General features: G+C 40.4%; 1 protein-coding gene across 2 annotated transcripts; it reads left to right on the top strand.

The window, feature by feature from the left end:
- Positions 1 to 969: 969 nt before the first annotated feature.
- Positions 970 to 30,031, top strand: SEC62 (SEC62 homolog, preprotein translocation factor). 2 transcript variants are annotated; one of them, XM_083363348.1, is made up of 9 exons: positions 1,094 to 1,130; positions 2,835 to 3,036; positions 13,352 to 13,460; positions 16,585 to 16,690; positions 17,935 to 18,145; positions 19,610 to 19,702; positions 23,282 to 23,342; positions 24,888 to 25,007; positions 28,058 to 30,031. In XM_083363348.1, the coding sequence occupies exons 3-9, from the start codon at positions 13,430 to 13,432 to the stop codon at positions 28,558 to 28,560; spliced, it is 1,125 nt and encodes a 374-aa protein (XP_083219474.1). In that variant the 5' UTR covers positions 1,094 to 1,130; positions 2,835 to 3,036; positions 13,352 to 13,429; the 3' UTR covers positions 28,561 to 30,031. The 2 variants fall into 2 exon arrangements, with proteins under 2 accessions (XP_083219473.1, XP_083219474.1); XM_083363347.1 differs by lacking the exon at positions 2,835 to 3,036 and having other exon boundaries at positions 970 to 1,130.
- The last annotated feature ends 30,917 nt before the right edge of the window (positions 30,032 to 60,948 follow it).

Raw genomic sequence — 60,948 nt, 5'->3', positions numbered from 1 at the left:
TTAAAAATATTCTATTATTTCATTTTAGAATGAAAAAAAAATTCAAAATTTAATAGTTGCCTAAACTTAAAAAGTGGAACTAAGCTATACTACCATAAAAGATTAAGGCAGAACTTTTTTTTTTACTAATGAGAAGCAATGGGGGGAGACCATAATCTTTTTTTTTATTATTTGTGTGAGTCTTGGTTTTTAGCATTTAAGATGGGGAGGCTCACTCCCAGATCGTTCGCCGGATACACGCGTATCACAATGTAGGGTTTGGTGGTCATCTTCTATGTACAGCACCGTCCTGAAATAAGCAGGCATTTACTTTCCTTGAAAATGAAAAGCTTGTTTCTATTGCCACGCGGCAGACTAAATTAAAACAACTGGGGAAGCTCGCCCGTGGGCTGCCTTTAGAAGGATTTGGGGGCTTTTGTGATTTGCTTCGCCTACAAGCGCCTTAACCACGACTAGAACCATGGCTCCAATTCAACAAAAATCGCTCGCTCGGTGCCTTCCAGATGCGCGAAGGTCACCCTGACTGCAACCAGCCTGGGATTTGGAAAGGCTTCCCAGGTTATTGGGACAGACTGGCTCGAATACTTGGGGTAACATTTTTCAGGAGGAGGATCCTTATGTCCACCCCCCATAGGGCATCTTCCCCTCACAAATCTTCCCTTCCCTTCCAAGCGGGAGCCCCGCAGCAAACGGCGAGCGTCGCCGTCCCTAAACAACGCAGTTGTGTGTTGGGGGGGCAGAGAGCACGGGGGGGGGGGAGGCTCAGCTAATCTCAATATACACATGTACTTTTGACAATAAAGGTTTATTATTATTTATTATGATTATTCTTCCTTGGAGCGATGCGGACAAGAGGGAAAGGAAGCCCGGCGGCCGGACCGCGCTCCCGCCCCGCCTCCCCAAGGGCTCGCGCGCGGCCTCTCGCGAGGTTGCCGCCCCTCGCGAGCCCGCTGGCTGGCTGACGCTAACTCCGTCTCTCTCTCTCTCTCTCTCTCTCTCTCTCTCTCTCTCCGCCCCTCCCTCCCTCCCTCGGTCTCCCCCTCCCCCCTTTTCCGGCTCAGCCCCACGTCACCAGGAGACCAGACGGGGACATCATGGCGGAGCGGAGGAGACACAGGAAGCGGATCCAGGTACCGGGCTGGCTTTATCTCCTCCCTCTTTTCGCAACCGCCCTGCGGGATGAGTTTCCCTTTTCCTTCAGGCTCACCACCCCCCACTCCCCCGCCCGGTCACCCTTCCCTCCCTCCCTCCCTCCCCCCCCTCCGCCTCCTCCGCGGCCGCCGCCAGTCAGCATCTCTCCTGCCGTTTCTGCGACTCTTCCGTCCGCTCCCCCTTCCCCGCGGGGCCGGCCGCATCCGGCGCCTTCTTCCTCTGGAGGGGAAATGGTGGCCCCTCCGGTTCCCGCTTCTCTGGGCCGAGCGCCGCCGCCGCCGCCACCCCAAACCCCGAGGGGAGCCCCCTCCCCAACCTCCCGACACTCGTCAGGCACCTGGCTGCGACCCCGCCATCTCGACGCCCCTTCCCCGGCCCTCCTCCTCCTCCTCCTCCTTCCTTCGCGATGCCCTCCCCTCAGAGCCCTTTCCCGGCTCTCCTGCTCCGGCTCTCGGGGCTAAAAAAAAACCCAAACCAAACCAAACCAAAAGAAAAGCCGTTTAATCTGAGTCTGGTCCTCACCCTCCAAACCTCTTTTCTTTTAACTCCCTTCTCTCTCTCCCCCCCCCCGCCCCCGTCATTCAGGTGTAAAGATCGACCCCGTTTCTGTTCTTCCCCACCTTGTAACATCTGTTTGCACCTTCCCCTCTTGCCTACTCACCTCCTACTTCGTTGCTAGTTTTTGTTATTGTTTTGGCCAAATCTCCTCAGTTCAATTCAAATCAATTCCTCAGTCGGTGCCTGTCCTAATTATTACTAAAAGATTTTTTTTAAAAAAAAATGTGTTCAGCACGATCCGTCTGTGTTTTACTTACTGTCTACGTCAGGGGTCTTCAAACGTGGCCCTTTTATGACTTGTGGACTTCAACTCCCAGAATTCCTCAGCCAGCTTTGCTGGCTGAGGAATTCTGGGAGTTGAAGTCCACAAGTCATAAAAGGGCCAAGTTTGAAGACCCCCTGATCTACGTTCTGTGCACCCTCAAATTTGCCATTTTATCAGCTTAATCCTCCTCATCCTAGCATGCATGGTTAAATATGCAGTTGTTCGTGTATGTATAATCTTTCGTGCGGCTCAGGAGCTGGTCAAGGGACGTGTGTATCGTTCTTCTCAACCCCAATTTATTTATGCTGCCGAGAGTTGCGTGAGACAGTTGGTCCTCAACTTACAACACTTCATTTAGCGACCGTTGGGAGTTAAAACGGCACTGAAAAAGCTGACTTATAACCACTTTTCACATTTACAGCCATTGCAGCATCTCCATATTCATATCAAAATTCAGATGCTCGGCAACTGACTCGTGCTTATTATGACGGTTGCAGTGCCCCAGGGTTATGTGATTACCTTTTGTGACTTTCTGACAAGCGAAATCAATGGGGAAGCCAGATTCCCTTAACAATTATGTTAGTAACTTAATGACTGTAGTGATTCATTTAACAACCGTGGCAACAAATGTCGTAAAGTGGGGCACAAGTCACTTAACTGTCTCGCTTCCCAACAGAAAGTTTGGGCTTAATTGTGGTAGTAAGTTGAGGACTACCTGTGCATATAAGGCTGAATGGTAGAAAAGTGACCCAGATTTGCCCATGGAGCTTTACACCTGAATGAACAGCCAACTTCTTATGTTCAATACGCATTCAGTTTCTGAATTTTTCTTAACGTTTATATACATCCTCATATGCAGTTGTCTAGAGCAGAGGTCCCCAACCTTTCGGGCACCAGGGACCAGTTCCATGGAGAGAAGTTTTTCCGCAGACCGGAGGGTGCATGATTTTCTGTGCTGCCTGCATCCCGCAGATGGGGCTTTCTCTGCTTGTTTGTGCGGACCGATTCGTGGCATGCTGCGGCCCAATACTGGTCCATGAACCAGGCGTTGGGGACCCCTGGTATAGAGAACAATTCTTTCATGTAATGAGAGTGCATAAACAAGTGTTTTTTCCTATGACACTTGCATTATTTTTAGTTTGTCGTCATGAGAGGAACAAAGCAGGTGTTTTTCTTATTTCAAGTCCAGTGCTCTTAATCCTATTGCTGTATGATGAGCATGTTATACGTGCTTTTTAAGTAGTTATGGAATACATTTAGCATCTTTAAAGGACTCTTACATATTTCTAAAATAAAGCAGAATGCTGTCTGCTGAAATGATAAAATTAGAATAGAATAATAGAGTTGGAAAGTATCTTGAAGGTCTTCTAGAATCTAGACTACCTTCTCAGGAAACCATTTCAGACAAATAATTGTCTAGTCTCTTCTTAAAAATCTCCAGTGTTGGAGCACCCACAAATTAAAATACCTGAGCATTTTCCCCATATGTGATTCTAATGAAAGATGTGTCAGATATTGAAAATACTATCTAATTTGCTTAAATCATATGTACGTATGTTAGCAATACACATTAGTTAACCTTTGGTAGAACTAGAAAATTATTTCAGAATAGTTATAATTTTATTCATATGCTGTAGGTATGCAGTACATATGCATATAGTAGTTGTAATAAATAATAAATACTTGAGAAATATAATTGAATATGATCTCAACAAAATGACCTTAACAGAATTCCATAACTACCAGTTATGGAATTGTGATTTTAAATCTGCTTAATCTCTGCTCTCCATACATTTGTAAAACCTATTGTTTGTTGATTTGAGCATTGTACTAATGTACTAATAAAAAAACTACTAGGAAAATAAAACAGCGAACATGCATCTATCTCTTACATTCTTTCATTGAAAATCAAGCATGTTTATATTATTAATAGATGGATTAAGAATTCTGTGGTCTTTATTTTCGTATATCTGAAATTAGAGAATGTCATCTCATAGGATCCCATAAAGTGTGCTTTTCTGTCAAAATGCTGATCCAGTGGAACATGACTTGATTGGCTTTTCAGAAAAGCCATTTTCCAAGGCATGGTGTCCAAAGAATTCAGCCCAGGGGATGGTTGCTGTTTTCCAGTTTTGTTTATTATTTGGTTTGTACAGTATAGCTTTTAAATTTTGTTAACCTCCATGAGTTGCATTTGTGAGATGAGAAGCATGCATAAACAAATAAATCCCTACCTCCTAAATTACAAATATTATTTTAGATATTCTAGAGACTAGGACCATAGAGATTAAAGACAACATAAGCAAAAATCCCTAAAATAGGATTTTAAGAAAACACATTATCTTCTAAATGTTAGTATATATAAAGAACAGTAATTAATGTTCAAAACTTCATAGTCCTTCATTCAGTCATTTATAATCTTCAAGCAATAATAGGAATTCCTAATTTGCAAAGAAAGAACATAGCATAATATTTTATCTATGTAGAGAGATGGAAAATACCTAAACATTTGGAATAAACAAAAGGATTTCTTTTTCTATTGTGTGGGAAAAGAATAGAAATTTTGAAAAAAGAATGGAAATGCATGCAGTATTTCATTACTTTATGTACTATATATAAAACTTGATTTATTATTCCAAAAGCATCTCTGTTTGGCGTATAGAGTTTATTGTAGAATTAGTATTACAGATTTAATCATTTTACTATTAAAATGTTTAAAACTTTATTAAAATGAAGCTGTAAGCTGCTGAAATTTAAGCAATGTAGCATCTCTTCATTTTTGTCTATTGGAAAAACCAGTGAGCAGAAAATTTATACTGAAAATAGAAAGAGATATTCTGAACAGATACAATTAGGGCTAATTTTCAGGAAAAAATGAAAAAAAGTGAAGGAGAATGTCTAATAATTCCGTCCTAAAAACTGAAGAATTGTCTCTATTAAGTATTTTTTTAAAAAATAATAATTTAATTTTCAATTTCCAAGTACAGACCAGTTTCTTTTGCATCTTAATGTTAAAATGTGTGTCATCCAAAAACTGTTTTATAATGCATTTCTTCATCAGTTGTTTACTGAATTTATTTTCTGCCTCCACCCAGCCTTTATATCTCTGTCCCTAAAGAGTGGAATCTTGTTTTATTAGACATCATTATGACAGACTTCATGTGTACTGCACCCAATTTCTTCTGCAGTTCATATCATTTGTATAAGAATGTCATTACTTAATGTAAATGATATTTGTGCAATTGAGGTAAATTGATGAAAATGACATAAATCCCCTGGAATCTCTGCTCTCTTATTCAATGGATATTTCTGAGTGCCTTTCTCTAATTAGTGCATTACAATGAGCTTTTTGATATACAATACATAATTTCTTATTATGCCACTTTATTAAAATAGATTACTCTTACTTTAGGATTAATGTCACCCCAATCAAGTGCTATTTTAAATGTTCATGGACAAAATTCAGTATAATGCTAGAGAACACATGCATGAGGTTAAGCATATATCTCCAGTTTCTTTATGAACCTTACAGAGATCTTTACAGTTTTTACAAATTTGTAATTTTAAAAAATGCTACATTCTATAATATCCTATTTGAGACAATCAGTTGTACAAGAGAAAGCTGATCATCTCATAAATTAAAATTTTGACGTTTAATCACCCATTGGTACTTTAGGTAGATGCTGGCTTTAAAAAAAAAGATTAGGTCAGTTTATGCATTTACCCATGCAAGAAACCAACGGCACAATCTGTTCTCAGAGATATATTTGCTTCTAATTCTGTACGTTGTGAAATAAAGTTCCTGAAGGAGCTGGATTTCAAACATTTTATATTTGACTCAAATATCCTTTAAGTCAGGGGTCCCCAACCCCCAGTCCGTGGACCGGCACTGGTCCGCAGCATGCCAGCAAGCGGGCTGCACAAACAAGGAAAGCTCCATCTTTGGGATGTAGGCAATATTCAGAACTACACTCTCTCTGGTCCGGGAGAAAAACTTTCTCCATGGCACCCAAAAACCTTTTTCCCTGGTGCCCAAAAGGTTGGGGACCTCTGCTTTTAAGTCATACATTCTGTTCTTTTCAAGAATTAAAAAAAGCCATGAAGTCCAGATAAAATCAGGAAAATGCAATATATGCACATGGCTTATTTTTAACAGATTTCTGTTTAAATTTCTAAGAGTATACAATTCAGAAAAAAGGTCATTTAATATTTATTTTTGCACAAGATTATCTTGAAACTTGGTTTTGACAATTTATGGATATAGTATTTGTTTATCAAATTTAGAAACCACTCATCTCCCTCACAGGGATTCCAGGCAGTGTACAAAAAAATAAAAGCATAAAAACTGATATAAAAATTTAAAATAAAGGCCAGGATAGTTAATATTAAACATTAAAACTTAATTAAAAGATTAAGTTGATGTTTTTACTGTAGGATTTCAATTTATCCTTTTTATTTAGTGCTAATCTGGAAGGAATCTATGACAGGATGAAATACTTAAACAACAAATAACTTTTAAAAAATAAGTGAGGAACTATGGAAAAAACAACTTGAGTAAGAAAAAAATAATACTATTTACTTATCAAGTCTAATATATTTAATGAGGAAGAAAATTAGCCCGGCCATTGTATAACTTTCAGGAACTATGACTGTGCTACATGTGAAAAGGCCTGTGCAATAATTATTTTAAAGAGGCAATAAATACTTTACACCTGAAATCAAAGTATTGATAATAAAGGCTATAACATTGTAATGCACATAAACAGAAATCTATGAAAGTCTTTATTGTTGTTAGCTGCGAAGTCGTGTCCGACTCATCGCGACCCTATGGACAACATTCCTCCAGGCCTTCCTGTCTTCTACCATCTTCTGGAGTCCATTTAAGCTCACGCCTACTGCTTCAGTGACTCCATCCAGCCACCTCATTCTCTGTCGTCCCCTTCTTCTATTGCCCTCGATCTTTCCCAGCATTAGGCTCTTCTCCAGTGAGTCCTTCCTTCTCATTAGGTGGCCAAAGTATTTGAGTTTTAGCTTCAGGATCTGGCCTTCTAAAGAGCAGTCAGGATTGATCTCCTCTAGGACTGACCGGTTTGATCGCCTTGCAGTCCAAGGGACTCGCAGGAGTCTTCTCCAGCACCATAGTTCAAAGGCCTCAATTCTTTGGCGCTCAGCCTTTCTTATGGTCCAACTTTCACTGCCATACATTGCAACTGGGAAGACCATAGCCTTGACTATACGCACTTTTGTTGACAGGGTGATGTCTCTGCTTTTTAGTGTGCTGTCTAGATTTGCCATGGCTTTCCTTCCCAGGAGCAAGCGTCTTTTAATTTCTTGGCTACAGTCCCCATCTGCAGTGATGTTGGAGCCCAGGAAAACAAAATCTGTCACTACCTCCATTTCTTCCCCATCTATTTGCCAGGAATTGAGAGGGCCAGATGCCATGATCTTGGTTTTCTTAATGTTAAGTTTCAACCCAAGTTTTGCACTCTCCTTCTTCACCCGCAACAAGAGGCTCTTTAGTTCTTCTTCATTTTCTGCCATTAGAGTGGTATCATCTGTGTATCTTAGGTTGTTGATATTTCTTCCAGCAATCTTAATTCCAACTTTTGATTCATCTAGCCCTGCCTTTCTCATGATGTGCTCTGCATATAAGTTAAATAGGCAGGGCGACAGTATACAGCCTTGCCGGACTCCTTTCCCAATTTTGAACCAATCAGTGGTTCCGTGTCCAGTTCTCACTGTTGCTTCTTGACCCGCATATAGGTTTCTCAACTATGAAAGTCTGCAAAACCTCAAATTTTATATAGAAATAGATATGATTTGTCAAATATTGTTGGCATTTCAAAGTGGAAAATAATGTTACTTTCATTTGAACACTAAAACATAGTTTCACAGATTTATATAAAGAAACATTGGAAAACTAGATTCAGTTTGTCGCACATTTTCAGCTATTTGTTTCTCCTTATCAGAAGCAGTTCTGTTTTGTTGACCCGCACCAAATTCTACTACGCAGTGAGTCTTTCTTTGAGCAAACACATAATCATTGCAGCTCTGTTTAGTTTTGCCTGGCTGATAGTAAGTTCTATCCAATATCCACCATTTTTGAATAAGTTTATTTACAAAAAATGAGCTTGTGCAAAAAAGCTTCATTACAATATAGGATAATATTCTGGATATAATGAGTATTGTACTGTACTCTGTACTGTTCTCTACAAATACCAATTTACATAAAGAATATGTAACACAGGAAATGAAAAGTCCATATAGGATTTGAAAGCCTTCCCAGAATATTTTTTTACAAATAATCTATGGATTCTAAAAATTCTAAAAATAAGAATTTCAAAGATTATCCCTATGAACCTTTATATATAAACGAATAATAATGTTTTAATTGTCTTTGCATTATGCTTTTTTGTATGTATGTATGTGTGTGTGTATGTGTGTATGTATGTATGTGTGTGTATATATATACACACACATACATACATACACACATATGTATGTATGTGTGTGTGTATGTGTGTGTGTGTATATATATACACACACACACACACCACATATTGGTGCATGTTTCAGGAACAGTTGAGAAAAGACCTACATTTCAGAAACTGATTTTCTGATATAATTGATATATATTTCATATCAGTCCATGTAGATTGTCTGCAGGGGCACTAAGAGTTGATCTGTGCAAGCAAGAGCTTTAAAACTACTGCAGAGCCAGTGCAGAGCTAAATATTTGCAGCTCTTTGTATTAATACTTTTTGCATATAGAGAATTGCTGGGGTTAGTACGGAAGAGAATTGGGAACTATACACACACTAGGATGCTAGAAAATTTGTCTCTATTGCTTCATTTTTAGATTGTCCATATCGTAGTTATACTGATTGTGAATTTGAGACATAGCTTTTCTTTTAATATGCAAAAATATGTGGAGTTCAAAAATCCATTGCACTTTTTTATTATTTAGTAATGATACGTTTATATAGTGTTTCTAATAATCCTAAAGAATAACTAGCCTTAATTAGCCATTTCAAATTCTGAATTATTTTCAGGTAACCTCTCAAAAACTGTCTATGGATATTCTGAGTCATCCAGGTCATGGTTGTCCCAAAGGTGCTTTTTCAGCAATTTGGACTTTAAAAAAAAAGATATTTCGCTTCTCATCCAAGAAGCTTCTTCAGCTCTGACTTGGATGGTGGGGAATGGAAGGATTTACGGTATATTCCTTCCAGACAGCTGGTCATTTGCATTCTTTTAGAGAGTCATTGGGGCCATTACCTGAGTAGTGCAAATGTGTGTGTGGACCCTTATTAACTGCAGGATGTTTTCTTCCCTGAGTCCCTTCACTGTTGAAGACAGGCACAGGCTGTTGGGGATAACAGCTATTATCCCCAACTGTTTTAAAGATTCAAAGCATGGATGCTCCACTAAATAAAGACAGATTCTTATTAATTAGATAATTAAGTTTTCTTTTTGACATATTCATGCTGAACAGATTCTGTTGTTGACACTTACATATAAACTTAATTTTAATACTGATCTACAGTATTAAAATTACACAAGACATTTACATGTGCAAAACTAAATGTTACTTTGAAAATTACTCAATTTTGTGAAGCTTACATATCTCTTGGTCACTTTTTTGCTTTCTCTCTCTTGCATGTTTTTGATTCAGTTCTCTCTGACAGAATACATTATTGGTGCTGAAATAGCTTCTAAAATAAACTTCATTGTTCAAAACATTTGCTGGTGTCAGGTGCTGATTTGGGACATTCAGGCCATACAATGTGAGGTTATATATACAGAATGTATATTCAGGTTGCTTTGTCAGACAGCCATCTGAGCTTTCCTCTCTAGTTGGCTGGAACAAGTCAACGGGCAATTTGTTCAGGCAGAGCAGAAAGGAATCCCCAGATCACAGCATAACAAGAGTGCTGGTTTTACATGTGCACGGTCAATTATATTGTTGATTTTAGTTAGAAGGTTCACACAGATGTATGAACCTTTGGCGTCTAGTCATGCTGGCCACATGACCACGGAGACATCCTTGGACAAGCGCTGGCTCTTCGGCTTTGAAACGGAGATGAGCACCGGCCCCTAGAGTCGGAAACGACTAGCACGCATGTGCGGGGGAACCTTTACCTTTACCTTTACAGATGTATTTACCTTATAGCACTGCAAAGTCTAAGAGCCTGCTGTAGGCTGCTTTTCTGAATTTCCCAATGAGGATAGAGCAGTGTATATTACATAATTTTCTTGGACTTCCTAAAATACCGGTAGTCTTCTGCTTGGAATGTAGTGAGGGAAGCCCACAAAAAGGCTTCCCTCAGGAGCCATTCTAATTGTCTTCCGCCCATCTCAGGAAAAGAGTTTGGCATCTAATTCTTTGTTTTGAGCAGAAAATTGCTTTGGGCCCCCCTTCCTTCCTTCCTTCCTTCCTTCCTTCCTTCCCTCCCTCCCTCCCTCCCTCCCTCCCTCCTTCCTTCCTTCCTTCCTTCCTTCTTCCCTCCCTCCCTCCCTCCCCCACTCTGCCTTTATTATTTTTACAAATAACTCAAAGGAAAAGGAGCGAATATATCCAGCATACCTTCCTCCTCCTATTTTCTCCACAATAATCTTGCAACGTGAATTGGGGCGAAAGACAGTGACCGACCCATGGTTACCCAGCTGGTTTCATGGCTAAGGCAGGATGAGGCCTGTAAATGGAAACACTTACATTCATGTATATGTTGATCGTGAATATTTTTAATATGACCATCTGTGCACAAGTTGATTCTGACATTCGAGTAGTAGATTCAAGAACTGTTAGACATAAGAAATAAATGTCAGTTAAGACTTCAGACCTTCTAAAACGTTAACTAGATCACTTTTTTTTGGTAATCCTTCCCTATTGCACCATTTCTAAATAATTCTCTAACCAAAAAAGGGATGTTAACATACTGAGGTGAATTTGTAAGAGTGTTGAGCTATGTGATAACACTCCTTCCTATTTTACATACCAGTATTTCCGTATCCATGCTGGCTTGTCCAGTGAAAGGTATAGTTTACTAGTCAGCTAATAGTATCACTACCTACTTCTGCAACAGTAAGACCTTCATTGTTAGGTGCAATAATTATTAGTATTTACACTGGAAGTCTTCGTTTTTTCCCCACTGATTGATTTCTGCACAATGTGGGAACTTGTAGGTGAAAGTCCTGAAGGTATACCTGTGTACAAGCCACGGCTTCCTCCTGATCTGTGTCAAAATGAGCTGGTTAGTAATTTGTTGGCTGTTAATAGAAACTGGCATGTCATATGATCCAGTAGATGGATTATTATGCCGATTTTTATGCTTTAGTGTTTCCAAACAGTGTAAATGTATACTCAGAACTCTGAATGAAGCATTACTTACTTGCAAATCAAATGGCCAATATCTATCTTTTCTGCCAGCTGTTACTAGTGTCATGAAAAGTGTACTTAAATCAGTGGTGAAAGTTTTATTTTTGAATTGTCAATATAGTGTTGTTTGTTTGTTCGTTAGAACTGATTCAGTCTTAATTATACATATGTCTCACTAAAAAAATACTAATGGTCACTGAGATAACAATGTATTTTAAGTCTGAGGCCTGTGTACTGGAATATTATTCCATACATAACAGGTCCATTAGTCAAAGTATGTGAAAGTGTAAGTGATTAAATTTGTGTACATTTTTTTCCTTAATGTTTCACTATATTTTGCTTCATCCCTCTGTTGTCTTGCTGTTGTAGAAATTTAGATTACAAGATATTTGAGTCAAAGCTTATTTTTAATATTTTTAAATAAGTGCATTTACGTATATACTGCTCTTTAAATAATAATTACAAAATATATCAGTCATCTGGTTTCAGTAGAAGTAATCGATGAAGTGTTTATAAGCAAAAAGGTGTTTTTTCAGTATTCAGTATTCTTCAGCTGTATTCTTATTTTTATGTAAAACAAATTTAACAGCTTTGTGGTAACAATATTTAGTCATCAGATTCCCCTTTAGACTGTTCAGATCTTTAGATATTTACAGTAGAATTGGAAATTTCTTCTGGAATAAAGTTGGGTCAGTAAATTATTTATTAATCTCCCAAATCCTCCATAACACTTGCTGAAGTAATCTCTCTTGCATCGTTTGCTTTGAATTAAGTAACGGGGAGAGGAAATTCTTTAATTTTTAATTCAGTGACTGCTTATATATTCAAACTGAATTTTGAAAAATTATTAATTTGACTTGTTAAATATGGTGCATGGGATTTGTGTCCTTATAAAATAGTATTATATGGTATTATAAGGACTGCTATCAGCTTACCAAGAGAGAAAAGAAGTATCAATCACCAATAAGCTTGTTCTACATGATTTGTCTTTAAAGATAAACATTGTTTAACAGGATTTCTGTGCATCTGTATCATTGCCATACAACTAAGCAAGATTCATTTACATGTTTTTACCATTCAGCTACTTGCTATTTTACTGCCCTTTCACTGGAAAATTTGAATAATGGGGAAAATTAATGCTACTATTTTAGAATGTGGTGTTTTAACCATAACTGTTAGGAAAAGTGTTCAGTTTCCAGTTTGCTTTTTTACTTATTTGCATATATTTATTTGATATTTATAGATTGCACTGAAGTGATTTATCAGTCAAAAGCAGAATAAATTAAAATATAAATAAAACAATAATATAAAAGTCACTTTATAAGGGAGAGTGGCAGCATAAAAGTTGAAGAGGAAAAATGCAAATAAAGAAGACATAACTAAATTTAAATCTGTGGCACTCAGGGCTTTTTTTGTCATAGAACGCTCAGAACGGAGTTCCGGCACCTTTTTTGGATGGAACCTTGTAGGGTAGGCAATGCAGGTTGTATGACGTGTGAGTTCCAGCACCTTTTTCTTTTACAAAAAAAGCACTGGTGGCACTTGAAACATACAAAATAGCTGGTGACACATTGAAGCACTTGAAAACCTTCCACCTAAAGATCAAAAACGGGCAGTTGAGTCCAGGTTGATATATTATTCCACAGTGCGAATTTCACTATTAAGTTTATAATGGAAAAAGCCTGGTTCTGTGATTGATCCCTTTAGGGAAGAAACGAACTATGGATTTGCCAGAACAGGGAAAAGATTTAAGACTGTATCTTGATACATTGAATCGGAGAATGCATTTAGGCTTCAGAGGCAGTTGAAAGCCTAAAATAATGGCTTGTAAGTTGATTGACAAACTCGAAGCCTTTGCTTTCTCAATCAATCTTGCCCAGTATTTATAAACAATTATTTTTCATAGATAGATGAAGTCTGTGAAAACTAGTAAGAAATGTCATAAATTCTGAATTCAAATGAAGATACTACATTGTATTTTCTTTATTTCTTTATAGGAAGTGGGAGAACCATTCAAAGAAGAGAAGGCTGTTGCTAAATACCTTCGCTTCAACTGTCCAACCAAGTCTACTAACATGATGGGACACAGAGTTGATTATTTCATTGGTAAGTTGATACATTGCATGTATCTAAATAATGAAGCTATTTCATCATCAGAAGTTGTACTATTTAAGGGATTTTGTAATTAAATATTAGAAGCAGCTGTATGAGGGAAAAATCCCCAGTGAACACAGGAACTTGTTAAAATGTGCTGGATGTTTCAAAAAAGTAATGTATGGACTATGCATTAAAGAGTAACAGTTTGATAGGCATTTTCTTCCATTCCAATTCCACAAATCACTTCGTATAATTCTAATGTAAAACTTTCATCTATGTATACCTCGCATACCTTTCTCTGTTTCTAGCCTAATATTTGCATTGTTAGTTAAAATGTGTTCAATAAAAATTATATTTAAAATAAAAGCTTGACCAACGGCCATTTAATCCAACGTTCTGTCAAGCACCAAGGAAATAAAAAATCCAGGCAGTTCAAATGCATATAAAGATTTATTGTAAGCTTAAGCTCTCTACAAGAATCTGAACTACTAATGGTCAAGGAAAATTACTGTGAGTTAAGAACAGAAGGAATTCAAGGTAGGCTGGACTTAGATCTCTTGTGGGCATGAAGGTATTCATGACTGATGATGCATTTGACCCCTCCCTAACCCTAACCTTCCGGTTCAGCCTGGCCATCTCTGTTCTTTATCAGACATTGTTACATTCAAGAGATTTGGTTCTGAAAGAAGTGGTTAAGGGGGGGGGGAAGCCAGGGTAATTAGCAGCTAGAAGGACTGGAGAATGGTTCTTAAAGGATGTGCCACAAATGGAATTGACAGTGACTGTTGTGAGGGAAGAAGACACTGCTAGGAAGATTGGAGTCAAGACAGGTTAGGGGGATTTGATGCACTGAGACATTGGTGATGAAAATGAAGGAAAAGAAGAACAGCTATATAAGAGGCAGAAAGTATGCTGTGCTAAGACATAGACAAAAGATAAAGACACTCCAAGATCACTGCAGATGGGGACCGTAGTCAAGAAATTAAAAGACGTTTGCTCCTCGGGAGGAAAGCCATGACAAATCTAGACAGCACACTAAAAAGCAGAGACATCACCCTGTCAACAAAAGTGTGTATAGTCAAGGCTATGGTCTTTCCAGTTGCAATGTATGGCTATGAAGGTTGGACCATAAGAAAGGCTGAGCGCCAAAGAATTGAGGCCTTTGAACTATGGTGCTGGAGAAGACTCCTGCGAGTTCCTTGGACTGCAAGGCAATCAAACTGGTCAGTCCTAGAGGAGATCAACCCTGACTGCTCTTTAGAAGGCAAGATCCTGAAGTTGAAACTCAAATACTTTGGCCACCTAATGAGAAGGAAGGATTCACTGGAGAAGAGCCTAATGCTGGGAAAGGTTGAGGGCAAGAGAAGAAGGGGATGACAGAGAATGAGGTGGCTGGATGGAGTCACTGAAGCAGTAGGCGTGAGCTTCAATGGACTCCAGAAGATGGTAGAGGACAGGAAGGCCTGGAGGAACGTTGTCCATAGGGTCGCAATGGGTCGGACACGTCTTCGCAGCTAACAACAACAAAGGGGAAATGGAAGTCATTGGGGAAACGGAAGGTAGATGCACTGCTATGTGTGCCATACTGCAAACTGCTGAGGGCAGTGTGGGAGACACTCCTGTTCACAAAGCCAGAAGCAGCAGTTTAAATCAGATTAATTGGTTACCAAAACAAAGGGGAGAGATAAGAAGCCCCTGCTGCTCAAAAGAAAGCTGCTTTGCACTCACTGCATTTCACAGATGGAGGAAAAAGACAGAAGAATATAAATCTTGATTTTACTATAAATAGGGCTTGCATTTGGTACAGAGCACTTATCTATACCTAGAATTCTTTTATATCAGCTTCACTACCTTTTGCTACATATATACAATGCATATATTTAATATAGATTTGTGGTTTTAAATGCCCTCTGGATCTACTTGTTTTTGTAGCAGCCCTTGCCCTGCTGTTCATACCCAGGTTTGGTTTTGTCCAAAATTTGAACCACCAAATGGTTATTTCAGAACTTTTAGAACCATTCATAATTTGATGCTATCACCATAGGTGAATAACAATAAATTTCAACTTCGGCATGGCAAAAAACTTGATAATGGAATGACTTCAAATTGTTTGGACTTCGAATATAACAACCTCCATCCATGTATCATTTTGTTTGTCTGTAATTCCTAAAAGGTGTTTAATAGGAAAAAGGCAAATACAACAAATCTGTTCCATTTCATAGACATTCTGCTTTAACCGACATCTTTCCACCACCACCACTTTAAGTAAAAGAAATATTTCTTTTATTCCCTCATTTTTTTTACCTGGTTCTTTTCTGATATTGTGGGATGTGGGAATAAAACTTTGGCACATATTTTTCACACCAGCCATGATTTTATATATTTTGGATATCTCTCACTTTTAGTTCAAGACAAGAGGTGGCAAATACTAGTTATTCTTCAAAGTGGAACTGCTTTAATTCCCTAATTGTTTTGTACAATGTTTTAAAAACACTCCTGAAATACCACAGTCTTTCTTACAATTACTCAGATTTTAATTTTTTAAAAAGAGAGAAAGCTTGACATCTAACATCTCGCATGCTTTCTTAACATATTCCAGAATATCTGTTCATTTTTAGATTAAAGCTTAGAATAGGTAATAAATGGAATGGGAACAGGAAATGGCTGCCACAGAGGAGACATAATGTGCCAAAATGTTGTCTTCTCCATTTCTTCCACTAGAATTGTTTTCAGTTGACAATTGAGTAGAATTGTAAAGTTATAACATTTAAATTCTGGGAGTTAGCACAGAACTCTTCGCAACTCCAGATTTATAAAAATGCATCCCAGATTTCATGGGTGGCTTGTTTGGGTTGAAACCAGTACCACTGAAAGATTTTTATTCAAATCTTTATTTTGCACAAGTAATTTAATAAAAACAATCCAGATTATTTTATGAGTTAAGTTTGGGCTCAGTCGAAACCGCTCCTATTTGGGTGCTTATCTTAATAGGGTTGCTAATATAGCAGTTTCTAGGCAAAAGCCCCTCAATGCTCGCCCAACTGGGATCAAAGGACATTAAACTTCAACCACATTTCCATGCTCGGCACTCTTTTGAAAGTTGTATATCTTTTCTTTACCCTACCCCAATTAGCTTCCAAAGCTGTGGACTGCCTTTTGGATTCTAAGTGGGCAAAAGCCAAGAAAGGAGAAGAAGCTCTGTTTACAACTCGAGAGTCAGTAGTGGATTATTGTAACAGGTAGGAGAGATCCTGTTATCTAAAAGTCATCATAAACGTTGTGAATATTGCTAAATGCATATTTATAAATACATTGAGAACCAGTTAGTGTAGTGGTTAAGGCATAAGGCTAGAAATCAGGAAATTATGAGTTCTAGTCCCACCTTAAGACTCAAAAGTCAGCTAGGTGACCTTGGGCCAGTCATTCCCTCAGCTCTAGAAAGATGGCAATGGTAAATCTCTTCCCTTGCAAAGAAAACTGCCGGGCAGTGTCCAAGCAGTTGCTGAGAATTGGACAACATTGAGTGAAATTAAATACATGTTGATGATAGCACCCAAAAGATCCTTAGGCAAAGTACATGTCCTGGTTTTTGCTGGATAAGATGAGATGGGTGATTTCCATCGCTTTCTTTTTTGCCTGCAGCTCCCGTTCTTCCTTTTCAGGATCCCCTTGACCCTCCAGGGCAGCTTTGGGGAATGCTTCAAAGAGAAAAGTTGGGTTTATAAACTTTTGCTCCTTCAACAGCACCTTTGGGCAGGCATGTTGGAATTTAATCCAGAGTGTGTTAAAAAAAGACTAACTGAAATTTGTTTTTAATTATACTATGCTTAGTTAAGCTAGGGGAAAAATTACGGCAGTAGAAATGACACACTTGGTAGTCTTTTGTTAGTAATTGCACCGCAAAGGCAAGTTTTCAGAGATTATATGAGTTGAAGAAAAGTTGTTCAGTAATCCATGTCTGAAATCTTTAATGTTTTGTAGAAGTGAAATAAACTGTTCATAAATGACAATGTTGAAGAAACTTTTTTTTAATCACACATTGTATGAGGAATTCCTTTGCTCTTGGGTTAGGTTAGTTAGGTTGTCAAAATAGGACCATTATAAAATGAGTCTGTTTTTTAATGTTGATGACCCTATACATGTATTTAATAATAGACATACATATTCCTTGTAAAATAATAACCAGTTGGAAATGTATATATTGTTCATATATGACTATAGAAAATACATACATTTTTCTTAATCATATTTCCAAGAAGATTTATAAAACAGTGCCAATATGGAGTCAAGCTCAAATTCTGTTCCAAATAGATTTAATTTTTTTAATGGTATGTGTGTTTTGCTACATTCTAGAGAATCCACCAAGAGAAATAGTAAATCATCCATTTGCTTGATCGAAGTTGTATTTCAAAAGCTACAATACCATTTATTTCCTGGTACGTTATCTTCTCAAATAAAATGCAAATTTATTTTTCTTTTAAAGACTTCTAAAGAAACAGTTTTTTCACCGAGCACTAAAAGTGATGAAAATGAAACCCGACAAGGACACAAAGAAAGAAAAGGAAAAAGAGAAAGGAAAGACTGAGAGTGGAAAGGAAGATGAGAAGAAGAGCAAGAAGGATAGTGGAAAAGAAGAAAAGGCTAAAAAAGAAAAAGAGAAAAGGAAGGATGGTGAAAAAGAAGAGGGCAAGAAGGTGAGCGTAGTTCCCCACATTTAGCTGAGAGCGAGCTTACTATAAGAAATCTTATTTAGTTAAGATGGAACTCTAATTTTAAAATACGTGAAAAATTAAATCAGGGCTCCACATGCATCTGTGCACTTAGATTTCCTAACCTGGTTTTCGTTTCCCTACTGTATAAAGTTCACAGAACTTGTGTGTGCCTGCCATTCCTTTTCAAGTTCATGTAGTGATATATATTTTTGGAAGCACTATTTAGAGCTTTAAATATTTGCAGCCTCATGGCAAATGTGATCCTGAAAACAAATTACCAACTTATAGGGATGTGCAAAATTTTATTTTATGGAATTTTCTGACCTCTCATTAGACCATTTCTGATTATACCTGGGATGACCTATTTTAGGAACGTTTCGATGGGCCATCCTGAGGTGGTTATGTTCTGTGATGGTACATTTCAAACATACTTGTTAACCGGTCTAACTGAAAAAAGGGTGTAGTGTAATGAGACATCAACTGTCCTACCTGTGTATTAACAGCAGAGGCTTGTATTAGCTGAACTTTCCTAAGTTTCATTAAAGGATTATCTACACAGGCAACATAATTGTTTTAGTCTTGACACAACCTGTTTGTTACAGTATTTATAAGACACTTATATCACTGATAACGTATCTTCAAAAATGATAATAAATTCCAAGAAATCTGGTTGACCCAGGTTCTCCATCTCTGCTTTAACTATTGCTAGATCAAGTGCTAGTTATCCCCCCTTTTTGGGGGTGGATGGTGATACCATATTTTGGAGAGAGTTCACAGTAGATATATGCAGTAGATATATGCAAAAATCAGTTTGAAAGAGCCATGTTCTCAGTCTCAAACAAAATTACAGCATGACCTTTGAACAAAACTTGGCAATTTTGAATAATAATTTTTCAAGCATTTCAGTCTTAGAAAACATCAATTTTGAATATCTGAAGCGTGATATAAAGCATGAATGCTGAGCTGTTTCAAATTTTGCTCCAGTGAGTATAGTCAGTTTGCTGTTTCAAAAGAGTGCAGTTTGTTTTTTGGTTTTAAAAAAGATATTCAGGTAGTAAGAGCTCACCATACTATGTAACTTGATGTTCTAAGGGGAAAAAAAGAGACTCAGTGAGTAGAACAATCAGTGGATATCTTACTTACTGAGCAATCAGTAAGATTGCATAGTAAATATCTAATATTTATTTTTAACTAAGATTAAATTCCCTGATCTGTATGGAGGAAATGAAGTGGGAAATTATGAATTTAAAGGCATCTATTTTAAAGATATCATAGCAGAAAAATTGAATCTTATCTTTCTCCTGAATTTAGTTGTTTCAGACAAAAATAATTAGCAGCAGAGAGATGAAAGGAGGCTTATTATCTCTCTAAAATAATTTGAATACTTACTAGAGATACACTTATGAACTCTATTTCATTCTTCATGTTCCCATTATATACTGTTAGGATGAGACCCCTGGTACACCTAAGAAGAAAGAGACAAAGAGAAAATTTAAACTTGAGCCTCATGAGGATCAAGTCTTTCTGGATGGAAATGAGGTATGTTATCTCTTCTGAAACTGTAACGCTTGTCACAGCAGGTGGTGGCACTTAATTAATTTTAGCTGATCTCAAAAAACCAATATACTGTTAGATGTGGTTAGAATCTGCATGAGAAAACTTCAGGAAATTCCAAGGTTGTAATCTAGAAAAAAGTGTCACCCTAAGAGATAGGGAGAAACCATGAGGGCAAACCATTGTTGCTTAGAAAACATTGATTCACCTCTATTGCCTTTAGAAGCTAACCTTCCATCAGTTGAGACTTAATTGAGGCTGGTGTTCAAAATCTGTACACAATTTGGTGAATTCTCTAATATAATTGCATTCTTCTTGATGTGCTAGTATCAGATTAATAAGAAACAGATGAAGGCATGATTCTGTGTGAATAAATAAATTCTTTATTCATGCCAAGAGTCTTACATTAGCCTATGAATTAGCCTATGAAGAGCTGAACAATAAACAGTACTGTATAAAAAGATAATAATAATATAAAAGCAATAGGCAATTATTTGCTGCAGCTGTTGAGCTAGATTACCAATGTTGCTGTTGATCCCTTATCTGTTGCAAGACCCTACATATTACTGCATAAGATGTTCTAGCAAGACCGCTTGTCCATAAATATAAAGGTGAATTTTCTGTCAGTTAAAAAAAACACATATCTTGGATACAGATCAATGGATATAATTCAAGAGTTGTATTTTAAGGAATAGTCAGATTCTTAAAATTATATTACATCTGCCATAGGTTTAGCATATCCATTAGACAAGTTTTAAAGCCAAATGTTTTTAACAACAAAATTGAATATGTACACTAATAGCCTGTCCTGTGCTTCCCAGAATGCCTATAAGCATCTCATTTTTAAAAAACCCCTTCTTCATATTATTTTTTTCAGTAAATATTTATTAATAATCCTAATCTTGTACCATGTGCATAGCTGAAATAATCATGCATTCTTCTCAACTTTGTTTATTTGTTTTTTTTATTAAAGAGTTTTACAAAAACAAAATTTTACAATATATCCCCAAATTTTTTGTTTATTTGTTAAATATAATTTGCTGCCCAGCTCACCAGGGGGCACCTCTGGGTGGCTTACAACAATAAAAGGGGAAAATGTAAACATAACAATAGCAAAGGATAAAAACAATAAAAATATACAATAAAAGTACAGTATTATGAAATTAAAAAGAATTAAATTATGACTGATTTTTCATCTTTCGTATATATATCCCAATGTTTTAACACACAACCCTTGGGATGTGTACTTAATCATACATGTAAAGTGATGGATATAGATTGTTTTATGTGTTATGTTTATTTTATTGAGTCTTTATAATATGCATATTTTATTGCACAGTTGTGCAATTGCCAAGCGTCTCTCTTAGTTCCAAATAAATAAAACCTGTGCCATGTGAAAAATTGCATATATTTCCAGGGGTAACACAAACCAAATGAAATGGGTGTATATTAAGGATCCGTTAACAGTAATATTTCTGTCTGGCAGCAGTTGGTACTGTAATCATTGATAACATAGTCTTTGGTAGATAATAGTGTATTGGAACGATACACTGATATTCCCGATTGTCATCTAATCCTCCTAAATCTACTTTTATATTTATAAAGTAAAGCTTACAGTTAGGAAGTTGCTACAGTTCAGCTTTTGCGAAATTCCTCTTTGCTTAAAGAATTTTCTCGCCAGCTTGAATTGCATTCATTAAGAAAACCGTATTTAGTCAATGCAGTGTTTCAGTGCGTGCTGAAAGCACACATAGCACCCGTCCCAGAATTGCAGAGGAGAGCTATGGAATTCCTTTTACATGTTTTGCAGAATACTGGATCTGTAATACTGACAAGTTATCAGATTTTCTTCATCCAGGGTATACTCATTGTTGCATGTGTTTTTCCCCTGTTTCTTGCTCAGTGCGGTTTTTGTAATGTTGCCATAAATGTCAGGAATTGTTGCTGTCTAGTTTTAACTTGGCTTTCAATAAACTTGAGGAAATTGGCCCAGAGAAAGAAGCTTTCCAATTTGCCTTCTTAGAATTGGTATTCAGATGTTTAACATCTCTGAATCTGCTATGGTTGTTAATATTTTATTTTATTTATTTTATTTTAATTCCATTTATATCCCGCCCTTCTCCGAAGACTCAGGGTGGCTTACAAGCTTAGCAGTAGCCTTCATTCTATGTAAATGCCTGCTTGTTAGGGCTTTCGCCCCCCCCCCCCCCAAGCGGCATTATTACAAAGTCAGCTTATTGCCCCCAACAATCTGGGTCCTCATTTTACCTACCTGGGAAGGATGGAAGGCTGAGTCAACCTTGAGCCTGGGGGATGCGAACCTGCACTAATTGCAGGCCGCTGGTGTTACTGAAGGAGGCATTAGCCCACTGCTCCACCAAGGCTCATGAATTTACATTCTTCATGAATAAATTTGATACCAATCTAACATAGGTTGTTTTAGATTTGATTCATTTTTCTTTGCCTTGAATCTATTTCTACTCAGTTGGCTAACTCTTCCAGTCCCGTGAAAGGAGAAAAGTTCCTTTTTTGGTATGGCAACCCTAATTTTTACAGATTTTTATCTTTCCCGTTTTTAATTAGTTGTTTCCCCTTTGTTGCCTTCATAAGTGCTCCAAGATAAACTGGAATCTCTTAATTATGTTTTGCACATGGCCAAGCAGTACAGTGCACATTATCAATGTATGTAATGGCATTTACAAGGCTGGCTTTTTAAATTTATGGATCATTTCCCATAAATTCACTCTTAGTTAATGTTTTCACTGAGCTACCAAAGATATCATTAATAATGTCTCTTTCCTGAGAAATCAGGATCAGTGTAAATCCTCTTATACTGTATATGAAACTGAAGGAGGAGATTTGCTTGTTTGTATAACTTAGATTTGATTAGTTTGAATTTTATCCTGTTGGAACAGAATCCCCATCAGCTCCCTACAGCCTGGTTAGATTTATGTAATCCACATAATTCATATACTGTATGTTGTATGACACTGAAATGATATTTTGCTATGGAAAACAGAGCACTGACTAGATTGAAATTTGGTCTTGTCCAGAATAATTTTTCTTGTGTCTTTCTGTGCCATACTCGAAATTATCAAAATTAATGCTAGAAAATGACATACAGCAGACATGTCAAACACAAGGCCCGGGGGCCAGATCCGGCCCGCGAAGTGGTTTCATGTGGCCCGCGAAGCCATCCTGGAAACAGTGAGGGAACGGCCCCCACTGCCTTGACCCTGGCCCAGAGACCCTCCTTCTGCCAGAGACCCCCAGATCTGTCCCACTCCTGCCCAGGCCCCCATAGGCACCCTTGATGCGAACGATGTAGAGCTGGCCACGCCCACCCAGCAGGCCATATGCACTCTAGCCACACCCACCCAGTAGGCCACGCCCACCCTGGCCATACCCACCCGGCCCCTTGAGGGCAACCGCAATGCTGATGCGGCCCTCAATGAAATTGAGTTTGACACCCCTGACATACAGTATCCAGTTAGCTTTCTCATAAGCTATTTTCTTTACCTTTCTGGATCTGCTTTAATATTTGCATAACTATTCTCCTTTCAGGTATATGTATGGATCTATGACCCAGTTCATTTTAAAACATTTGCAATGGGCCTCATACTTGGTGAGTCAGAAGGAGCATTAATGAGTGAAATATCCAAACTTATAAACAAGCTGTCTGTTTCTTAACACATCTGTGTCTTTCCCAAGGGCCATTTTTAAAAAAGTGTTTACTTGTTTCATCAAAACTATGTTGTACCACCTGCTTCAGAATCCCAGATCTAGTAAAGAAAGAGAAGGGGGGGGGGAAAAACCTACACAAGTTGATGGTAAACTTTTTAAGAGCCTCAATTAAATACTAGAATATGAAATATTGTTTTGAATATGTTAAAGGTATAGTAGAGCTAAAAATTTCTGCCCCAGTTTTGTGATTGTTACTTTATTCCAAATGTATAACATTTGCAAAAGAGAATTCAAGTGTGATGACAACTAAACTAGAACTATCTATAGCACGGGTGTCAAACTCAGTCGCGTCACGTGACGTATCTTGATCTTTTTTTGCCTTTACAGAGCTGGGGTGGGCGTGGCCTACATGTGGTGCATCCAGTCCACGGGCCGCCATTTTGACACCTGATCTATAGGCAGCAAGGTTTTTTTTAATAAATCAAATTATTCAGATGTGAGGAATTCTGTTAAGTAGTTTGGCTGCCTAGTTACCCAAATAATAATTAACATATGCATGTAACACTGCTATTTTAAGAAAAATTTACCACAGCACTTTTGCCAATCCACTTTTCAGAATTGCTTAATGTTAAAGACACGGATGAGAATTGTTCCATTTCAAGTTTTACACCTAGAGTCTGAAATTATAAGGTTGATATTGAAATGGATATGGACAACAGAAACCTTGTCTCCCTAGAAATTTTCAAAGACATTCCCTATTCATAGAAAGGCGAGATGATTGTATGAATGCCACCCACAATATACTTACGGAATATGGTTTCCAATGCTTCTAAATGATGTTAATGTTATTAATATGAATGAATTTATGCATAGGCAAGTATGGAGCCAGATCATTTTTGTCTTTGCCACAGAATGTTTTCAGAATTTCCTGGGGGTGTAATGGGTATATGCTTGGGAGGGGAAAAAAAGTGATTGTTTCATTTATTGCATGAAGAAAGTTACCCAAAATGTCTCTGGCAAAATAATCAGTCAATTTAATTAAAGGGATAATTAAGACCTATTGGTGAGTACCTCTTTAAATAATCAGAATTGTTTAAAGGCCTCCTTAAACAATCAGGATCAGACCTGCTCTATTTAAATGTTAGAAACTTAAGCTGCCATCACAGTGAAGTTCTCACACATAGATTCTAAAAGCCCATAACTAGAAATATTGTGGGCCAGGATTCCTCCACAGGGATTGGCGAAAGAATAGCACGTTCCTGAACATCATTGATAGATTTAATCAATGAGACTGGAAGCTAAATATTCAAAACCAAATTTAAATTGCTCAGTCATTCTCGTGTATGTGTGTGTGTGTGTGTGTGTGTATGTGTGTGTACATACAAACACATATACATATACACATACATACGCACACACACATATATACACACACTCACAAACACACACACACATATATATATATATCTATTTATCTTTTTGACAGTGACTGCTGTTATAGCTGCAACTCTGTTCCCACTTTGGCCTGCGGAGATGCGTGTAGGCGTTTATTATCTCAGCGTAGGTGCAGGCTGTTTTGTGGCAAGCATTCTTCTTCTGGCAGTGGGTAAGTGTTGGTTTGTTTCTCTGTTTCTCTTTCTATGGCCCCATCTTTGCATCTTTTCAGCCTCTTGAAAGTTCCGGATGTGCATATTTCTTAGATGGCCACGGTATGTCAGCATTGAGCTGGCTGCAAATGAGCTTCTTTTGAGCTATGAGGTAATTTGGATATACCAGTTGCTTTTTCTGTCTCATGGGATAAACTAAGTGCACCAGTCCCAAGAGAGAAGTCTTGCCTTCTTGATTGCTTTTGCAACCATGTCTTGTTTTAGGAGCTGTGCATGAAATTCTTCTATTAGCTTTGCTGCTGTCCTAGGGGGGAAAAAACAAAAAACAAAACCCTTTTCCTCTCTTATTGTCAATTAGCTGCATTTAGATCACAGAAAAAGTGGCCTGGTCTGGCGTGGCTGAGAGGCTAGATTGTGGCTAGCAAATCCATTTACAGTATTTATAGCCATAAACCTGAAGTATCTCTCTATTTCAGCCACGTCTGGGGATGAGGTTGGGGGTAACGATACAGCTCTGTAGCAATTATCTGCTTCATTTTGGTACTTGTATTTATTTGAGCTCAATACAATTGTCTGTGGATCAATTTAAACGGAATCGATACTTGAGATTAAAGAAAAGCTAGATGTAAACAAACTCAAAAACATGTGAAAGTAAGGGGGAAAAGCAGTAAGGGGGACAGTTTAATTTGGGGTTTTTTTGGTTTTAAGGCATTGCAGTATGCAGATTTAGAAAAGTAGACCTTAAATGTAGCAAAATAGTCAAAAGTCAGTAAACGTGGTGCTTCTCTGAGATTTATTTATTTATTTATTTATTTATTTATTTATTATTTAAACTTGTATACCGCCCTATTCCCGTAGGACTCAGGGCGGTTTACAGGGAAAAATTAAAAATACATACATACAAAGTTAAAATCAATTAAAACTAAAATTAAATTAAGTCCCTGAATTTAAACTAAAACCCCATTAATAAATAATTAAAACCCCTCAGTCTGGGCCAGACAGCTCAAAAAGCCAAGTTTTCAAATCCCTGCGAAATGAGCGAAGGTCGGGGGCAGTCCTAAGCTCCGTGGGAAGATGGTTCCAAAGGGCCGGCGCGCCCACAGAGAACGCCCTTCCCCTGGGGATAACCCGCCGGCATTCATTCTAATTACTTATGCATTAGTAATTGCAGACAAAATGAATCGTTTTGATTTATAACCCTTTACAAACTACCGAACTGTACCTTTCTGTGCTTTTTAACAATAATTTTAACAAAATGTTCAGAATGTCCATTGAAAGTACGTAGAATATGGCTTGTGTCTGTAACTCCTTCCCTCTAAAGGTAAAAGGTAAAGGTTCCCCCGCACATGCGTGCTAGTCGTTTCCGACTCTAGGGGCCGGTGCTCATCTCCGTTTCATAGCCAAAGAGCCAGCGCTTGTCCGAGGACGTCTCCGTGGTCATGTGGCCGGCATGACTAGCACGGAACGCTGTTACCTTCCCACCGTAGTGGTCCCTATTTTTCTACTTGCATTTTTACGTGCTTTCGAACTGCTAGGTGGGCAGAAGCTGGGACGAGTAACAGGCGCTCACTCTGCTACGCGGCACTCGGGATTCGACCCGCCAAACTGCCGGCCTTCCGATCGACAAGTTCAGCGTCCTAACCCACTGCCATATCTAATTTGATTTTGCGAGTATTGCAAAAATTACATCATTAACTATACAGAAAAACTGTTTCTGTCCCTAGGTTTACTATGGGTTCTTAAGCCATATTCTGCTTATTTGGGAATTAGGAAAAGGCAGGAAGAAGCTCAAGCAAAGAGTATTCAGTTCAGACTTATAAAATGATGGGTCCAAATATTTACCTTCATGCTGAACTGCTTTTGTCGACCCTCTGTACTAAAATCCTCTAGAATAGCCTCTCTGCCCCAGAGGTGAGATTTAAGCTCAAGTTAAGACCACAATAGGGATAAAAAAATAATAATCATTAAATGCTGCAGTTGTTAAGTGAGGCAGTATATGAGTGCAACTTGCAGCCTTCGCTGCCAGCATCCCCATTGACTTTGCTTCCCCATAACACACATAATTTTTCCTCTTTTTTTGTTCTTTTAGTCATTCACATTTCACATTTAATATGATCATGGACCAAATCAGTACATTACAGAATTAAGCAGTGATAGGATGTTGACCCCTATTTTATAGGGTGGCTAAAAATCCTGGTTTTAAAATGTCTTTTGAAAATAATCTTATCACTTTATTTCCATTTTATGTACAATTATGGCTTTTCAAACAACAATGTCTCAGTCTAGCACATATTTGAATATTTATCAAATAGAAATACCCCTTTTCACTCACAATAAATTTTAGGCTATATGAGAAACATATATAGGACAATGGTGAATAGTAAAAATATACATGGTAAGATTTGGACAAATTCTCTTCCTTGAAAGTCTATACATTTTCAGGCACTTGGAATCAACCTTTCTGTAGTTGCGAAGCGAAATTTTCTCTGTGCAGAAAGAATATTATCACTGTTTGGTATTATTTAATGCAAAGAAATAGGGACTTGAAAGCTGAAAAACTGAGCCATAGTGGCGCAGTGGTTAGAATGCAGTATTGCAGGCTAACTCTGCTCACAACCAAGAGTTCGATCTTGCCTGGCTCAAGGTTGACTCAGCCTTCCAGCCTTCTGAGATCAGTAAAATGAGGACGTAGATTGTTGGGGGGCAATATGCTGACATTGTGTAAACCGCTGAGAGAGTGCTGTCAAGCACTATGGAGCAGTATATAAATCTTAAGTACTATTGCTGTTGAAAAACTCTTATTCCAAATTCAAGAATGAAAACAATGGGGGGGAGGGAGGCTGATGAGATGCTTTATAGATGACATAATTCAAGCACGTCAGTTTAATATTGTGTATTTTGTAGACCACTTTGCCACGTTTATAGAGGGAAGAAACAGAAAAATAGATTAAACAATAACATTAAAACAATTTTGCTTCTGTTTAGTGTGTACTGCTATAAATGTAGCTGTGTTCTAAAAGCAACTTATTTGGGCCTTTCCTTCTTGCAGCCCGTTGCATCCTCTTCCTTCTCATCTGGCTGATAACTGGAGGAAGACATCACTTCTGGTTCCTACCCAACCTGACTGCTGACGTAGGCTTCATTGACTCCTTCCGGCCCCTGTACACACACGAATACAAAGGACCAAAGGCTGACTCAAAGAAAGAGGAGCAACCAGAACCCAAAAAGCAGACAAAATCTGACAGTGAAGAGAAATCTGATAGTGAGAAAAAGGAAGAAGAGCACGTCAAAGCTGATAATGCCCAGGGACGCTTGGGATCAGAAGGCTCTGGAGGAGAGCGGAATTCGGATACGGACAGTGACAGGCGGGAAGATGACCGGTCGCAGCACAGTAGCGGCAATGGGAATGATTTTGAAATGATCACAAAAGAGGAGCTTGACCAGCAGACTGATGAAGGGGATTGTGAAGAAGAAGAAGAAGAAGAAGATGAAGAAGAAGTAGAAGATGAAGAGGAGGAACAAGAAAGTAGACCTTTACACGAACAGTCATAATTCAGCTATCATTTGGGACTGAATCTTGTGCAGAAACAATTGGATTTTCTACGTTGGCTGGTGCACTGGTCTGACAGCGTTTTCTCCTCATTTGCGAAAGTATACAGCTTAGCCAAACATCTTTATAAAATAGTTCATAATTTGATTTGCAAACTCAAGGAAACTATAACTTGCTACCAGTTTTAAATAATGTATGCTTATAAAAAGATTCACAAGTTTTAGCAACTTGTCAATTGGCAGACATTTTGTCTTGAGGAGTCATCAAACATATAGAGGAATGTAGCTCTCTTATTAGTTTGATAGATTGCATGTTTTCAGTAAGTAACCATTTCTGCAATAGTAATTTAATGCAGTAATTTTGAATGACAAACTATTCTCAGCCTCGGATTGGTACTTACAACAGATTTTTTTCAGTTCATTCTACTCTTAACTACTATTAATCTTCATAAAGCTGTAAGACTTTAGTTAGAATGTTTTCATTTAAGAAGATAACTTTTTTTTCTTAAGATCAACAAATTATTACTGTTGACTTGGCTGTAGATTTTAAGACTCTCTTTAATTGTGTGCAACCAACTTAGGAAATCCAGTCTGTTCTGTCCATTTGGTTTGGAACACATCATCTCCAGCAGGTTAAAAAGAACACACAAAAAAGCAGCATAATTTAGAGATTATAGCTGTTGATTTGACCTGCCCCATCATAGTACGAGAAATGTATTCTGTACATAACATACAAATAAAGCAAACCCCTATTTTACCTGTTAGTTATTATTTGGAAGTTTTATCCAGTTTTCAATTTGTATAATTAAAAGCCATTTCAGAATGTATGTATGTTAAGACAATTTCAAGAATTGGTGAGAGTGGCAGCCCACTGCAGCTCCTGTGCCAACATTCCATGTATTCAAGTTTAACTAAACGGATTCTAATTTCTCAAAAGCAGACAGTGCAGCTCGGTGTAATGCCTTAATGTCCATGTTTTCTTTCTGTCTTGAAACAACAGAGTACTGTATTTGATGAGTTGACACTGCCATGAAAGAGTGTTCACCATAAGAATAGGGTTTTAAGGGAGGTTTTTTCCAAAAAAAAATCTTATACAAAAGATAACCAAGACCAAATAATTTCTTGAAATCTTGAAGGAGCTTGATTAATCTCTCTCTCTCTCTCTCTCGCACATATTTTATTTGACTGACTTGGGAGACCATTGTGTGTTTAGTTCTATAAACATTTTTAAAGTTAAGGCTTTATACCATTCCTCTGAATCACTGAATTTCAGCCTGAAACTGAAATTATGAATACAGATTCAGTACTTTCCTATCAAACTGTCAGGCAATAATGTTAGTTATTTGCTTGCCTTTACAGTGGTTGACTTAACAGATCTTTTTTCCCCATCAACAGTGTTCAGACTGAAGATGTTAATTTTTCTGATTGTGCAAATATATACATTTTGTGTGTGCATTGATAAAAACCATTCACAAATGTGGTCTGATTTGCTTATTACCTCTTTTTCATCCAACATTTGGGAAAAGAAATATTTTTCATAATTCTTGCTAAACTTGGTATCATTTTTATGATACCTGTGAATCCTGGTTACTTGTCCTAGCCCCATTTATAGATTTTCCATTTGAAAACCCCAACTCTGCCCTACACTACTATTTAAAAACACCTTTATATAAAATTTTCTGTCACTATACATATGCTAAGTTTAGGCAGGAGAAATACACACCAATGACGACTGCTGCCAACTATAGTTATTTACATAATTGTCTTTCTTGTGACTTACTTAAACAGCAAATAGTGTACATATAAAGAAAGCAGATGGAAGAACTTGTAAAACTGGTTTACATTCTGTGTTTAACAAGACCTTTGAGTATTTGCTGCAGAGGAGATGTCAAGCAACTCATGCCTTTATCTTCAATCAGAACTTTTTCTGCTTGGAAATACAGATTGTTCTTTAACAAGTCTCTACATTGTACAAGTAATCTTCAACTTGCGGGTATTGGCCATCTGAAGTTATGACCTACAACTTACAACTCGGATTCAAAGTTCCAATGATTGTTATCCCCCCACCGCTAGTCACATCACTGCACTTCTGGCAATTGGCAACACGGCTGTATTTATAGCCATTTGCAGTGCCCCACAGTCACATGACAGCATTTTATGATAGTTTTGCAGAAAACCAGCTCTTCGTTTTCAGCAGAACTGCTCCACAGCGAACAATGGGTTTGCTTAACAGCCAACATGTTCACACTTACGACTTGATGCAAGAACCTAAAATTTGTTCGGCCACATGACCAACCCATTGTATGACCATTATTACAACCTGGAAGATTACCTGTAATTCTCAAGGCCTACCTGTATTGTTCTTATCACTCTTGCCAAACTTTTGCAGTTCGGCACATACAAATATTTTGGATGCTTTATGTTAAATCATGAACAGAAAGTACACTGAGAGTTGTGACAAATTTGTAGCCTGAAGCACAGTCCCACAACACACATCCAGACAAATTGCTCCCAGGAATGTTCCCTTGTGAACATCAAATGTTTTAGCCAAAGGTACAGTTGCCTATAGTTGAGTGATAAAACAAGTCAAATTCTACTAGAAGTAAAAAACAATGCATGTCACAACAGCGGCAAACCTTTGACAACTTGTTTTTTATTTTCTTAGATATAGTTGAAGGGCATTTATTCACATGAGCATGGCAGTTATACCTGTTTACTCAGTCCAGCCTGAATAGTTGACATGGGCTCTTCAGCTGTTGGCTGCAAAGCCTCTAGCTCCTGCTGTGGGTTTAGTGTAGCATACTGAGTCTAAACAACTTCAATTCCATTGAATTCCTTGTCTTAACAAATTTTGTTATTTTTCTTTTGCTCCGTTGACCCAACATACAGTATAAATGTAACATCTGACTGCTCTTCTCCAAAGTATTCTCCAAGAGGAAGGATGCAATTGTCTTGTGATGGCTAAAACTTTCCCAATTTGTACTTCAAATGCTTAGAGCAGGAATACGTACTGCATAGCATAAACCACATTCATGCATACACATGTAGAATTGTGATATCTTTCTGTTCATCGAGAGCCCTGTTTCTCAACCTCAACAACTTTAAGATGGGAGGACTTCAACTCCCAGAATTCCCGAGCCACGTTGGGTTTATTAAATGAGCACATATGCTCGTTTTTGGCAGTGGCTGCCATCTTCAAAGAGGCATCATCTTCCCATTGCCTGTCACAGAGTGAGGGTGGCTCTTAGTAAGCTACTTATAATTATTTTACTCCAAGCTCAAATAAGGTAACTGCCGCAACTTGAGCATGACTTCATCTGTGTAGTTTACTTCACATTCTTCCAATGGAAATATACTGGTCAGTTCTAAGTGTAACGCAATCTCTGTCTCTGTACACCTTCGATTGCACAATTAAAGTTGCACAATTAAAGTGTCAACTCAGAACATTTCTTAGCTTTGAGAAATGGCACCTGGAATGGATTTGCAATTTATTTTGAGTGGATTTCAAAGGAACCTTAGTTGAGGAATTGTCAGTTGAAGATACGGTTGGATATTCTGAGCAGAAAAACAAGCAACCCCCCCCTCCAGTGTTTATTTAATTTATTTTATTGGTATAGTTGCCTAAAGCAATAGCAATCACCCTTGGACTTATATACCGCTTCACAGTGTTTTACAGCCCTTTCTAAGCGGTTTACAGAGTCAGCATATTGTCCCCAACAAGTCCACATTTTACCGACCTCGGAAGGATGGAAGGCTGAGTCAACCTTGAGCCAATCAGGATCAAACTGCCAAACTGCTGGCAGTCGTCCGCAATACTGCTTTCTAACCATTACACCACCACGGTTCTATCTCACATATGTGACCCTGGGCGGCTCACAACAATTCATAACCGCAGCAAGCACAACAAAACATATAAATGAAAACAGCACACATACAACCATACTAAGACCACAATTAAAAGCTCAACTTAATTATTTCTTGGTTTACAAGGCATTGTTAATGAAGATTATAATCCAGAATACATTAGTTCCATTTATAGGTAGTCTTCCACTTATGACCAGTCACTTAGCAACCATTCTTAGTTACAATGGACCTCTGAAAAACTACTTATAACCTGGTTTTGAGGTTCCGATGATGCCTCCACCAGCAGTCACGTGACTGCATTTTCAATGCTTGGCCACCAGCTTGCTTTTATGGCCATTTATACCCTGCAGTCATGTGACCGCAATTTACTACAGTTTTTGCCAGAAACCGGTGTTTGCTTCCACTTTCCAGCAAAAGCTCGTTTAATGACTGCAGTGTTCACTTAATAACCATGGCAAAAAGCGGCCAGAAAAAACAGCTCTGGTGATATGCTGATTTGCTTTACAACCGTCACAACGTACTACTGTAATTGCTAGGCTCAGTCACAGTTATAAGTTGAGGACTATTTGTTCCAAGTGTAGATTAGAGGAGGGAATCACCTGGGTTGTTCATTTCCATTTCTCTTCTCTTGGTTTCATATATGTCAGAATCCATTTATATCACATTTCATAATTGTATAGGTAGAACAACGTGCTATTACTGGGGATTCTGCCATCTCTCCGAGGGGGGGGGGGAGAGGATGGTTACTAAAGCGATTTTCAAACAACAGGGGATGTTTTAACGGGGGAAGGGAGGGGGACAGACAGATATGGTTTGTGTCTTCATTTACAACTGAAAAAGGGAAGCAATAACCATAAAACCAAGGAGAGTTCCCTTTCCCATGGAAGAACCTGACACCTAGCAACTGACGACAGCCTGACCAAATGGATGAGGGGAGGGGCTGGAATGGGAATGGTTTATATAGGATTGAAATGTAACTTTTCTCAGATTCCGTCTTGTATTCCCACAATCGATTCCTTCCTAGTAAACATTTTCCTTTTGGACTAAACTTGCATCCAAGAGTTCTTATTTCCTAAGATGTGGATTGAGGTGGGTCCTGACAGTAGACGGAATCTGCTTTAAGAGTCAACCTGGAAGGGAAAACCTTACCGGGGGACTTTGCAACAAATACAAATGTCTGGCGACGAAGCAAGAGAGGAGGGAAGCCCCATGGAGGGGGAGTCTTCCCCCCAAATGGAATCCCAGAGACAATGGGAAACTGAAGCAGCATATTCCCCCGGGGAAGAAGCGGTGGAGCAGTACGACCGAAAACCCCGGTGGTCGATGGGCGTTGGAAGGAAAAGTGAGTGGGAAAAGGCTTCGGGAGAAAAGGCCCTGAGGCGTAGTAACCACCAACCGGAATGGAGGCAAGAGATGGAGAGTTCCCTGCACGCCAGCGAGGAGGAGCGGATCCTGGAAAAGGCCATTGACCTGATGAAAGCAACCCTGAGTTCACTGAGGGAGGAGAGAGCTGAAAATCGCAACCGAGGCAGCGCCTGGGGACGCAACTGGAAAGGTAACGGAGGGGATCCAACACCTGAAACCCCGGGGCCATTCAATGGAACAGGAATTGCTGCCTCAGCAGTACCCACCCACCCCCCCAGAACCACAGATGGGGACCAGGATGAGGAGCGATACCGGCCACGGCGCAGACAACGCTCCAGCCAAAGACTCCCGCCCCTGGAAGTCAAATTCAAGGGGGAGCCATCACGACTGGGATTTTTCCTAACCCAAGTCCTCAGCTACATGGAAGAGTATGGACGGGACATCCCCAGTGACAAAACACGCATCCGAATTGTGCAATCTGCCCTGGACGGGATGGCTGCAGACTGGGTGGTGAACTTGCATGACTCCAACGCCCCAGAACTCAACGACTTCAACCGATTCATGTCATCTTTGAGGCGACGGTTCGAGGATCCTTTGGCTGACCGTAAGGCCCGGGAGAGAATCAAAACGGTGAGGCAGGGCAGGCGAGCAGTGGCTGATTATACCCAAGAATTCCGAGCCATTGCCAGCAAGCTGAACTGGCCAGAAGACATCCTCCTTAGCCATTTCAAAGACGGTCTGAACTACGACCTGTATGATGCTTGCCTGCCTCGAGGAGACCCACCCCACCTCGACGACTGGTACATCCTGGCGGAGGAAGTGGAAATAGACCTACTGAAGAGACACCGCAGAGGAAAACCATGGGGCCGCCTGCCACCCGAGCAAACACGCGAGGGGGAAAAACCACCAGCCACAGCCAAAAAATCAACAAGTTGTTTCAACTGCGGGAGAGAGGGCCACCGTGCTGCAGAATGTCGTTCAAAAGCCCCCCCCCCCGAAAACCAGAGGCATCATCCTCCAAGAAGCCGGGGAAGCCCCAAGGCAACACAAAAGAATCTTCCATGAAGGGGACAGAGGCTGTAGAGTCCACAATTCCTGCCAGGAACTGGGACTGGACTCCGGCCTGCACCGCAGGGACGGTGGACAACTCGGAAGACAGCTCAGAGGGAGAACCATTGGTAAGTGGACCCCTTCCACCCATACTTAAGACAGTGACTATATTAGCTTCCCCTATGCCTGAAGCAGCCAAAATAAAAGCTCTGATAGACTCTGGGTGCATCCGCTGCCTTATCAGCCCAACGCTGGTGGAGAGATTGAGCATCCCAGTGAGGAGGCTAAAACATCCAATCTCTTTTAGTCAATTAGATGGGACAATAGCAGGGGGAGGACCAGCCACCCTAGCCACTTTACCAATCCACCTATCACTCGGGCCCCATGAGGAGGACATAACGTTTATAGTGGCCCCAGGCATGGAATGCCCAATGATCCTAGGACTGGAATGGCTGAAGAAATGGAACCCCGGGATAAACTGGAGGACAGCAGAACTCAACTTCCCAAAGGGGGGGCAGAAGAACGTAGACTCCAAAAGCACCCCCCCAACCCAGAGGGAGGAGACAGCAGCAGTGGGGAAAGAGAAGGGATTACCAGAGATACCAGAGGAATACAGGGACCTGGCTGAGGTTTTCAGTGAGGAAAGAGCAGATGAGCTTCCCCCCCACCGCCCCACAGACTGCACCATAGAATTCAAACCTGGGGCAAAACTCCCAAAACCCAGGATGTATGCCATGAGCCCAAGGGAAATGGCAGAAATGGAGAGATTCATAAAGAAAAACTTAGAAAGAGGATTTATTGAGCCTGCCAAACCCAAAGTGGCCGCCCCGGTTCTGTTCAGGGAGAAGAAGGATGGATCCTTTCGTTTGGTTGTGGACTATAGAAATTTGAACACAATTAGTGAATGTAATCTGTACCCCCTTCCCCTAATGAAGGATATGTTATCCCACCTATCGAAAGGAAAGATTTTTACCAAACTAGACCTGAGGGAAGCATACTACCGAATTAGGATTAAGGAAGGAGACGAATGGAAGACTGCATTCAACTGCCCAATGGGGTGCTATCAATTCAAAGTATTGCCATTCGGACTGCAAGGGGCCCCTGCAGTCTTTATGCAATTAATTAATGACGTGCTGAGAGAGCACCTATATAAGGGGGTCCTGGTTTACCTCGATGACATCCTTATCTTCACAGAAACCAAAGAGGAACATATCAAACTAGTCAGAGCAGTCCTGAAGAAGTTGCGAGCTGCCCACTTATATGCTAAATTATCGAAGTGTGAATTCCATCAGGAAAAAATCGACTACCTGGGATATTGCATATCTCCAGAGGGCATCGAAATGGACCCTGAGAAGGTCAGAGCAGTACTAGAGTGGGCACCCCCCCGCACACGGAAGCAATTGCAAAGTTTCCTGGGGTTTGCAAACTTCTACCGCCAATTCATCCCCGCATTTGGCCAAATAGCCATGCCCCTCACAAATTTGTTGAAAACGAAGGGGGGGTCACCCGTGAAACCCAGCCAGCCTCTGAAATGGTCAATGGAATGTCAAGCAGCATTTGAGAGGCTAAAGAGACTTTTTTCTGCTGAACCTGTCCTAAAACACCCAGATCCCGACAAACCTTTTGTAATACAGGCAGATGCGAGTGATGTAGCGGTAGGAGCCGTACTATTACAAGAAAATGATGGGGGGACATTGCAACCATGCGCATACACATCCAGAAAACTCACAGAAACAGAACAACGCTGGCCAATATGGGAAAAAGAGGCATTCTCGTTGAGGTGGGCATTACTAACATGGCGCCAATTTTTAGAAGGAAATAAAATACCTTTCCAGGTCTGGACAGACCACAAAAATTTGGAAGCACTAAAAACGCCCAGGAAGCTCACTCCTAAGCAAGCCCGCTGGTCCCAACATTTTCACCGATTCAATTTCACTCTCAAACACTTACCGGGGGGAAAGAACTTCCTTGCAGATGCATTATCCCGCATGCCCCAATATAACAGCACAAGAGTTACTGACTTTAAACCACTTGTACCGGAACAACAACTGGCAGCACCAGTCACCACCAGGGCACAAGAAAAAATGAAGCCGAAGGTAGATAGCCAAACTGGAATAGAATTCAGGAAATCTTTGGAAAGTGATGAATGGTTCCAGAAAAATAAACATGTGTGCACAATTAAAGATGGACTGCCGTGGGTGGGGGAGAAGCTATATATACCTGCCACACAGAGAATCAATTTCATGCAACTGTGCCATGATACAAAATCAGCAGGACACTTTGGTTTTGTAAAAACCTTACTTAACTAAAAGGCAATTTTGGTGGCCATCTATGAAAAAGGACATAGAAAGCTATGTGGGTAGCTGTCAAATTTGCGCGATGGCCAAAAGACTGCAAGGGAAACCGCCAGGTCTGTTACAACCGGTGGCAAACCCCTCAGCCCCATGGAAAGAAATAGCCATGGATTTTATCGTAGAACTGCCTGAAAGTAATGGAAACACCGTAGTCTGGACTGTCACAGATCTGTTCTCTAAGCAAGTACACTTCATACCTTGCCAAAAAATCCCGACTGCAAAAGCACTAGCAAAACTTTTTGTACAGCATATTTACAGATTGCACGGGGTACCACAACGCATCATATCTGACAGAGGGGTGCAATTTACATCGGCATTTTGGAAAGAATTTTTATCCCTCTTAGGAACCACCCAAGGACTGTCATCTAGTCACCATCCTCAGACAGACGGAGCTTCTGAAAGACTTAATAATATACTTGAACAATATCTGAGATGCTATATTAATTTTCAGCAGTCCGACTGGACGGACCTACTGCCTTTTGCAGAAGTAGCATATAATAATGCAGTCCACTCAAGCACAGGTTACACTCCTTTTCAAGTAGCTACAGGCCAGAGTTTCAACCCAATACCAGAACTAACCCCAAAAGAACCGGTTATCCCTGATCTGAAGGAATGGATTGCTCAATTACAAAATACATGGCCAATCGTTAGGAAAGCGTTGGAAGATGCCAGAAAAGCATACAAGACACAGGCAGACAAAAAAAGAACCGATCCCACACCATTTAGGGTAGGAGAGATGGTATATTTATCCACAAAATACCTGAAATCACTCCAACCCTGTAAAAAACTAGGACCAAAATATATTGGACCCTTTCCAATTAAAAGAATCATAAACCCAGTAACAGTTGAATTAGAACTACCCAAAAATCTTAGACGAATACACCCAACCTTCCACTGCAGTCTATTAAAGAGAGAACAACAATCTCCACTACGAGAAAAAATCCCACCACCACCACCCCCCATCATGGTGGAAGGAGAACAACATTTTGAAGTGAAAGAAATCTTAGATTCCAGAAAACACCATGGAACGATACAATATTTAGTGGCATGGAAACACCTCCCCTCCTCAGAAAACGAATGGGTTAACAAACTCCATGTTAAAGCACCTAAGTTGCTTAAGAGGTTTCATACAGAATATCCAAACAAACCAGGCTAACATTTATATGTTTTCTTTCCCCACAGATGGACTCATCTTTTTTCTGAAAGGAGAGCCGAATGTCAGAATCCATTTATATCACATTTCATAATTGTATAGGTAGAACAACGTGCTATTACTGGGGATTCTGCCATCTCTCCGAGGGGGGGGGGAGAGGATGGTTACTAAAGCGATTTTCAAACAACAGGGGATGTTTTAACGGGGGAAGGGAGGGGGACAGACAGATATGGTTTGTGTCTTCATTTACAACTGAAAAAGGGAAGCAATAACCATAAAACCAAGGAGAGTTCCCTTTCCCATGGAAGAACCTGACACCTAGCAACTGACGACAGCCTGACCAAATGGATGAGGGGAGGGGCTGGAATGGGAATGGTTTATATAGGATTGAAATGTAACTTTTCTCAGATTCCGTCTTGTATTCCCACAATCGATTCCTTCCTAGTAAACATTTTCCTTTTGGACTAAACTTGCATCCAAGAGTTCTTATTTCCTAAGATGTGGATTGAGGTGGGTCCTGACAATATATCTGAAAAGGTTAAGATTGGAATAACCGCTCCCTTTAGGATTGTTTGTCCATGTCAAATCATGTTTCCAGTTGCTCTGTAATGTTCTTTGGCCTTCTGGTAGTGGCAGATAAAGGTTCTGGTCTGTTGTTCATGCTTCTCCCTGCCTTTGCCCCATTATTTCCACTAAACTATTTTATGTTTGCTGATGTTTCATAAATAAGCATCAAACTGTTTCCTGATTTTTTGTTAGCTGAACTGACTGGCATGTGTACTTGATCTGTTTTGGATATTCAGTAGGGATAGGCTGGGAATGTGCTGGGGTGCAAACGAATCTCCAAATTATCCATAGCAATTTTCCAACACCTTGGATTGTTGCTGTTGTTTTTCCTCTCTGCTGTTGGGTTTCCTCTCTCACTTCCCTTTCAGCCTCTGTGGTTGGCTGGGCCCTATTTATATAAAGCCCACAAGTGCTGTTTTGGGCCTGGAGAAGATGATGTGGGTTCAAAAGTTTTCAACCTTTCTGGGCTTTTTTCTTCAGTGCCCCCAAGCAAGGAAAGAATTTAGAGCGCTTCTCAAACTTACGTAACTTCCTTTGTTGGCTTTGTTGCTTAATTCAACTTAGGCTACACCAGGGGTAGGCAACCTTGGCTCTTTTATGACTGGTGAACTTCAGCATGCTGGCTCAGGAATTCTGGGAGTTGAAGTCCACGAGTCATAAAAGAGCCAAGGTTGCCTATCCCTGGGCTACACCCAACTCCAAATGGTTTCTGGGCAGCTCACAATATAATAAACTATACAAACACAATTCAAAACCAAACAGGATGGGATCCAGTTGCTCTATACACAAAATCATCCAACAAGGAACTCCATCCAGCTCAACCCAAGGCTTGGGAGAACAATCAGGTCTTCAAGGCATTCTGAAATGTCAACAGGGTAGAAACCATATGGAATTCAGGAGGATCTCATTCCAGAGGGATGATCCTGCAACACAAAATGGATATGCTTCTTGGGTCCCAATAGATGGCACTGTTTAATCAAAGGAACCAGATACATGTCAGCGTTGCTGGCATCTTCTGACCAGGCTGAGGGACATAGTCACCAAAACAACAAAATTAAGGGGGGAAAGGCTTACATGTAAAAATCTGAATGGATTTGGAGGTAGCCCATTAGATTTAATGCTTTGATTCAGAAAGGAGAATTGATAATTTCTGAACTTACTACTTGATAAGATAGAAAAATGTGAGTTAGACAGCATCACCACCAGATGGAATCGTAGCTGACTGACTGGCCATACTCAGTGTGTGGTCCTCAATGGAACTGCATCTACATAGAGGGAAGTGTGTTCAATTCAGTGATTGAACAGATGATCATCAGTTATTTCATCTGAAGCAAACCAACATTTTTCCTGAAGTCAGCTTATCTAGTGACTTTGAGGGAGGACTTCTCTTTCTCTTTTGATTCATAGAACATAGAATACTAGATTTGGAAGGGACCTTGGAGGTCTTTTTGTCCAACCCCCTGCTTGAGCAGGAGATCCTATACCATTTCAGATAAATGCTAAATCTCTTTTTGAAAGCCTCCAGTGATGGAGCACTCACGATGTCTGAAGGCAAGTTGTTCCATTATTGATTGCTCTCACCATTAGAAAATTTCTCCTTAGTTCTAGGTTGCTTCTCTCCTTGGTTAGTTTCCATCCATTGTTTCTCATCTTGCCTTTTGGTTCTTTGGAAAATAGTTTCACCCCCTCATCTTTGTAGGAACCCCTGAAATTTTAGAACACTGCTATCATGTCTCCCCAAATCCTTCTTTTCATTACATTAGGTAAAGGTAAAGGTTCCCCCGCACATGCGTGCTAGTCGTTTCTGACTCTAGGGGCTGGTGCTCATCTCCATTTCAAAGCCGTCTCCATGGTCATGTGGCCGGCATGACTAGACGCCAAAGGCGCACAGAATGCTGTTACCTTCCCACCGTAGTGGTCCCTATTTTTCTACTTGCATTTTTACATGCTTTCGAACTGCTAGGTTGGCAGAAGCTGGGACGAGTAACAGGCGCTCACTGCCGACCTTCTGATCGACAAGTTCAGCGTCCTAACCCACTGAGCTACCGAGTCCCTTTCATTAGATTAGACATGCCCAAATCCTGTAACTTTTCTTCATATGTTTTAGCTTCCAGCCCCCTAATCATTCTTGTTGCTCTTCTCTGCACTCTTTCCAGAGTCTCAGATTCTTCATCTACGGGGTATGATCTACTTCCCTGTAGGCAAAATCTGCTGTTATTAGCTCAGCTAAACCTCTTCTGCCCTCCACCTGTTCATTTACACACAGACTCTTAGGTCTGAGTGGAATAAATTCCTGACCATGCAATCTATCTTTAAAATGGTGAAACTGAGTTATTGCCAAAGTATCCCAGTTCCTCAATTCCAATCTATGCTACTGTATCTGTTTTCCACACTCTGTTCCTGTAGAAAATGTGTGCCAACCACAGTCTTTCACCATCTACTGCAGACATGTCAAACTCGCGATATCAGGTGACGTTGTGCAATGTATCGTGACAGTTTTGCCATTGCTGGCAATGGGGTGGGCATGGTTTCCACGTGACGCATCTGGCCAGCGGGCCAGCAGTTTGACATCCCTGATCTACTGCAAAGGTCACAGTTCTTCCTTCTACTCAGTATTTCTCAGCAGACATTGCCTTTATTTTAATTGACTATCAAGGGAATGGTGGTTTGGCATGTTTGCACGTCCTCCTTATAAGGACCACTTGGATCTTCTTGTAGTTGTTGTCCAGCCCACAATCTGACAAACACACCTAGCATGAGGTAATGGAAATAAGATGCAAGATATTTTTGCTTGGTTGTGGGCTTTCAGCAGCTCAGGTCCCTGTTGCTCCATGTTCTCAGCGTAGGGTGGCTGGTAGAAGTGAAGATAACTACAGATTATTTTTAAACTATTTCTGAGGATTGGGGAAGTTGAAATGCTGGCAACCTAGAAGTATCTTTGCCCTGACTGGATCATTTTGTGGAAATAGGGACAAGAGTGTGTGTCCATGAGATCCCCAGTTTCAACATTACAGGTAGACCTTGACTTACAAACACAATTCAGACCAGAACTTCTCTCACCAAGCAATGTGGTCCTTAAGTGAGCCATGCACAATTGTATAACCTTTTTTGTCACAATCATTAAGCAAATCCAGCTTCCTCCATTGCCTGTCCCTAGGAAGGTTGCAAACAGTGATCATGTGCCCCCAGTACACTACAACTACTGTATTGTAAATTTTGTTTATGTGATTATGGGGACATTGGAACCGTAAATGCAAGAATCAGTCATTAACATTTTTTCAGGGCTGTCATAACTTTGAATGACCATTAAACAAATGGCTTTAAGTCAACAACTACTTGATCAGGTTACTGGGATTGGAATCAAACACATGTGAGAATGTTCCAAGATATGTCCACTGGATTTGGGTATGATGATATGTGGAAATGACCTTGGAAGACAGAGGGAAGAATAATTGGATAAGAAGCCGCTTAGACTGCAGAAGGAATGGGAACGTGGCAAAGTCTCAGAAGGGACCCACCCTAATTTCTTGGACAGAAAAGGTGAAGGGGGACTATGATGGAAAATGTGCATGACCTTGGTAGATGATGGGAAGAGATGCTGTCTGCAAAATAATCATACAAGAGAGGGAGGAGCTCCCAGTAGCTTAATGATCAGAGAAAGAAACTTAGGAAAGACACACACCCCCATGGATCAAGTGGTAGTGGGAAGTTTTTATCGTCTTCAGACTTGCAAGATTCTATTAATATCACCTTACAATAAAATAGCTCAACCAGTTGTTTTTCCTGTCTGGTTTACCCAAGAAGAGATGTAATTTCACACTTGCAAGATTCTGTTTCTTCAACCTTACAATAAAAGTATTGTTAATATTTATAGTTGGTGCTCCTTGTTTGGGCTACCTCACATGGCTGACATCATGGCCCCCAGCCACCAAAACTTCTTTGCATTCATATGTCCATGGAGTCCCACACCATTTGGGGTTCCATGTATGTTGCTTGCATGTTGCTTTTAAATCTGGTCTATAGTTCTAATCTGAACGTGGATGAATTTGGACACCAAGACAACTCAATGAAGTAATGCCTCTTGCAATTTAGCAACTTATTGAAGTTGTCAACTGTTTCTAGCAAGTTTTGCTTGGTATTCGCATTGCATGCAGCAGGCTGAATTAAATGGAGGTCAAAGAATAGACCAGTTTATCCTTTGGAAAGAATCGGAGTTCCTGTTTCCTAGGTAATAAGGTGTGTCAGCCCAACATATGGTTGTTGCTTAGCACAGGCAATCTTCTGATTGAGGAGGAAGCTAATAAAAGGCAAAACATTTACAGGCTCCAGATAGCTCTCTGTTTATGGGCCAGGATTATGAGCCAAGAGTGATCAGTTTGAAGTGTGCACCTAAGTGACACACACCATTTCAAAAGCTCCCTAGACCTTCTTTCACTGTTAGTGTACATGCAGAACAGATAAACACAGTTTTATGGCTTGTAGCTTAGCTCTTTTGATTGGTTGAATGTCTAGCAGAAGTGCGAATTTATAAATGGATTTTCTTTTTTAAATTTTGATCTTCCTGCATCCTTTGCAACCCTGAATCACAAACTGATAAATTTCTGAGCAAAGACTATTTTGTAGAGTTTTTTAAAATCTATTTGCGAAGTGTTGATACACACACACACACACTAGAAAAGAATAGTCGAACACTGGGATAGAGTCAATACTAAATAGTTTAATATACCTAGCTTTCGTTGGCCAACTGCCAACATCAGAGTAAAAGTGCCAGAGATGAGGGAACACGTTTATATTGCTGTCGTTTTTTGCACTCTGCTCATAGAGCACATCACAGGTCTATTTGCCTCCACCAGCAGTATTGTCCTGATCTGCCTCACACTCACTCTCGCCCGTGTGTTCTCAGGTCGGGGGCATTGCGCCCTCCTCATAAAGTGCAAATGTGTCCGGATGTCTGTTGTCAGGGGTGGATCATGAACTGTTCTTTCTGCTGCGATCGGCACTCCCGTCGTCACGCAGGCCTCCATGCTAGATGTTTTTGGGGGATTCCATCTCTGTGGAAAGAAGATTTCCTTTTTTAAATAGCTTTACTTCCTGAATCTTTTTTTTTAAACCACTATACCAGGGGTAGGCAACCTTGGCTCTTTTATGATTCATGGACTTCAACTCCCAGAATTCCTGAGCCAGCATTGCTGAGCCAGCATAAATTGTGGAGCCTACTTTCATTTTTATTCAGTTCATTCTGTCCAGACCAGAGAAATACAAGGATAACTCCACTGACTGCAAGGAAAGCTAGACAGGAGGAGGCCAGCTAAAGCTATGCAGGTCATGGCCTTGAAAGACAGGGGAATGATCCACTGCCAAGACGAAGAAAATAATTTGGTAAAATGAAGAAGAGAAGCCCCTCCCTAATTCACATGAAGATAAAATAAAGGAGGGAGCAAGCCAATTCAAACTTGCAAGATTCTGTCACTGCAGCTGCTCTAATAAAAAAAAACAGTTTGGGACATACAAGTAGTCCTCAAAATACAACCATTCCTTTAATGACCATTCAAAATTATGATGGTGCTGAAAAGAGCGATCCTCTCCCTTAAAAATGGTTGCATTTCAAAATTGTATAGTCGTGTGATCAAACATTGGGCCCTTGACAATTGGCATGTATTTATTTAGTCCTAGGGTTGCTGAATGAGGACCCAGATTGTTAGGAGCAATATGGTGTAACCCTCCCAGAGAGTGCTGTAAAGCACTATGAAGTGGTATATAAGTCTTAGTGCAATTGCTATTACTATTGCTATTGCTGGTAGACTGCAGTTCTCATCTCCTTTAGTACAGTCATTGGCTGTACTGGCTGGGGATGATAGGCGTTGTAGATCAACATGTCTAAGTTCCCAACATGAGAAATTCTTCCCAGGAGTACATATTTGGTCGCTGACTGATATATAATGACTCATTTATCACCATAATCAGAGCTTTTTTTCTCATAGAACGCTCAGAATGGAGTTCCGGCACCTTTTTTGGATGGAACCTTGTAGGGTAGGCAAGGCGGGTTGTATGACATGTGTGAGTTCCGGCACCTTTTTCTTATACAAAAAAAGCACTGACCATCATCATAAATAATCAAGTTTGCTGACATGTTTTCCCCCCCAAATGTATTTGCAGGACCGTCTGCTGCCAGGAACGAGTTCCCATCGCCCTGTGCGCTCACACAGAGAGGGCCTCCTCAGGGTGCCGTCGGCCAGACAATTTCGGCTGCCGACCCCCAGGGGGAGGGCCTTCTCTGTTGGGGCACCTGCTTTGTGGAATCAGCTCCCACAGGAGCTCCGGATGGCCCCAGACCTTCGGTCCTTTCGTCGTGACCTTAAGACATATCTTTTCCAACAGGCCGACCTGGACTGATGATAATGGGGTTTTAATTATGATTTTAAATGTTTTTATTGGTTTTAGTGGGACTTCGACATAATTTAATTCTTTTTTAATATTTGTATTTATTGTATTTTATTGTTGTTAGCCACCCTGAGTCCTTCGGGAGATAGGGCGGCATACAAGTATCATTATAAATAAATAAATAAATATTGTTTTTCAGAATTTATCTTCCCCGTGTTTGGAAGAAACCACAGGGGGAACACTTTTGTCAAAGCTAAAGTGTACAATCTTATATCTAACAGAAAAGGCTGTCTTCCTCTAGGACAGCTCTCAACTGAGAATCAAATTTCCATAAACTTGGAAGAAAAAGTACAGTTTGTGATTCTACTAGCAAAAAAGCCTCAAAGTTAATGCTTAGGGTATATTTACCTAAGCCAGTATTCAATTATTCAACGTTCAAGAATATCTCATTATTTTATTCAATATTGCTCAATGAAATTATTAGATATGTATCTGTGCTTTCACATTGCAGATGGCATATTTCTAAGTATACACAAACAACTAATAAATTATGGTAGTGGTTTATGAAATGTGATTTGCAACTCATGAGCAATTTAGAGAGGTTTTGTTGTGGTTGTTTAATGGGAGGGCTGTCAAAATCTCCCCCCCCCCATCCCCTGGGCAACGAAACCCAATGGAGTCATTTTAATTTGGGTAAAGTTGTACAAATTCAATTACCTTTTGTGGGGAGTTTGAGAACGTCTGGAGCTAAGACCACCTAAAACTCTCCATAAGGGCATCTTGCATTTTTTAAAAATCTAGAATCTAAAGATGTGGAATTCAGTTCTTCACTTAAGCCATTACACCTGCATGATGTATAGGTGGTCCTTCGGGTTTGAAGAAGAGACACTGTTGTGCACTTCATCTGTAGCTACAGAGGTGGTTCCAGTCTGGAAACTCAAAATCTAGCACAATGGGATCCTGTAAATCCATTATTCTAGTAATTGTGGGTGTTATTCTCTAACAAGGCTATGGTCTTCTGTCAGTTTTTGGTAATGCTTGTCTTCCTAGCACCGGGCACACCATGGATTTTGTCAACAGCCGCAGCTTCTAATTCCCTTGCTTGGATGTCATAGTGGCATAGGATTTCTTTCACAACTTGAATGGATGACCGTAAAATCTCTTCCCAGTCTCCAGTACATCATAGAACAACTCTCAAGGCAGATGAGTAGTTGACCATTATGATGACGTGCCCTACCCACTACAACTGAGCTCTGATAATTAGGGATTATCTGTTAAACTTCACATGACCCAAGGCCTCATGATAATTAAAACTGCAGTTAATCATTGTTGCACACATACTTGAAGTCTGTATACAGTACATATACAGTAGATATGTTTATAAAGCAATTCAGTCACTCCTTTTCATCTTCTGAGGACTATTTTAGTCTCTGAAACTATTTCAGAGACCTGGGGAATTTCATAAATCCTGGACCTTGTTATTCTTTTTTCTAACAGATAATCTAGTTCAGTTTGACATCCTCCAATTCTTGGGTTCAAAACTGTTATGAGAATAGTTTCAGACAGAATTAATGGAAACAGTAAGAGAACTCAAAATTTTGTTAACAGCACTAGGGTGTAACTCCTATTTAGGAAAGTATCAGTAAATTTGGTAGTTGAACAGGTTATTGATTTATAGTCCAGTTTTCTAGGTTTTATATGACAGTGTATCGTATTTTAGGAATTGTCTATGGAGATTATCACTCGTCCAGGTCATGGTTGTCCCAAAGTTGCTTTCAAAAAAGCAACTGGACTTTCTGGGTTTTTTCCTTGAAAACGTTTCACTTCTCACCCAAGAAGCTTCTTCAGTTCTGACTGAATGGTGGGGAATGGAAAGATTTATATTGTTTGTAGTCATCTGGTCATTAGCACACTGAAGGTTAATTAGGAATTAAGAATTATTTTAATTCCTCTTGTTAACAGACAGATATTGTGTTACAACACGCTGGAAAATGATCAGGGCATTCTTACAACCAGAACTATATGAATGGGTGTAGGAACTTGGAGGCATCTTACAATTAAGGAGTGATTTATTAAAATCTGCTTGCCATTTCTCTGCTGTCTTAAAACATTATTTCTAAAAGATAATATTTTCTCTGGAAATGAATTCTCTTTGAAAATATTCAATATTTAAAATGCTGGCCTTTGTGTCGAAGGCTATAAATATTTTTTCTTCATTATTCTCTAGGTTCTTTTAATGCTGCTTAAATAAAAAGGCAATAAAAAGAAAAGTGTTGGTACATTATCCACGGACTGATAATGTGGAGGTAGGCAATGAATGTTGTGGAGCCTGAACCAAATTCCACCCTCCACTCCTAGGGCGATGATGAAATTCAGTTGTTTCCACATGAGGAAAGACACAGCGTAGATTGAATGGCTTTCTGGGGTGTTGGCCATCTCCTTAAGAAAACACTTCGATTGCAGTGGAGTTCAGTTCTCAGTTGAAGTGTTCATACTTTAGTCTCTACCTGAATAAAAATAAACATTTGTTAACCTCCACACCCACCCCATCTAAATACTCCGCTCTGTTCTGATGCCAGACTTTTTGAAAGGCTTCAGTGGGATTGAAACAGTGGTGGGATTCAGCCAGTTCGCACCAGTTTGGCAGAACCAGTAGCTAATTTTTGGTTGCCCACGCCCAGAAGCGGCATCCACACAGAGAACCGGTTGATCACATATTTGAATCCCACCACTGGATTGAAAGTATTAGCACAGTTCCTTGTTTGACTAGAGCAGGGGTGTCAAACTCAATTTCATTGAGGGCCGCATAAATTGCGGTTGCCCTCAGGGGGCTGGGTGGGTATGGCCAGGGTGGGCGTGGCCTACTGGGTGGGCATGGCTAGAGTGCGTATGGCCCACTGGGTGGGCGTGGCCAGCTTACATCATTCTCATCAAGGGTGCCTATGGGAGCCTGGGCAGGAGTGGGACAGATTTGAGGGTCTCTGGAAGAAGGAGGGTCTCTGGGCCAGGCCAAGGAAGTGGGGGCCATTCCCTCACTGTTTCCAGGATGGCTTCATGGGCCACATGAAACCACTTCGCGGGCCGGATCTGGCCCCTGGGCCTTGTGTTTGACATGTCTGGACTAGAGGAACATGAAATAGAACAGATACTGTAGTTAGCGATGCTACTGTTGCAATCTCTTTATTTATATAGGAACAACATTTTGCTTTATTTCTTTTTCAGATTTATATAGCTGCCAGAAGTTATTCTGGGCGACATACAACAATCAAATAAAACCGCAATATAAAAACAAATTATACATCTATGTATTGGTTATCAAATTTAATTGATTGTAAACACGTACCAGCCCATCTGCAGATAAGCTACTTCCCAAATTTTTAGCCAAAATACTGTACCATGAAAAATGTATGACCTGAAGGTAAGCTAATTTGCATTTTCATGGAACTGTCAGCATATATGGTATCCAATATACCAGGGTTCCCCAGCCTTTGGGATGCAGCCCACTACTGGGTTGTGGCCTGTTTGGTACCGAGCTATATGAATGGCGGTCTGGTGTGCATGCGCATAACTTGTACAAGTAGAGGACCAGTGCACATGGATGTGCGTGTGTAAGTTGCGCAGGTTGAGCTGCACACACATATGCGTGCAGACCGGCATGTCGCTAGCGCAGACTGTTTCCCCTCTCTGCACACAACCCCAGGCCGAGCTGCTAAGCTGCAAAGGTTGGGGACTGCAAAGTATATATGGTTAATAGGGATGCTTTTTAAAAAAGCACAATATTAACATATATTATTGTGGATAAACCATCCTTGGATAATAAAAACTTGATTTTGCGGTTGTATTTTGGCACCTAAAACTTTCAGCTTATCTGCAAGTATATCTGGCAGATATCATATAAAAACTGTTGAGCAACCTTAAGGTGAAATTATCCAGTTCATTTACTGCAGACCATCCTGAACAGAGCATACAGAGTTGAGTAGAATCAAGTGCAGTGAGAATATCAAGAGCCATTATTTTCAAACTTGGCAACTTCAAGAGGTGTGGATTTCAACTCCCAAAATTCCCCAGCCAGGGTACCTCTGAAGTTGCCAAGTTGAAAAACACAGTGTTATGTACTGGGCTCATTAGTAATACCACGTGGGTTGCTGGAGCAGCTAACAGCTCTCCAGCAACCCAGACTACAAGTCTCCAGTGCTGCTATTGGCTATCCCTAGGCAGCAATGGTTGCTTCAAACCTATTGAAGCTGCCGCCTAGGGGCTAGACTATATATTGCAGCTACCTGCAGCCATTTCCCAGTCCTGATTCTGCATGAGTTTTCCTGTACTCATTTACCTTGTCTTCATTCCTGCACCAAAGAACCCGCTACACAACACACAACTCTAAAGAGAGAGAGAGAGAGAGAGACAGAGAGAGAGAGAGAGATATTTTAAGGTCCAAAAGAAGAAATGTGTTCTTCATATATTTTTGCCTACAGTCCCCTAATCATCTTTGTTGCTCTGCTCTTCTCTGCATTCTTTCTAGAATCTCAACATCTTTTTTTATATCATGGCAACCAAACTGGATCCAATATTCCAAGTGTGGTCTTACCAAGGCATTATAAAGAGGTACTAACACTTCACACGATCGTATATGGAATTACTTAGAAATAAGTCCCAAACCTTTAGGTAAATGTGAGTCAGCTTGAGACAATCAGCTCTGAATGTGCAATAATGCAGATCCTGGCATGTATAAACCTGCTTAGAGCTGAAGGGTTGCTAACAGGGAGGCATATTAATTACCAAGTCAGGAAAGGATTATATTGATCATGTGGCATCTCCAACATCACTTTCTATATTTCAACCATGTCCTAACAGACAGTCACATGGGAAGGAAAAGAAGCTTTGTTGATTGGGCACCTCTTCAATAATATTAATTATTCCATTAATTTGAAAACCTATTCATTATTCATGGTTGTATATTTATGGCTGAGATGAAATAGAAATTAGAAAATACTTCATGAGCTCCATGCTGTTTTGTAGACAGTTCTCCTGTACCTGTACTGGTGTCAGGACCCACCCCAATCCACGTCTTAGGAAGACAAAAACTCTTGGAGTCAGTTCTAGTCCAAAAGGAATCTTTACTAGGACATGCTTGGTTGTGGGAATACAAGACAGGACTTAGTATTGTTTTACAAATTGAAATTTTATAAAGGGTATCTGGTTCAAACCCCCTTCCCTCAACCCCATTTGGTCAGCCCCATCCTTCTACTTCGTGTCATCCCTTTCGTGGGAAAAAAAGGAACTTCGAATCTTTATGGTTATTGCCTTCTTCCTCTCCAGAATTAAAAGAAAACACAAGCCAGATACCTTCTTCTCTAACTCTCCCTTTTGTTCCCCCCAGTTCAAAAGGTTCCCTTGGTCTTTGAAATAACCTAAGGCAGGCTGAATCCACATATGCTCCTCCTTCCTCGGGAGATGGCAGAATCCATTGGGGGGATAATCTTTTAAACATACATTTATGAATGTGATATAAATGGATTCTGACATCCCGCTCTCCTTAAAAGAAAGATATGTCCATCTGTAGGGAAAGAAAAAAAACATATATAAATGTTAACTCGGTTTATTCAGATATTCTGTATGAAATCTCTTAAGCAGCTTTGGTGCTTTAACGTGGCACTTGCTGACCCATTCGTTTTCTGAGGAGGGGAGGTGTTTCCAAGCCACTAAATATTGGGTCATTCCATGATGTTTCCTGGAATCCAAAATTTCTTTCACCTCAAAATGTTGTTCCCCTTCCACCATGATGGGAGGTGGTGGTGGTGGGATTTTTGTTCGTAGGGGAGATTGTTGTTCTCTCTTTATTAGGCTGCAGTGAAAGTTTGGTTGTATTTGTCTAAGATTTTTAGGTAGTCCTAATTCAACTGTTACTGGGTTTATGATTCTTTTAATTGGAAAAGGCCCAATATATTTTGGTCCTAGTTTTTTGCAGGGTTGGAGTGATTTAAGGTATTTTGTGGACAGATATACCATCTCTCCCACTTTGAACGGTGTGGGATCGGTTCTTTTCCTGTCTGCCTGTGTTTTGTATGCTAGTCTAGCATCTGTTAACGCTTTTCTGACAATAGGCCAGGTGTATTGTAATTGAGCAATCCATTCCTTTAGTTCTGGAATTACCGGTTCTTTTGGGGTTAGTTCAGGTATGGGGTTGAAGCTTTGGCCTGTAGCTACTTGAAAAGAAGTGTAACCTGTGCTGGAGTGGACTGCATTATTATATGCCACTTCTGCGAAAGGCAGTAGGTCTGTCCAATTTTTCTGCTGAAAATCTACATAACATCTTAAATATTGCTCAAGTACTGCGTTAGATCTCTCACATTGCCCGTTACCTTGAGGATCATGACTAGATGTCAATCCTTGGGTAGTTCCTAAAAGGGATAAGAATTCCTTCCAAAATGCCGAGGTAAATTGCACCCCTCTGTCAGATATGATGCGTAGTGGTGACCCGTGCACCACTGTAAATCTGTAAATATGCTGTACAAAAAGTTTTGCTAATGCTTTTGCAGCTGGAATTTTTTGGCAAGGTATGAAATGAACTTGTTTAGAGAACAGATCTGTGACAGTCCAGACAACGGTGTTTCTGTTGCTTTCTGGTAGTTCTACGATAAAGTCCATGGCTATTTCTTTCCATGGGGCTGAGGGATTCGCCACCAGTTCTAACAGTCCTGGTGATTTACCTTGCAACCTCTTAGCTATCGCGCAAATTTGACAACTGCTCACATAGCTTTCTATGTCTTTTTTCATAGATGGCCACCAAAATTGCCTTTTAGTTAAGTGTAATGTTTTTACAAATCCAAAATGTCCTGCTGATTTTGTATCATGGTACAGTTGCATGAAATTGATCGTCTGGGTGGTAGGTATGTATAACTTCTCACCCACCCAAGGTAACCCATCTTTAATTGTGCACACATGTCTATTTTTCTGGAACCATTCGTCACTTTCCAAGGACTTACGGAATTCTATTCCGGTTTGGCTATTTACTTCCGACTTCATTTTTACTTGTGCCCTGGTGGTAACTGGTGCTGCCAGTTGTTGTTCTGGTACAAGTGGTTTAAAGTCAGTTACTCGTGTGCTGTTATATTGGGGCATGCGAGATAATGCGTCTGCCAGGAAGTTCTCCCCCCCCCCCGCAAGTATTTGAGAGTGAAATTGAATCGGTGAAAGTGTTGGGACCAGCGGGCTTGCTTAGGAGTGAGTTTCCTGGGCATCTTTAGTGCTTGTAAATTTTTGTGGTCTGTCCAGACCTGGAAAGGTATTTTATTCCCTTCCAAAAATTGTCGCCATGTTAATAATGACCACGTTAATGAGAATGCTTCCTTCTCCCATATTGGCCACCGTTGTTCTGTTTCCGTGAGTTTTCTGGATGTATATGCGCAAGGTTGCAATGTCCCCTCATCATTTTTCTGTAATAATACATCGCTCGCATCTGCCTGTATTACAAAAGGTTTGTTGGGATCAGGGTGTTTTAGTACAGGTTCAGCAGAAAAGCATCTCTTTAGCCTCTCAAATGCTGCTTGACATTCCATTGTCCATTTTAGAGGCTGGCTGGATTTCACAGGAGGCCCCCCCTTCGTTTTCAACAAGTTTGTGAGGGGCATGGCTATTTGGCCAAATGCGGGGATGAATTGGCGGTAGAAATTTGCAAACCCCAGGAAACTTTGCAATTGCTTCTGTGTGCGGGGGGGGGGGTGCCCACTCTAATACTGCCCTGACCTTCTCAGGGTCCATTTCGATGTCCTCTGGAGATATGCGAAATCCCAGGTAGCCGATTTTTTCCTGATGGAATTCACACTTTGATAATTTAGCATATAAGTGGGCAGCTCGTAACTTTTTCAGGACTGCTCTGACTAGTTCGATATGTTCCTCTTTGGTCTCCGTGAAGATAAGAATGCCATCCAGGTAAACCAGGACCCCCTTATATAGGTGCTCCCTTAGCACGTCATTAATTAATTGCATAAAGACTGTGGGGGCCCCTTGCAGTCCGAATGGCAATACTTTGAATTGGTAGCACCCCATTAGGCAGTTGAATGTAGTCTTCCATTCTTCTCCTTCCTTAATCCTAATACGGTAATATGCTTCCCTCAGATCTAGTTTAGTAAAAATCCTTCCTTTCGATAGGTGGGATAGCATATCCTTCATTAGGGGTAGAGGGTACAGATTACATTCACTAATCGTGTTCAGATTTCTGTAATTACACATAAGCGAAAAGAACCATCTTTCTTCTCCCTGAACAGGACTGGGGCGGCCACTTTGAGTTTGGCAGGCTTGATGAAACCTCTTAAGTTTTTCTTTATGAATCTTTCCATTTCTGCCATTTCCCTTGGGCTCATGGCATACATCCTGGGTTTTGGGAGCTTTGCCCCGGGTTTGAATTCTATGGCGCAGTCTGTGGGGTGGTGGTGGGGAAGCTCATCTGTCCGCTCTTCACTGAAAACCTCAGCAAGGTCCCTGTATTCCTCCAGTATCTCTGGTAACCCCTTCTCTTTCCCCACTGCTGCTGTCTCCTCCCTTCGGGTTGGGGAGGTGCTTTGGGGGGGGTTACATTTTCCTGCTCCCCTTTTGGGAAGTTGAGTTCTGCTGTCCTCCAGTTTATCCCGGGGTTCCATTTCTTCAGCCATTCCAGTCCTAAAATCATTGGGCATTCCATGCCTGGGGCCACTATAAATGTTATGTCTTCCTCATGAGACCCCAGGGACAGGTGAATTGGTAAGGTGGCGTGGGTAGCTGGTCCCCCCCCCTGCTATTGATCCATATAATTGACTAAAGGAGATTGGTTGTTTTAGCTTCCTCACTGGGATGCTCAGTCTCTCCACCAGCGTTGGGCTGATGAGGCAGCGGATGCAGCCAGAGTCTATCAGAGCTTTTATTTCGAAGGCTTTAGGCATAGAGGAAGCTAATATAGTCACTGTCTTAAGTATAGGTGGAAGGGGTCCACTTACCAATGGTTCTCCCTCTGAGCTGTCTTCTGAGGTGTTCACCACCCCTGCGGTGTAGGCAGGAGTCCAATCCCAGTTCCTTGCATGAATTGTGGACTCTACAGCCCCTGTCCCTTTCATGGAAGATTCTTTTGGGTTGCCTTGGGGTTTCCCTAGTTTCTTGGGGGGTAATGACTCTGTTTTACACTGGGGGTTTTTTGAGCGGCAGTCTGCGGTGTGGTGACCCTCTCTCCCGCATTTGAAACAGCCTGTTGATTTTTTAGCTGTGGGTGGTGGGTTCTCCCTCTCGCATGTTGGCTCGGTTGGTGGGCGGCCCCATGGTTTCCCCCGACGGTGTCTCTTCAGTAGGTCTATCTCCCCCTCCTCTGCCAGGACATACCAGTCGTTGAGATGGTGTGGGTCTCCTCGAGGCAGGCAAGCGTCATACAGGTCATAGTTTAGCCCGTCATTGAAATGGCTAAGGAGGATGTCTTCTGGCCAGTTCAGCTTGCTGGCAATGGCTTGGAATTCTTGGGTGTATTCAGCCACCGGCCGTCTGCCCTCCCTGACTGTTTTGATTCTCTCCCGGGTTTTACGATCAGCCAAGGAATCTTCGAAACGCCGCCTCAAGGATGCCATGAACCGGTTGAAATCGTTGAGTTCTGGGGCGTTGGAGTCATGTAGGTTCACCACCCAGTCTGCAGCCGGTCCGTCCAGGGCAGACTGCACAATTCGGATGTGGGTTTTGTCACTGGGGATGTCCCGTCCGTATTCTTCCATATAGCTAAGGACTTGGGTTAAGAAAAACCCCAATCGTGATGGCTCCCCCTTGAATTTTGTTTCCAGGGGCGGGAGTCTTTGACTGGAGCATTGTCTGCGCCGCGGACGGTCTCTGTCCTCATCCTGCTCCCCGTCTGTGATTCTGGGGGGTGGGTGGGTACTGCTGAGGCACTGACTCCCGTTCCATTGGACGGCCCCAGGGTTTCAGGTGCTGGATCCCCTCTGTTACCTCTCCAGTTGCGGCCCCAGGCACTGCCTCGGTTGCGTTTTTCAGCTCTCTCCTCCCTTAGTGAGCTCAGGGTTGCTTTCATCAGATCAATGGCTTTTTCCAGGATCCGCTCCTCCTCACTGGCGTGCAGGGAGCTCTCCATCTCTTGCCTCCATTCTGGTTGGTGGTTGCTCCGTCTCAGGGTCACTTCACCCGATGCCTTTTCCCACTCATTTTTCCTTCCAACGCCCATCGACCACCGGGGTTTTCGGTCGTGCTGCTCCACCGCTTCTTCCCCGGGAAAATATGCCGCTTCAGCTTCCCATCGTCTCTGGGATTCCATACGGGGGGAAGACTCCCTCTCCATGGGGCTTCCCTCCTCTCTTGCTTCATCACCAGACATTGTATTTGTTGCAAAGTCCCCCGGTAAGGTTTCTCCCTTCCAGGTTGACTTTCAGTGCAAGTCCTGTCTACTGTCGGGACCCACCCCAATCCACATCTTAGGAAGACAAAAAATCTTGGAGTCAGTTCTAGTCCAAAAGGAATCTTTACTAGGTCATGCTTGGTTGTGGGAATACAAGACAGGACTTAGTATTTTTTTACAAATTGAAATTTTATAAAGGGTATCCGGTTCAAACCCCCTTCCCTCAACCCCATTTGGTCAGCCCCCATCCTTCTACTTCGTGTCATCCCTTTCGTGGGGAAAAAAAAACTTTGAATCTTTATGGTTATTGCCTTCTTCCTCTCCAGAATTAAAAGAAAACACAAGCCAGATATCTTCTTCTCTAACCCTCCCTTTTGTTCCCCCCAGTTCAAAAGATTCCCCTTGGTCTTTGAAATAACCTAAGGCAGGCCGAATCCACATATGCTCCTCCTTCCTCGGGAGATGGCAGAATCCATAGGGGGGGATAATGTTTTAAACATACATTTATGAATGTGATATGAATGGATTCTGACAACTGGTTAATTGTGATTCTTTGATAAATCTGAAGTATTAGTTAAAGGCAACAAAGTTCAAGCTACACAAATTAATGACTGACAAATGTATCACTCAATAAAAGGATACTGGGAAATGGAGTTTTTGGACATGTTCTCTATTTCTGACCCCAAAATGATAGACCAATTTGCTTTAAAGTACTTTCTTGTGGTCATAATATTTCCAGGGCACTAAAGATTTTCAATTAAGTGTCAGGAGAGATCTTTGATTACAGGTGGAGTTATGATGGCCACATCCTACAGTGGAAGTATTTTGGAGAGGATTTTTAAAAAAGATTGCAAAGTGAGGCAACCAGTTATCAACAAAACTCCACTATTGCAGTTCTGGGAACTATTCAAGCAATCCATTCCTCTGAGACAGGGTGTACATTTTGCATCCTGTAGAAGGAAGAAAAGAACAATTTGACCCAATGCAAAAATTAATTCAACATATTAAGCTCTGGGCTTGGAAGCACTGAGGTAATTTAATCATGGGAAAGCTTCTTCATGCGATATTCTGAATTGCTAAAGATCAGGGGAATCTAAATCATTATCAAAATAATATTCAAGATTCACACATCTCCAGCATTAAAAAAGTTATTGATTTATTCCAGAAAACTACTATATACTATGCATATCTATGATCTATCTATCTATCTATCTATCTATCTATCTATCTATCTATCTATCTATCTATCTATCATAATCATCATCTATCTATATCATGTCTGTAACTGGTTTGACTGCCCATTCCTCCAAGGGTCTTGCTATATTGTCTCATCATGACGGTGGGTATATGTGTGTGTATGCATTCCTGGGGGACGCGGTGGCTCAGTGGGTTAGGATGCTGAGCTTGTCGATCAAAAGGTCGGCAGTTTGGCAGGTGAGCGCCTGTTACTCGTCCCAGCTTCTGCCAACCTAGCAGTTCGAAAGCATGTAAAAATGCAAGTAGAAAAATAGGGACCACTACAGTGGGAAGGTAACAGCGTTCCATGCGCCTTTGGCATCTAGTTATGCTGGCCACATGACCACGGAGACGTCCTCGGACAAGAGCTGGCTCTTCGACTTTGAAACAGAGATGAGCACCGGCCCCTAGAGTTGGAAACGACTAGCACACATGTGCAGGGGAACCTTTACCTTTACCTTTTATGCATTCCTGGAAGGAATAAGTGAAGAATATCGGGAGTATATACCAAGAATATAGATTCCCAACAGGGTCACTCAAGGTGACAAGGTCATCCCAGCTACCCAGCTAGAGCAAGCAGGGACCTAGTGTATATTGGGCAGCAGCAATATTGGAAGATGCTGGAGGCAGACAATCTTTTTAGTGACAATGGTAAAGGCATCAATTCAAACTGTGCAGGAAAAGGCTGCAGTAAGCCCCTCCTATGTTTTTACCAAGAAAATCACATAGATAGAAAATATAAAATGATTCACAATATAGTGCTGGCTGATGGGTCCCTCAGGTCGAATGGCACTCAATAAGCTACTTGGGAATTGCTGAAGCTCTTTCAGAGTTCTAATGGTGCTTATAATGTTCCTAGATTAAAGCCTTTGGGATGTCTAGTTGCCAGTGATGCCATATAGGAAGAGCAAACCTGAAGCTGCAAAGATAGAATTATAACAGTTATAACAATTAATCAGTATGGCTTGCCTTCAGAAGTTGTGGTTCTCCATTACTGGAGGGGATTTTTTTTTGGAAGAGATTGGACAGCCATTTGTCTGAAATGGTATGGGGTCTCCTGCCTGAGCAAGGAATTGGACTAGAAGACCTCCAAGGTACCTTCCAATTCTGTTATTGTTATATATTATGTAAGAAGCCATGAAGGTCTTGGAAAAGATATTGAAATGCCATGATGTATCTATGCCTATAAAGATAGAATCATGCAATCCATAGTATGCCCCATGACAGTCTATGGAAGTAAAAGATGAACTAGGAAGAAACCAGGATAAGAATTGAAGCCTTTGAAGTTTTTGTTGGAGAAGATTTCCAAGAATACCATGGACAGCCATGAAAACAAACCAATGGATTATCTAACAAATCAACCCACAGTTCTTACTTGAGATACAAACAACCAAGCTCAAATTATGCTATTTCGGACACATTATGCAAAGACCAAATTCCCTAAAAAGGAATCCAAAGCAGGAAAAGATGGGAGGAAAGAGAAGCACCACTGGAAGACCTGAAAGGCCAAGTTAGGGACAGATCATCATGGAGAAAATCTATCTGTATGGTCACAAGGAGTCCAAAACGACTGAACAGCACATAACCAATCAATGGTGTACAAAGATTAAAAACTCAACAGTTAAAAGCCATAGCCCCGTGGTGGTGAACCTATGGCACACATGCCACAGGTGGCATGCAGAGACCTCTCTGTGGGTACGCACGCCGTTGCCCCAGTCCTAGGCCTTCAGCTGGGTTTTATAAAACCTTTTCGCTTTAGGCCTCCACCGCCGTGTGCAAAAAAAGAGAAAAGGTTCAATCAAACAATCAATTTCAACTTCTCACAGAAAAAAAAAGATTTCGCAAAGTTGGAATTGATTGATTGAACTTTTTAGTCCCACCCGGTCTGCCATTACCACTGCAGCCATGCCCACCCAATGGGCCACGACCACCCAATTGGCCATACCCACCCAATTGGCCACGCCCGCCCAATGGGCCACGCCCACCCGGCACCCGACAATACATAAGTGGGTTTTGGGTTGCAGTTTGGGCACTCGGTCTCTAAAAGGTTCGCCATCACTGCCATAGCCCCATGATGCCCAAGGTCATGAAACATTCCAGTCATAACATCCCATCATCAAGAGAGCTTGTCTAGCCTCCTTGCCTGAACCCTGAGGAAATCACCAGGTCTCCAGAGCCTTATGAAATACTAACAGGATTGCAGCCATACAGATTCCCGAAGGGATAGCATTCCACAAAGCCTTTTAACTACGTTACTTCCCTTTGGTTGTTCACTTAAATGTATTTAGGTATTGTTTCATTGTAAATTCACTGCTCTGAAAGATATATAGGTATATAAAGTTAGGGAAAGAAAAAATAAATATGTCACACTAGCATATCAGGGAAATATAGGCACTTTGGAATGTTTTTCTATGCATTATAAAAAGAGACCATCAATCTATGCCTACTGGCTGAGATAATAAATTTTACATGCTTAGGAACTTATTTTACTAGCATAGCATTCAACCATTTCATTCCATTGCAGAATTTCCTCTGAAATTCTCACACTTCTACTATCTTGAAAATAGTGAGGATATCAATACAGTTCTAGAAATCCAGCCAATGATGGTCAAAGCATGTTGAATAAGAATTATATTGGAGGAGCTTTCTCCTCCAATTTAACTAATAAACATTTCAGAATAAATTACATAATACAAATTCAAAGGTTCACTATGGCCTCCTCCAAGAATCAAAGCACATAACTAATGAGAATTATTTCCACTGTGGTTATCATCTACAACCAGAATTGAGACAAGCTACTGTAGTCCTATTTCAGAGATTAAGTAGTGCTTTTAAAGTGTGGGAATATTCTTACACAATTAAATATTAGTAATTTTCACTCCTTTCTTTTACCCCTTCTTAATCATCCCAGATTCTTTTTTCAACATTTTGGAGCAGATAATTTTCACTGCATGTTGCACACCTAATAAGAATCCTTATGTGTATTTAGTGTCCTTAAGCCAGTTCAACTGCAAAAAGAAAAGTTGATCTCCATTTCCTGAAACATAAGAAAAGAGGATTAGAATATAGGTTTGAGGTATACCTTGACTTGCAACCAATTGTTTAGTGACCATTTGAAGTTACAGTGGTACTGAAAAAAGTGACTTATGACCGTTTTTCATGCTTATGGCCATTGCTGCATCTCCATTATCATGTGATAAAAATTGAAAAGTGAGATTATAAAAGCCCAGTCTAGCACAATACCAACAAAGAAGAAAAATAACAGCTCTCAAAAGAAACTAACATGGCTGCATAAAGAACTCTCTGATAAATTGAAAAACAAAAAGGGCAAGTATAAAAAGTGGAAAGAGGGGCACATAACTAAGGCAGAATATCAGCAAATAGCCAAGCCTGAAAAGATGAAGTGAAGAAAGCTAAGGTTCAAAATGAACTAAGGCTTGTGACAAAAGTAAAAAAAACAGCAAAAAAACCTTCCTTCAACATGTAAAAAACATGAAAAAGTTAAGGAAATGATTGCTCCATTAGTGGAGAAAAGTGGCAAGGTGGCGGCAAGCAACAGGAAGAAAGCAGAACTATTTAACTCATTTTTTTCATCTGTCTTTACACAAAAGGAAAAAAACAGACCAACCTATCAAAAACAGTACCATAAAAAACAGATTAGAAACACAAGTTAAGATAGGCAAGAAAATGGTAAGTGAGCACCTGTCCTATCCACCTAGAGTTCAAATCACCAGGACCAGATGGATTACACCCCAAGGTTCTCAAGGAACTGGCAGGTGTGATCTCAGAACCACTGAACTATCTTTTTCAAAGATCCTGGAGCACTGGGCAACTACCAGAGGACTGGAAAAGAGATGATGTAGTTCCCATCTTCAAAAAAGGGAAAAAAACGGATCCAGGAAACTACAGACCTATCAGCTTGACTTCAATACCTGGGAAGATGCTGAAAAAGATAATCAAGCAATGAATCAGCGAACACCTTGAGGCAAACAAATTCATTACCAAAAGCCAATGTGGGTTTGTCAAAAACAGATCATACCAGACAAATCTTATTGCATTTT

This window comes from Vipera ursinii (assembly GCF_947247035.1).
Source record: "Vipera ursinii genome assembly, chromosome: 5".
NCBI classification, from domain to species: Eukaryota; Metazoa; Chordata; class Lepidosauria; order Squamata; family Viperidae; genus Vipera; species Vipera ursinii.
This window is presented reverse-complemented; position numbering and strand designations above follow the sequence as displayed.

Excerpts from the sequence above, each read along its gene's own strand:
- SEC62 (XM_083363347.1), top strand. The coding sequence starts at position 1,095 with ATGGCGGAGCGGAGGAGACACAGGAAGCGGATCCAG. Across the intron at positions 16,691-17,934 it reads GTAGTGGATTATTGTAACAG|ACTTCTAAAGAAACAGTTTT; the intron begins GTAGGAGAGATC and ends TTTCTTTTAAAG. Across the intron at positions 18,146-19,609 it reads AAAAAGAAGAGGGCAAGAAG|GATGAGACCCCTGGTACACC; the intron begins GTGAGCGTAGTT and ends ATATACTGTTAG.